The sequence below is a fragment of the Ananas comosus genome, linkage group 17 (genome assembly GCF_001540865.1).
Source record: "Ananas comosus cultivar F153 linkage group 17, ASM154086v1, whole genome shotgun sequence".
Taxonomy (NCBI): domain Eukaryota; kingdom Viridiplantae; phylum Streptophyta; class Magnoliopsida; order Poales; family Bromeliaceae; genus Ananas; species Ananas comosus.
In genome coordinates, this window is record NC_033637.1 from 1,292,376 (window position 1) to 1,353,323 (window position 60,948).

At 38.0% G+C, this 60,948-nt stretch overlaps 8 protein-coding genes across 11 annotated transcripts; 4 read left to right on the top strand and 4 right to left on the bottom strand.

Annotated features, from left to right (window-relative positions):
* LOC109723313 (WAS/WASL-interacting protein family member 1-like) lies at positions 14,823 to 15,876 on the top strand. Its single transcript, XM_020251643.1, has 2 exons — positions 14,823 to 15,168; positions 15,326 to 15,876. The coding sequence occupies exons 1-2, from the start codon at positions 14,823 to 14,825 to the stop codon at positions 15,874 to 15,876; spliced, it is 897 nt and encodes a 298-aa protein (XP_020107232.1).
* Positions 28,126 to 30,491, top strand: LOC109723251 (zinc finger protein STOP1 homolog). Of its 2 annotated transcripts, none has more exons than XM_020251562.1 (2): positions 28,126 to 28,431; positions 28,805 to 30,491. In XM_020251562.1, the coding sequence occupies exon 2, from the start codon at positions 28,857 to 28,859 to the stop codon at positions 30,285 to 30,287; it is 1,431 nt and encodes a 476-aa protein (XP_020107151.1). In that variant the 5' UTR covers positions 28,126 to 28,431; positions 28,805 to 28,856; the 3' UTR covers positions 30,288 to 30,491. The 2 variants fall into 2 exon arrangements, with proteins under 2 accessions (XP_020107151.1, XP_020107152.1); XM_020251563.1 differs by having other exon boundaries at positions 28,810 to 30,491.
* Positions 31,701 to 35,363, bottom strand: LOC109722819 (FHA domain-containing protein PS1-like). The gene is made up of 6 exons (XM_020250969.1): positions 34,990 to 35,363; positions 34,672 to 34,859; positions 33,307 to 34,560; positions 33,068 to 33,224; positions 32,594 to 32,982; positions 31,701 to 32,313 (listed from the first exon to the last, which is right to left on the bottom strand). Exons 1-6 carry the CDS (start codon positions 35,288 to 35,290, stop codon positions 32,062 to 32,064), a joined length of 2,541 nt encoding a protein of 846 aa, XP_020106558.1. The 5' UTR covers positions 35,291 to 35,363; the 3' UTR covers positions 31,701 to 32,061.
* Positions 38,528 to 40,998, top strand: LOC109722708 (alpha-(1,4)-fucosyltransferase). The gene is made up of 3 exons (XM_020250822.1): positions 38,528 to 39,088; positions 39,542 to 39,715; positions 40,171 to 40,998. The coding sequence occupies exons 1-3, from the start codon at positions 38,606 to 38,608 to the stop codon at positions 40,738 to 40,740; spliced, it is 1,227 nt and encodes a 408-aa protein (XP_020106411.1). The 5' UTR covers positions 38,528 to 38,605; the 3' UTR covers positions 40,741 to 40,998.
* LOC109722709 lies at positions 40,832 to 42,615 on the bottom strand. The gene is made up of 3 exons (XM_020250823.1): positions 42,219 to 42,615; positions 41,472 to 41,576; positions 40,832 to 41,331 (listed from the first exon to the last, which is right to left on the bottom strand). Exons 1-3 carry the CDS (start codon positions 42,363 to 42,365, stop codon positions 41,215 to 41,217), a joined length of 369 nt encoding a protein of 122 aa, XP_020106412.1. The 5' UTR covers positions 42,366 to 42,615; the 3' UTR covers positions 40,832 to 41,214.
* Positions 44,274 to 51,059, top strand: LOC109723201 (putative CCA tRNA nucleotidyltransferase 2). The gene is made up of 15 exons (XM_020251483.1): positions 44,274 to 44,657; positions 44,793 to 44,923; positions 45,302 to 45,419; positions 45,590 to 45,642; positions 46,561 to 46,610; positions 46,717 to 46,815; positions 47,492 to 47,601; positions 47,785 to 47,912; positions 48,304 to 48,370; positions 48,532 to 48,615; positions 49,192 to 49,254; positions 49,396 to 49,540; positions 50,020 to 50,184; positions 50,422 to 50,519; positions 50,597 to 51,059. The coding sequence occupies exons 1-15, from the start codon at positions 44,517 to 44,519 to the stop codon at positions 50,708 to 50,710; spliced, it is 1,566 nt and encodes a 521-aa protein (XP_020107072.1). The 5' UTR covers positions 44,274 to 44,516; the 3' UTR covers positions 50,711 to 51,059.
* LOC109723203 (trafficking protein particle complex subunit 12) lies at positions 51,291 to 53,470 on the bottom strand. Of its 3 annotated transcripts, none has more exons than XM_020251485.1 (2): positions 52,300 to 53,470; positions 51,291 to 51,391 (listed from the first exon to the last, which is right to left on the bottom strand). In XM_020251485.1, exon 1 carries the CDS (start codon positions 53,397 to 53,399, stop codon positions 52,308 to 52,310), a length of 1,092 nt encoding a protein of 363 aa, XP_020107074.1. In that variant the 5' UTR covers positions 53,400 to 53,470; the 3' UTR covers positions 51,291 to 51,391; positions 52,300 to 52,307. The 3 variants fall into 3 exon arrangements, 2 of the variants coding, with proteins under 2 accessions (XP_020107074.1, XP_020107073.1); XM_020251484.1 differs by lacking the exon at positions 51,291 to 51,391 and adding an exon at positions 51,501 to 52,011; XR_002219639.1 differs by lacking the exon at positions 51,291 to 51,391 and adding an exon at positions 52,028 to 52,168 and having other exon boundaries at positions 52,221 to 53,467.
* Positions 54,163 to 59,578, bottom strand: LOC109723377 (probable alkaline/neutral invertase D). The gene is made up of 5 exons (XM_020251714.1): positions 59,336 to 59,578; positions 58,611 to 59,049; positions 56,872 to 57,303; positions 55,653 to 56,211; positions 54,163 to 54,760 (listed from the first exon to the last, which is right to left on the bottom strand). The coding sequence occupies exons 2-5, from the start codon at positions 58,995 to 58,997 to the stop codon at positions 54,471 to 54,473; spliced, it is 1,668 nt and encodes a 555-aa protein (XP_020107303.1). The 5' UTR covers positions 58,998 to 59,049; positions 59,336 to 59,578; the 3' UTR covers positions 54,163 to 54,470.

Sequence of the window (60,948 nt, forward strand, 5' to 3'; positions counted from 1 at the left end):
CATAAATTTTTAACCGTTGATTGATGGGATGTGTGGTTAGGATGATGGTGGTCCCCACTTCGAATGATAGTGGTCCCCTAGGGTTGAGTGGGTAGTTGGTTAAATAGTATGATCTAACGGATGAAAATGATTAATGGAATAAATCTAAGGGTCGAAAACTTATGAGTATAAAGGAGCCAATACTCATAAAAGTATAGTAGCCGGACTATATATATATATATATATATATAATATTTATAAATATAATGTATTTTAATTATATATAGGCTTTAATTTAATTTGGGGCATTATTGTTGGCCCATAAAATAAACCCAACAAGTACGACCGTGCAATTGAGCCCAACTCTAAATTTACATAACACACTCTCTCTTCCAGACTCTTACTGTTGCACATAACCCTAAAACATGATAACATTCAAATTTTCAAATTCCTACTTTTTTTTCCTCTCTCTCTCTCTCTCTCTCTCTCTCTCTCGCTCTCTCTCTCTCAGACCCTCATCCAGTCAGGAAGTCACCCTAGCTCACATTTCTTATAATTATTTTGTATTTTAAACTATTGGACATGTTGTATCAACTTGTAGATAATGTTCTATAAAAATTAAACTATTGATTATATAATATCGAGAATTTCAATCGGCTCGTTTAGAGCTCGAGCTCGGCTCGACTCGAAATTAGGCTCGCTCGAGCTCGGCTCGAATTAATTTCAAGCCGAGCTTGAGCCTAGATTTAGGCTCGAAATTAATTTCAAGCCGAATTTGAGCTGACATAAGCTCGCTCGAGCTCGGCTCGTTTCCACCCCTACATGCTCCCCTCTTGAAGATTCAGCCCTATACTTTTTTAAACCTTGAAAAGTAGCATTATGCAATAAGAAAGGTTGATCTAAGTGTCGACGGCCTTTTAATATAGGGATTAAAAGATCTTAGCTTTCAGGTTGGGCTAGCCTGGATGTCCAGGCACATGGACCATTTAATCATCTCTCTACATTATTGGCAAGTAAGCGTACTATAATGATTTCCACAGCCACATATATCCTATGTTAAGATGACGTGATAGCTAAATCAGTTATTCCATAGTAGTTTAATTAGCATAGAATCCCCAGTATTAATGCTTAGAGAGTTTAAAACACCACCCGGGGGTTGTGGACCCGCCAGCGGACAAGGGAAGGGGGCGTTGGGGGGGGGGGGGGGAGCGTGCGGGAAGTTGTGCTCCTTAAGATGTGACAGTGTCAACGTGGTGCAGTAGTTATTGTTCGGTTAGTGTAAGGAAGAAAAATTTATTTTCATGTTATTTTTATAAAAAAATGTCAGTACTACCCTGTATATAAGAATTTTTCTAATTAAACTAACTAAACAATGCGGTGCAGTGATTATATGGGCAACGTAAGATCTTAAAGAGGAAGTTGTGCCGGGTTTGGGGGGGATGTGGATGCGCGGACATATACATATTTATACAGATACGCCCGTTAATTTGTCGACAGCGTGTTAGTGAAGATATGCCTACTCGTCTCCCCTAGTCATATTAACCCTGGTAAAAGCTCTTCTTTGACAAAGGACCTGTAACAGATAAGGTGGTAGGCATCTGGTTGACGTTTTGTTGGTAATGAATACGCACAGACTGTACCTTGCCATTGACCGGCTCGGGCTGTTTTCACTCCCGCTACCTCCAGACTATAAATCAAATCCACTTCGACTTCTATCTTGAGTAACAACACATGATCGTTAAAGAGCTGATTACTAACAACCAAATTTTTCTGGTCGTATGACAGGACACTGCTATCCAGTCTAACCCGGCTCAGTATTAGTACTGGGCACTTGCGACACAGGCATGCGAAAATTATTTAAATAATGCATAAAGATTGTCGTTTTAAAAATCCTAATTATTAATTGCGGTTGCTAGACTATTATTATTATTTTACTGTGTAGTACTCTATTCATGTCAGATTTAACATTGATATATAATACGGTTAGACTATTATTTTTATAAATACGTACAACTAGTAGTAGTCATTAAATAACGATAGAAAACAAAGCTGCATCAATTTAGAGAACTCAACCTTAACGTGGCGTTCACTATTTTTATTATTATTATTATTATTATTATTTTATTTTTTTATTTTTTAAAACCAACCGGCACCGAGGACTCACATATAGGTAGTACCTACTGACCACCTGGCCCAGGTCTCTTATCATGTAGAAAACTCATTCAAAAACTGAACTTTCGATGCTGAGGTTGTTAAATTCACACCAACCCCTTTGCAGGTTGGCGGCGTCTCACCTCCACCTGGGGTGGTAGAAAATTAAATTAAAAAAAAAGATTTTTTCCGCCCCCACTCCACCCCGGGTGGAGGAGACGACGCGGAACGAGCGTTTCGGACAGCCGGGTGAACCGCTGTGAAGTGTGCACAACCTCGGGCCCGGGTGTGTGCGACAGCGGAACAGGGGTCTTCTAAGGATTGGGGGTGCAGGATGCTTTGTAGTTAAAAGGATGCACCGCAGAAAGATGACCGACGAAACAGGAGGTTTTACTTAGTGAATAATGCGAGGCGACCGGGGCGTAACACTGTAAAACATGTTGTGCACGACATCGCTTAGGATTCCTACTAAAATCCACGTTATTGAGTAAAATGGTACTTGCTAAAACAAGAGTTAAATAGCGCTACAAAACAAGCATAGCAAGTAATTAAAGCACTTCAACTGCAAAATAATTACTCCCTTTGAGGGCTGTGTTAACTTTCTCTTCCATAACCCTCCCTTTGTGCCCTTTTCCGATAATTAATTCGAGAGAGGTGGTGTGTTTTTTTTTTTTTTTTTTTTTTTTTTTTTTGATTGATTTGATTTCATCCCTTACTAAAAATAAAATTAATTATTATTTTTAAATTCATATTACGATTATACTTTTTAGTCTTATTTTTAAATTAAAATTAACAAGCAATAAAAACTTTCTCATCGCCATCCACGTCATTTATTACCTTCTCAAAGGTAATATAGCGAATGTTGGGAGTGAAGCATATAGAATACATAATAAAAAACAGCGTGACGTAGAATAAAGTGTATAATTAATATTCACATTTTATGAGAAGATGAAATTTTAGATTAGTAGGTTGGACGTTAGTCGCTTTTCCCATCGACATTTATACGCAACTCTTTTTCATAATCGGTCATACAACGTGTTTTATATGTTTGCTTACTTTTACGGTTGTTGATAAAAGGAAAACGAATGATCAATTTTAATAAAACGTGCGCCTAGTAGTAATTACTAAAAAATAAGAATTGAGCTCAACCCACTCATACTTAACCGTACGTGTTCAATTCGATAAGAATTAAGTTAAGATTATATATTATTAATCACAACTTTACTCTCATCCACCTGGAAGATTCAAAAATATCAAATATGAAACAAAAACGGAATTTGAGAACTATCCCTTTCTAAAACTGGATTTATCTGTCCACTTTCTAGGCTAACTTCGTCAATTAAAAGTATTAATTCTTACTTTTAAAACTAAATTCGTTGACGTCAAACCGAACATGATTAATTAAAATCTTCATTGATCACGATATGAAGTGTTTTTATATAATAAAAAGACACGAAGATTTATTAAGTTACAACAAACTTTTTTTTTTTGATGAAATAATGACTAATTATATAAAATCTTTCTTTATCTTGAAATAGGATAAACATAATACTTAGTAATTACGTGTAAATAAATCTTCCCACTTATGGCCATTGATATATGATTATTTTTTTAGGAAGAACCTAAAAAAAAAATTAACGCGGGTTATCTCTGTTTTTAAACGCTAAATTCCAAAGTAATCCATTATGAATTATGTAAAAAAATAATAAATTTGATTTAAAAATAAATAAATAAATAAATAAATAAATCTCTTTACATCGTACGATGGACGAAGTAAGTAATTTTTTCACTTGATTCGATATATCCACTCCGTAGCGTCCGGAGCTCCTCCTGCTTTTTTCTTTCTCTCTCATATATAAATATTCTCCAATTGATCATGTTAACACAGGGCGACTACCTGCTTCAACGAGGGTGACTGAACAATCAATTAATTAGAACATTTAAGATAACTTCCCTAGACCGGGTCAGTTAGACTTCTAACGTGGCAAAGACCGGAAGGTTTGATTTTAAAATAACTATTGATTCTCGAACACTATCAGGTTTAGAGGTTGTGAGGTTTTCGGTCAACCGAGAATTGATCAAAAGGAGGAAAGGAACGGGAAAGATTCCACGAACCACAGTCCTACCAAGACAAGAAACTTGGATCGATCGTTAATTATATAATAACAAATGTAGATACTACAAAAAAACGTGGATCAATGTAAGATATAGATTGTTTTAATAAATCTGAAAAAGAGTTTTTTTTATTTAATAAATCTGGATTTAATCCGTACATTACTCGATGTGGATCAACTTAGTTAATTTAGAATATAGTCCAACAAAAATCTATTAGTCACGTAAACGTATATATATATATATAATAAGCTACAAAGTCAGTTATGTGATTATTATAAATAACTTTAAAGTTAGTTATGTGATCTATGACCTGTAGAGTGTCAGTCATTCAATCGACGAAAAACCAAAACAACCACAAAAAAAGGTAGAAGAAAGAGAAAACGAAACGCAACAAAGCGAAGGAAAAGAAGAAGTAGGAAAAAGATAAAATAAAAATAAAAAGGAAGGGCCCAGATCAACATCGAATTAATCAAATACAAGTATTACTTAATTTGCCTATCGTACGATGAGAAGAGAGATTTTTTTTTTCTATCATTACCTCAAATCAAATAGCTATCGTATGATCTAGTTCAAGTCATTTTAACGAGTCATTAGGTATGTAGTGCCAACTCAATTTTCATTTATTACTCTAACTCGTCGCTATCCACCTATCACTAATAACGAATTAAATGTCGAGATTGGGAGGTAATTGGTCTGTCGTAGAAGAAAAACAGGTGGAAAGATTTTCCTCTTCTTGTAGCTGTTCGTTAATTGTTGATGGTTTTACACACATAATCCTGGTGTTCTCGTGGTTAACGTTGAGGTGATTCGAATTAATTGACCAGTTCGATTCAAGAAGAGGATTAGAGTGTTAATTAATTAATTGATTAATTAATAATTATTTTACTCGGTTGGTACCCGTTTTCAACGTCAAACACGCCTCCACCAGGTTGAGGGACAGAGATGAAAGAAGACTAATAACATTTAATTTGGTTTAAATTTAAAATTTTAAAACCTAATTTCACTAATTTCATACATCTTGTCCTGTAATAAAAGGGCTGTATTAACAGGTGATCCATTCCTATTCCTCTATATTAATCGCTTAAATTATAAATCATAAAATGATGGATCTAGTAATTTTGTTATCAATGTACCTGGACATTTAAACGTGGATCATCAAATGTTAGTTGTTTTATGTACGTTGTTGACAAGAGAGATTTTCCAAGTACAAGAAACAGGGAAAATTCACAGGGTCGTTAACGAGAATTCTATATTATGATAATTTTTTTATACATCGTTTATATAAAGCTATATTAAAAATGAGTAGTTTATGAAATAAAACTCTTAATAAAAATTTACATTTTCAGTTTTATTTTTATTATGACAAATTATTTTATTAATTTTTTCGTAATATTTTTATAATGTATTTTAAAGAACGCTTTAAAAAGAGATACTATGCCGTTTTAATTTATAAAGTTTTCTTAAATAAAAATTGGTGTTTTAATATAACCATTATAAATCGTACTGTTTTTATTCCTTGTGCCCACGTAGATTAAGTGGTGTTTTTTATTGAGGTGTACTTCTTTACTTTACGAGGTGGAATTGAAAAAGGGGTCATCGGATCTACCCCGGGTCGTAAAGATCGGTATATTTAGCGATCCAGGGTTTTCTACCCGGCTCACAATACCACGTAAATTAAGTGGGTGTTTAAAATGTAAAAGATCTTTGTGTTTCTGTGGTTTAAAATTTTCCAATTAATGTGGTTACCAGGAATTGGAAATGTGATAAAAAATTAAACAAAGGGTTATAATAAAAAAAAACGTTAGTTCAGAGATTAGAAAACTAAAATAAAGTTAATTCAGAGTCGCCAATCTATCGATAATTTTAATTGCTTTTTACGGTGCAGTCGAGGTGCAGTCGCGGTGCCTCCGCGGTACAGTCGCGGTGCCACCGCGACACAGTCACCTATCGTTTTTTTTTTTTCCAATCCCTGGTTTAACTTGTTATCACGTTTCCAACTCTTGGTTACCACATTAATTGGGTAATTTAAATATTTAAATTTTTTTTTAAATTAAATTTCTAAATTTAAAATTTAAAATTAAAATTAAAATTAAAACTTAAGTTTAAATTTAATCTTAAGTTTAAGGCTAAAACTTAAATTAAAAATTAAAAATTAAAATTTAAGTTTAAGTGTAAACCTTAAGATTTAAGATTAAATTAAAGTTTTAAGCTAAACTTTAAAGTTTAAGTTTTACACTTAAACTGAAGCTTCAAATTTAAGTTTAAATCTTAATTTTAGTTTAGAATTTAAGTTTAAATTAAAAATTTAAGTTTAAATTTTAAATTTTAGTTTTAAAACATATACTAAAATTTAAATTTAAGTATAAAATTTAAATTTAAAGCCAAAGCTTTGAAAATAAAATTTACATTTAACTTTATAGTTTTAGTTTTAATTTTAATTTTAAAATTCAAACCTAAGTTTTAAATCTAAGTTAATTTTTAAATTTAAATTTTAAACTTAAAGTTAAGTTTTAAAATTAAGTCAAAATTTAAGTTTAAGTTTTAAGATTAAAGAGCCATCAAATTTTAAAATTAAAATTATAATAAAAACTTAAATTTTAAATTTTAAAACTTAAAAAAAATCCCTGATTTTACTTTTTACACGTTTTAAATCCCTGGATTAACTGTATGTTTTCCAACGGCGTATCCACGACTGCACCGCTAAGGCAATTAAAATTGTCAAAAAAATTTGCCAACCCTGATTAATATTATTTTAATTTTCTAATCCTTAAGTTAACGTTTTTTATTTTCCAACCCCTAAGTTCACTTTTAATCACCTTTCCAACCCATGATGGCCACATCAATTGGGTTAAAATTTTTGGGTCAAAGTGTGGGTGATGAGGCTTGGCACAAGCGCTGAGGGCTTTGATAGGGGCGAATTTTTCGCCAGGGGAGTCGTAAAGGGGGAGGGGACACGAGACAACATCGCTCTCTCTCTCTCTCTCTCTCTCTCTCTCTCTCTCGAGGCTACTCTGCGCGCTCGCCCAAGCAGCCTCCGCCGCGGCGCAGCCACCCCAGCCGGTGCCGCCACCGAGGCCACCGCTGCCCCCTCCTCCGCCGCCTCCTCTCCTCTCCGCTTCTCCACCTCCTCTCTCTTCCCCCCCTCCTCCTCCTCCTCCTCCTCCTCCTCCTACTCCTCCTCAACCTCGATCCCAACTCAAACCCCCGCTTCTTCTTCCACTCGAGCCCCGCACCCCGCTTCACCCGCGGCTCCCCCGTCCCGACGGCTTATGATTGCCGCTTCCTAAAGGGGGGGTGCCGCGGCGGTGCCGCGCGCAGCGGCGAGAGCAGCGGCTTGAGCAGGCACAGCAGCAGGAGGAGGAGGAGGCGGCGGGACCGGCCGCGGCCCTCGTTCTCCCGGCGCCGCCGCCTAGGGCAGAGCGGGCTCCCGCAGCCTAGGCGAGTGGGGGGATCCACTCGTCATCGCCACAGGGACAAGACCCCAAAAAGAATATTAGAGCGAATCCCAAAATACTAATCGACTACAAGAATCAAAGAGAGAATTTAATCGGGAATCAAAAACCAACATAATAAAGTAATTGAAAGAGGATTAAGAAGTGGTTCGAGAAAACTGACTTACTCTCTAAAAGCATTCTAAATCCTGGAAAAAAAAGAAAACAACCAAAATTATAATAGCAAGATAAATTACAATTACCCATTAAATAAGTTAGGTGTGTACAAATAAGAGGAATTAGTAGTGGACCATAAAAAGGGGAAAAATAAAGGGGATACAGAGTAGGAAAGAATTTGAGAATGATAAGGAGATATTATGAGAGTTTTTATCTTTTATTTAAGAGTGTTATAAGCTATATTAATTATTATAGTACATTTTGTCAACTATCGTTCCTCCTTTTGGATGAAAAACTATAATCAAACTACCTTGCTTTTTATTTCATTTTTAAGGTCTTATTTCCCTTCTCGTATGTTACCCGAAGGATTACGTATTTAGTAAATTAGGGACCATCAATTTTTACCAAAAAAAAAAAAAAAAAACCAAAAATGAAAATTAAATAAAACAGATAACTATACATATAATTATTTCCTTATTAAAACGTAACGTCGTCAGTCTACCACCACCCTACCGGGGGGTATTCTCGTAAGTCCTACTTGTCGAACAAGTTGGACAGATTCCTCTCGTTAAGACTCGAGCTGTGGAGTTTGGGATTCTTCTGGTGGTTGTTGTTATCGTCGCCGCCGTCGTCATCGTCTTTACCGTTGTTATACTTCTCATCGTTACCCCACCTCCTAGGCCTGTTCTTTCCTGGCCGATGTTCCTTGAGAGAGAAGCACTTCCACTTGTACCAACCTCTAGGATAACCCTCCTTCCACCTAGAATCACGGGTGGTGAGAATACTCTCGGAACGGGAAAGAGAACTCGAGTACAAGGTGTTCGGTTGCTGCCTAGAACCACACAGCTAGGCATACATAGAAGAGGATTGTTGAAACACCAGGATTAATATATATATATCTCTCTCTCTCTCTCTCTTGTTCCGATGATATGATAGAGATCATGACCTCGAAGTCATGATATCGGGACAAAAGTTTGAAGCCCACAAATTTAGTTGCTAGATGTGGCGCTTTATACTAAATCCCATATACTTTAAAAATCTTTATTTTAAAATTAATAAAAGAATTAGCAAATGAATCATTCATTTACTACAGTTTTACTTGCCACTTTTAACTTGTTAAAAATTTTAAACTCCTATCTTAAAAACTTAAGTTCTAGTTACTACGACTGGAATTAGATCTATCAAATTTCATATCAGATAGTTTGAAACTTATTTAAATCTAAGAAAATGTGACAATTTGATGTTTGAGCGGTATTATCGGTAACTTTTAACTCTTAAAATTTTATTAAACTAGTAATTCATTTGATACAATTTTTTATATATTTTAAAATAAGGATTTTTAAAATTTATAAAATCTAGTCAAAATTGCCACACCTAGCAATTAAACTTATAGAATTCTAGTTTTTGCTCTGATGATGGCATCCGGGGCCATGATATCTATAATATGCTCAGAGAGAGAGAGAGAGAGAGAGAGAGAGAGAGAAAGAGAGATACATATATATATATATATATATATATATATATATATATAAACATTGATAGTAGGACGTTATAGACACAAACGCAGTAGCTCCTTTTACAAATAAGACAACAATATCAAAGAACTAGAGTAACAACACCTATAACCGTCTACCAAATTTGCGAAATTTCAATAATCTACGAAGAAGACTCAAACTCGAGTGAATATTTCTGTTCCTACCACTAACCTACTACCAACCCCTACAAGGAACCTCCATCCGAAAGAAAAGAGTGAAAAAGTCTCCCTATTAGACGAAACTAACTTTGTTAATTTAGTCTCGTTAAATAATGGAAAAATTAAGAAGTACCGGACCTACGAACCGTACTATCGTAAATGATAAAAGAACATAAGTCAACAAGATTTACTACTAAAACAATGTACCGAAACGAAGAAGAGGTTTTACAAAAAATGGAACTTTTCAAAATCCACTAATATAACAGAATATTGGAATATAAGACAGGATTAAGAGTCAACACCAAACAGCAGGTACGTCCGAGAAAAACTTATCACAGCTCTCTGAATCTTAACACTCCTCTAGACTTTGGTCACCTGTACCATTCAAGTCTAAACGGGAGATTCTTAGTCATAGTTAGGAATTGAGACGTGATTTTATAATGTATAATCTTCTGATACAACTACGGATCTTGTACATAATCAAGAAATGGGAATTTAACCCAAAAGGTCCCGAACAGTACTTTTTTTGCACAATACCAGTAGTTAAGTAGTACATAATCAATATTATAAAAACTAAATTACCCCTTTGAAACAATTTTAAGAAGAAAACCAGCGAGAAACGTCGTCGTGGTGCCAAAGTCGGACCACTGGACTTTTCAACTGAGATCTCTTCTGAGACGTATACGTTCCATCAGATAGTTGGGATCTTTGTATCTCTTTAACTCACGACCAAAAGAAAGGCTCAGTTCGGACCTAGCTAGTAAGGTGACCGGTAAAGAAAACTAAAACGGGGGGAAGAAAAGAAACAAACCCTTTAAACAGGTAAAACGACCCACAAAGAAACAATGTGGGGGATACAAAGGGACAAGGACGATCACGACACGTTAATATTGGTCTTGTATTTCCGATGAACGTTATCACATTTATACAGACAAAAAATACAAACAAAATACAAACGAAACAACAAAACGCTAAACAAACGGCTTATACTTACAAATACGAAGCGTTTATAAGATTAAGAGACATAAAACTACACTTAGGCTTAAACTCGATGGATGTATAGAATAACCGTAAAAACTGCCAGTCATCTATCACTTCAATCACGTATAACACTTACGATGAATGAGGTAGGAGTCCTGAAAATCCTCTCTGGCTTTAGACATCCATTTAATTTGATCCGGAATTTACACCTCACCACACTTGACAATTCTCGCCACATTAAAAAGGCCTAATAATTCCAGACTAAGATATACGTTTACAGAACTAGGAGGTTATGATAATGACTACTATCCAATATGTATGGACACCTTGGAACAACGCATTCGTCTCAAAAGAAAAAGAAAAAGAACATCCCCGGACTTCCTCCATTTGAAAATACAACTAAATAATGATAAAAGACGTATATATAATTAGTTCTCAAAAGGGCAATAAAGGAATAACTATAGAAACTAATCAAAAGAGTTCTACAAGATACCATTTATATGTTTTCTTTAGGTTACTTAAAACCCTATTTGTACTTGGTTTCTGTTCTTTATTAGAATTGAAGTGTTGATTATAAACACAATGTTTATATACTATTTGTTTGTTACTAATGGACTTATAATTCCTGTATACATTTATTAGGAAATGGGAGCTAAAGGTTGTAATCGTTAACAAATATTGTTTTCTTATTATATCATCTATATCGATATTAAAGTATCGTAAACAACAAACAATAAGGCTGCAGATACAGAGTTACTTATATACAAATATCGGACCGCCTCTGAAGATTAAAGACAACTAAACTTCGACACCGGAAGTCTTCAGAGGAGTCCTAGAAGGGACTTCCGCTAGAACCCTACATAAGATTCTTGTGGTGGAAGGATTAGAAGAACATCCCTCGGTGGATCCTCTTTAGTGTTTTCCAGTGTATACTTATCAACGAGCTACAACGAGTACACATAGTATAGGAAGTTTTTTTTGCGATTATGATTAACATTTAACAGTAATGTCTAGTTTAATCTTTTCGTTCTTTAAGTTTAATTTGTACATACAACTAACCAATTGCCTTTACATCTCTTCTACGATTGCAACTCTAAAACCCTTTTCCCGTTTAGAGTTCATGGAATAAGAGGTCTTTATTTTAATATAGGAGAAGAAACTAAAACGAGAGAGGAGAAGAGTGATGCGTACGGTACCCTTAGAGTGGCCGGAGGAGTAGACCCACGGATCTAACTCGTTTTTATTCCTCTTGTAAATCTTTGTTCATCTCCTGTAAATCTTTGTGAGAACTTCTCCTAGTTTCTCGAGATAGATTACAACAAAGTGTGAAATATTATCTTCTTAAAAGCTGCCTCATATCGATGTAAGAGTTAATTCATTTAGAAGCCCGAATGCTACAGTGTCGTTGTAGGTCTTATAGTCCTACCCTCCTCTCCTAGAGAAGTTCGAGACGACCCCGATGGATGTTTTCGTCGTTGTGTGGGTCTTCATTTGTGTCAGAATTGTCCCGAGAGGAACGTATCTTAAGACCCGCGTTTTAATTATGGACTATTCGGAACATAAAATACTCGAGAAACTAGGACAGCTGTTGCATCTACTCGGGTAGGCACAGCTGCATCGTGTCCAGAGGGCACGCCTCGGTAGGAAGAAGCAGCTACCGCTCTCGACATCGAAGAACCAACAAGTTTATCGGACCTTCTTGGAGTATTTATCGAAAACGTAGTAGTAGATGATGATGATGATGATGATGATGATGAATTAAACATGAGTGTATTTCTCCTCCTAGATCGACTTATTGAAGCAATGTGAGTGAGTCAACTAGTGCGACTTTGATTTAAAGTTTGTGGTAACTTAAGTGAGAAGAGTTGAACTTGTTTAGGTTGATATTGTACAAGACATTAAGACCTCAACTGATCCTTGGATGGATAAACCGAATTTTAAGAATAATATCGAAGCGATAGGTCCGTAAACTGGTCCTCTTTTGCTTTTATTGATCTCGTTTTCCGGTTTTGCAGGGTTTTCGTCTCTTTTAGACTAAGGGTTGACGACATCCACCGACTATAACGCACAGAATAATTACTTTTTCCGATAATTTCGATCAACACAGTCGATGTTAACTGAGAGAAAAACCAAAGCCTTCAAATAAAGTCGGTATAGAAAAGTTAAGCTGAAGATGAAGGTTGCGTCTCTTTTAATAAGATGGTTTATGATACGAACCTTTATTCTGCTGTTTCCAGATTATAGAGACACGAAATAACGTAGCTTGTATAGAAATATTTAATTCGTATGGATCAGGAACATTACGACGTATGCCACTGAGACCATTATTATCGAGTATAACTTAACCTAATATATATATATATATATATATATATATATATATATATATATATATATGTCATTTCAATGAAATGGTAATCCTCGTATTGTTAAGCACACGAGGATTCAAAAATTAGCAGGTAGTTAAAATTACCTACCAATCTCTTTCTTTATGTTTCTTTTCTCTTTAACTTTATGGTTTAAAGAAAAGTTAAAAGAGAGAGAGAGAGTAGGGTTGATGAGTAGTTTTAACTACTTACTAATCTTTGAATCTTCGTGTGCCTGATGACGTGAGAATTATTACGTCATCGGGACGATATATATATTCGATCTTATGTGAATTTTCGTGGTTCTATAACCACGAAAATTCAAAGATTGGAAACCTAGATGGGGAACAGATAATGATGTAAAACTTAATTTATGATAAGGTATATGATGGTGATTAGAGTTCACCCGATCATAGTAGAATCGGGATTTAGTGGAAGTAGGTTTCCGATGTTTATATTTTCGTGGTTATGGACCTATGAAAATCTTCATAAGATTGAGTTAATATATATATATATATATATATATATATATATATATATATATATATATATATATATATATATATATATATATATATATATATATATATATATATATATATATATATATATATATATATATATATATATATATATATATATATATATATATATATATATATATATATATATATATATATATATATATATATATATATATATATATATAGGATACGAAAGATTTCATGCCTCCAAAAGCACAAACATTCAATAAAAGCTACTACCCTGCAGACTAAGCCGCTAGTCAAAAGTAATCTGTACTAGATGCGATAACCTTGATAGGTCTTTGGTTTAAAGTATCAAAAAATTGAAGCAAACGGATCACTTGCTCATCAGAGTTTTACTTGCTGACTTTTATTTTTTGAGTATTTTTTGTCACTATTTTCTGAGTTTAAAGTTTAGCTTTCATAATAAGAATGAGAACTATAATTCATCTTAAAAAATAATTTAAAAATACATTAAACCTATGAAGATTTGGCAACTTGAATTTTTGCACGATGTAGCCGGCAATTTTATCAATAAAAACTCTGGGACACTAGCGAACCACATACTACAGCTTTTTAATATTTTAAACCAAAGATTTATTAAAATTATCGCATCTAATACGGATTGCCTCAGCTAGCAAGCCTACAGGATAATAGCTTTTGTTGAATGTCCGGACCTCTGGAGGCATGAAAGCTTTCGTGCCTTCTGTATGAGATATATATATATATATATATATATATATATATATATCGTCTCAATAACACGATAATCCTCGTGTCGTCAGAACTATGAAGAGAGAGTGGGATTGATGGGTAGTTTTAACTAACTAGCAATCTTTATATCCTCGTGTTCTGTGACGAGAGAGAGAGAGAGAGATATATATATATATATATATATATATTATTCCTAAGGTATTTACGCATTACGTAAATTATGTCCTTAATTTCACCCATCAATCGTGGAACGTATTGTCCCCCCGGAGATTAGGTATTGAGGGGTAGAAACAAGCCACCCTCACCGAAGGGACAGGCGTGTAGGTGATAGAACCGGAGGTGACAACCCTAGTCGGAGGGATACCTGTCCACGTCGGAGGGCAATTGGGGTAGTGTGTTACAGTGACCGGGTGAGCAAAGGCAGTTTGGTATCGTGACGTGTGTCGCACATTAAGTTATGTAATGGGTTTTTCTGATACGATTATTTTATTATTCTTTTTATATCATTTTTAACATTATTAAAAAGTTAATCGCTTCTCGCACTACTTACTATGGGTTATAAAGTTTAAGCTTAATATTAACTAAGTATAAAAGTCAAAATAAAAATCGTACGATGAATAGTAGATCAACGTACGTACGTACGTATACGTACGTACGTATCCGCACACGTATATATATATATACATCTTATATGGACGCTCTCGGACTGCTCCCCCTTCGTGTAAGGCTTCGCGAGGTTTACAACCGCCCGCTCCCCCCGCGGCCTCCTCTACTGGAGCGCCTCCCTCCTCTCCAGCTTTACGACCCGGAACGCGCGGCGCGCGCGGTAAACGTGCTGGTACCCCCCCTGCCGCCCCTCCGCGCACTGCGCCACGCGGCGGTGGCGCGCGTAGTGGAGGAGGCGGCGCTTGGCGGCGGGGAGGCGCGGCTGGTAGTGGCACCACCGGGGGCGCCGCTACCGGGGCGTGTGCTTGTGGCTCTTGGGCTTGTACACCTTGTCCCCGTGCCGCGTGGGCATGTGCACGAGGAGGCTGGGGGTGTGCACCGCCTCGTGCGCGCGGTACCGCTGCTCCAACGCCACCCACCGCTGCTGCGGGAACGAGAAGGGCCACCAAGGCCTCCTCATGTAGTCGCACCGCCCCAGCACCCCCCTCTGGGCTTGCCGCCCCTACCCCTACCCCGGCCCCAAATTAGCCTCCCTCCTCTCCTTCCCGAGCTGCTCCTGCTCCTCCCCCTCCCCCCACGCGTCCCTTGCCTCGAACCCCCGCTCCAGCTCACACCGCTCCTGCTCCTTCCCCCTCCTCAGCTCCTGCTCCCGCACCTCGAGCCTCCCCCACTCCTCCCCCAACCCCCACCTCTCCTCCCGCGGCTCCCTCTCCTGCCTCTCCCGCTCCCGCCCCTTCCCCTCCCTCAACCCCCTCTCCTCCTCCCGCTCCACGGGCGCGGCCTCCGGGTCCCGCCTCTCCCGCCTCCGCCGCCGCGGCCTCTCGGCCGCCTCCAGCCGCTTCCTCTCCCTCGCGGGCCTGCTCCGCAGCTGCTTCCGCCCGAACAGCCGGCCGCCCCCGCCCCGCTCCCTCTTCTCCTTAAGACCCTCCCTCCTTAGTCTCAGCGGCCGGCTCCCTCCGCCGCCCCCCCTCGTCTCCGACGCCTTCTACGGCCGGCGCCTCCTCTTGGGCGACGGCTGTAGAGGGTACGACGGCGATCTTAACGAGAGACGAACGACGGCCCTGAGACTTTTTATATAATAAATCAAAGAGCCTCGTCTTGTGCCTCCCTCTCTCTGACCCTCTGACCCTCTGACCCTCTCCCTCTCACCTACACCTCCCTTTTAAATAAATAACCCCTAGCATCCTCCTCCTCCCCGGCCCGTTATTTACGCCTCCTACCCCCTATGCAGCGCCACTATTGAGCACTGCTGCACCCTCCGTAGCGAGTGGGTCGAGCGAGCGAGCGAGTGCGTGAGGATGAGTTTAGTTATTTATCGTTCTGCCACCTTTCTGTAGTTGGTAGTTGGTAGTTGGTAGTTGGTAGTTGGCAAGAAGATGCAATATTTAATGGTTCTGGCCGTCAAAGCAAAGCAAAGCAAAGCAAACTGCGTTTTATGGTTCAAATGTTATTGTATATATCTTAATGTGTTGTATATGTCAGTGCAACTGACCTCAGAGGTACAATCTGTGATCTGTCGGAGTATGACAAAACAAAACAGGCGTTCACTTTATCACGCGGCATCTACTGCTAGCGCAGAGGACATCTAGCATCATTATATCATGATTAATAACGGGGCCAGACCAGGCGGAGGCACCTATCTAAAAATTTTTTGTTAAAAATTTTTTACTTTTAAAATTTTGTAATAATAATCCGTAATACGCGTTATAGATGCTCTAGAAGAATAATTTAATTTTTGATTTTTGACGAACTGGAGTTTACCTTTCTTTTATGGAATGTAAGAGAACACTGGATGGATACAAAACCTTATAGAATCTAAAGGCCAGGCCACATAGATCTTTTTCTTTTCCCAAAGGTTGAAGGGAGCATGTTGATCTTTCAGAACAATTCAGTCTCCGAGTAGGTTAATCGACCTAGTGAGCGAAGTTTTATTGTTGATGACGATAAATTTGTCTTGAAATGGGTTAACATTTCGTGCTGTTTGGTGGTGTTTGTTAGCTTACGTCTGTATGGCCGTAAAGCATGAAAGGTAGTTATTTAAGTCCAGTGTTTTCGTTCTTGAATGTCAGCACAGGATTATATAATAATCGTTCGCGGTTGGCATATTAATTTTTTTACTTTTTTTTTATGTTACTTTTACTTTGTGTAACTATAATTTACTCGTAGACAGTTGAAGTGACCCACTTATCACTAAACTTTAGCCTACAACCCCCAATGTGGTGGTGATTAACTTTATCGTAAGCAAGTAGAAGCTGTAATGTAAATTGGTGCGGTGAAGTTATTCTCCACGAGAAGGTCGGCCCCCTAGATTTAAATGTGTCTGTTGAGAAGGTGTTTGTGTTGCTGAGAGAACAGGTAACTGGTCGGTCGACCTCTTTTCCTTTCTAGTGCGGGGGGCAATTGATTGTACGCCGTTCTTTACCTCGTAATTTTCTAGTTTGTTCACTTTTAAATTATGTGTTACTTATACTTTCTTGTGATTTATTTTTCTCTTCTTTTCTTTTCTTTCCACAGGAACCCGAAAAGTTGTGCCTTGAGATAGTTTCCGGTCGACATAGTTTCCGGTCGACATACAACCAAGTAACGCGTAAGTCAAATACAAGTAGATTTCTATCCTTATCAAGGAAATAGTACATATGTTCGTTCAGCGATTTTGAATCCTCCAAGTCTTTTCCTAAAAAAAAAGACGAGTGACAAGTTGCCGGAATACTCGCCACTCGCTAGTAGCGGTGTAGTCGACACTCGATCTTTAAGGACGAGTATCTTCGACAAAGATAAGTAATGACTCGTTGGAGTTTAATTCCTTTAGTAAAAGTCTCTGGCACCGACGTACAAGAAGCACAGTCAGGTACAGGATGGGGTAGATATCACAATTTACGACTCCGATAAGGATCCAGTAGGCCAACATTGTTTACAAAATGTGTTACGCCATAATCTCGGCCCAGGATTCGGAGCGTCAGGACATTCCAGTACCCAAACTAAGGGCTGTTGACTTAAAAAAGCCAAGTTAGTGATAGAGGACGTAAAGATAAACACAGTGTACGTTTATCGCTGTACAATCTTCGTCACAATAAGATAGGAGTTCAATAAGGTATAGGTTAACTAGAAAGTTTTTCTGTATTCGTAAAGGTAGTATTAATTATCGTTTTCAAAGTATTTTTATTGTCATTTTTGTGCGGTAACCTTTTAAGGGTATAAAACAAATTCTTTCAATTAGTAGTAATTTTTTCTTGATCATGGGCAGCGTCATTCGTAGGTTGTTTTTTACTTCTCTTGAAGTAAAAAGGCCTTTAAGGCTAAGAACTACATCCGTCCGTAGCGTCAACTCACCTCGCCACTCTCATCCCCCTAGCGGGCACTCTGAATGAGCATCTCAGACAACAAAGAGCAGTAAACTCCCCTGCACTTCCTCTCGGAGGTATTAATCATAGAGGGTCAGTACCACGGCGTCTTTACTTTTATTAGGTAGGAGACGTAGTGCTTCAATTCTTCTCTATAAAGGTAGTAAGCTCGTTAGAGTTAGTTTTAACCACTATCGAAGACCCCTTGTATAAAACATGGAACCATTTTGTATTTCACAAATAAATTTGTTACTTTTCAAAATACGATCTAGAAGACTTAATTGACGGCATACTTCAAGGATTTAGGACATATCTCCGATCATATAATCGGGATTATTACAGTTAAAGTATCTTAACACTTCACTTTCTCTTTTCTTGTTGGAGGTGAAGCTTACCGGAAGTTAACTTTTTACGGTCTAGGAACACCTGGTCTTTGACCTTTACACGTTCTCTGACTAAAGGAAGCTACCCGCTGACGTTCTCTACGTAGTATGGTACCAGGAGATCGTTAGCCGTGGGGTTATCGGAGATGATAAAAAACTAAAACTGATCGGAAAAGTTAACGGAATGACCTTAGTCGAGTTAAACTTTATCTTTCTTCACTCACAAGATTAGTAAATTTTCTGGTGTGATGGAAACAGTAGTCTTAGTTAGAAAATTTCGTTATTATAGTTTACTACACGTGTCGTATTGTCACCTCTACTAACACAAGAGGTTTTGGCTTCTGTTTTTTCTTATCAATTTCTTCGTAAAATATGATCGAAAAATTCAAATCATTTTATTACATTTACTCTACGATATTCCTTGGATATATCTCGGAGTACTTCCTGAATCGGGTGACGTTTGTAGTTTAATCAGTTACACCGTAGTGTAACGTGTGCTTTCTTTTAAAGGACTATGTGAGTATATGGCTCTAAACGGTTAAACAACTTTGTTTACAAAGGGAATACCTTTCGGTCACTATTAAACCGGAAGATTAGGTACGGATGTACTCCCAACAAAATGTTTGATGACCCGTTCAATCCCCCAATATGTTCGATGCATTTAACGAACAGTGTGTGCGTGTACGGTTAAAGTCAGAATTGTACAGATAAAATGGAATAATAGTTTGTCCAATCCAAGTTCACTGAGTACAAAATTTTACACAACGTTGTTGGAGATATACTAGAATTTTTAATAAAAGGTGGCTTAGGAAACATGTTTCCTGTTGATGAAAGACTCACGATGAAATCAGATTTAGTCGTTTATACGTCAATTCATGGTGTGTTCCTTTATGTTCGCGGCGTGAACAACGCTTCGTTTCTCGAAGAACAAGTAATCGTGGTTTCCAATGTACTTTCCTAGTCTTCGGCAACGCAGTTAAAGTCCTATTTATGGTTCTTGTAATTACGATCGTTTTAGCCAAAGGCACGTGTACCCTTGCGGCTTTATTACCTACTAGAGGTTGGTTAGAGGTGATAACTCCAAAGTGAGGCTCATTGTATATATGGATGAGATATGTTTCATCTTTAGTTTTCTTTGCGGTACTAAGGTGTGAGGTGAAGTTCACCTGGGAGTAATTTCATAGCCTTCTCGTGTTGGTGGCTGAGGTGGTAGAATTTAGTGTTTTCCTCTTCTTTTTCGTCCCGTTTCCCTTTGTTTTGGACGATGTAGGTACTTTCTACCGCTCCAGTAATTACCGCGAATCCCGTTTGGGAGGCCGCTCCGATTATTCGGGCTAGACCTCGTGGGAGGCTGGGTTTATAGCGCAGGCCAACGACGAATGAGACCGAACGAGGCTCCATCTCCTTTTCATTGACTCGCTTCACTGGTAGTAGCAATCCAGTGCCTTAACTCTAAATCTCGCTTTTCGCGTCTTCTTCTTCTTCTTCTTCTTCTTCTTCTCCTCCTCCTCATCACCCTCTCTACTGACTACTCTCTCTCTCCAGCTAATCGCAATGGCTTCCCTAACCACCTCGAGCTTTTTGGGATCTCCCCAGCCTCTGCTTCTCGAGAAGCGATCCTGGTCTCTGCGCTCGAAGCAGGAGTTGTAGAGAGGGGAAGCGAAAGAGGAAAGAGGAGAGGTCGCAAACACGCTGAGCACACAATTGTCCGGGCAATAAGTTATTGCCCGGCCCAGCCTGGGCGGGGCAAACGATGTCATGTGTTCGGCATGATCGGATGATCCGGGAAATTGTCCGGTATGTACTATCCCGATTGGAATACCCGGCAAGACCCTCAACCTAACTCGGCATTTTTTCACAATAATCTTACTATAGGTATTTGATGGCTGGCAGGAGTCTCGTTCACCTTTTCTTAAACCACCAATCATAGGCTCTAGGTTCAACCTTAGGATCAACTAAATTTAAAGATCGATTTAAATAAAAATTTACTTTATTTGCTTCGCCCATCGCACGATGGATAGTGAGTTTCTTTTCTTACTATAGATATTTGATTTGTTCAGAACATAGAATCAACAAAATAGTGCTTTGCTTAGTTTAACATTGGATGTAAGAGTGGAGCATATGAGGTGAAACCTCAGTGTAATAAGTTAGTTGAAGGGCTAGATTATCTATTTCTGAGATCCTTAGAGATTAATTGTCGAAGTTGAATGACGATTTGGGGCACAAGTCTGCACTTACATAGAAGAATTTTGGTTTTTTTCCCTTTTTTTAATTCTCGAAGTTCACCGAAGCATCTACCGTGTAGGGTGTCGAAACGTTCTCCTCGTGCGTTGTTAAGGTTTCAAAGTAGAGTTCATTGGTTAAACCGAATAAATTTAGTGTTTTTAATGTGTTCTCTAACTTGGTAGTTATTGTATACTCGTGTGGGGAATTAAAAATTTTTGACCGTGTCGTCTTTTTTCTTACAGTGTTTTTGATTTACCCTGAAGGTTTGGGTAAAGAGGGGTCTTGTGTGGGTCTTAATAATAATAATAATAATAATAATAATAATATAGACAATAAAAATAATCATCATCATCATAAAAATGAGAGGAGTAAACCTGGGTTAGAGAAGTAGTTTAGGAGCATGAGAAGGAAGAGGTGTTCGCGGCGTGGGTGAGACGGGGAGGTGTAGACGCGCCGAAAGCGCTCGAGTTAGAGGCGGAGGAATTAGTCGCTCAAGTTCAGGTTCAGGTTTGAGTCCAGGTTCGAGTTCGAGTTTGAGGGGAGGTGGGGGAAGGAGTTTTGGAGGTGCAGGAGTAGGTCCAGTAGAGGGGGAGAGGTCGTGAAGAGAAGCTCATAGGCGTCCTTGAGCAGGAGGTGGAAGAGGCGCAGCTTAAGGAGCCGCTAGAGGTAGTCTTCCGTGCCGAAGAGCAGCGGCAGCCGCGGCTACGAAAGCCGCAGCTTCGACAGCCTCCCCCCGGCGGCGCTGCTGTGCCACGGAAAGAGCTAACACTACTTCAGCGGCAGCAGAAGCGGCAGCAGCCAGCCGTCACACCTCAACGGCTGCTAGCTCAAGCTCAAGAGCTAGCACTACTTCGGGGCCAGCCTGGCCTAACTTGACCGGACGGCTCGGCTCGGTCAGCGGCCGGCTCAAGCCTCCGTCGAGTCTAGTCCATCCGTCCTCTTCGTTGGCGAGAACAATGCGAAAGAAAGGGGACGCAGATGTATAGCAATTTCATCAATCCATATTTACGTGCCTCTGGGGAGTTGATGACACGCAAAACTTTACCCGGGGAAGTTGATTATTAAAATGATAAACTCCCTAGAATTAGTTAGTTTAGCTTTTAAAATGATTTAAAATGACACTAAGGTGTTTACTTCCACGTTATTATTTATTGAATTAATAAGTTTAAAGAAGTAAATTGACCAATACCACCCCCTAGACAAAGTTGTACCCAGAATAATGCAGAAAATAGTTATATCAAAGCTTTAACCTTGATAGTGTTTGCAGAACACGTGTATGGATACGAGAGCGATAAGAGAAGGAGCTAGTAGGCTGTTATGTGCGAATCCCAATCCCAAGGGGGCGAGCGCTAGGGCGGCTCCTGCTCCGAGCAGCAAAAGGGCGGTTTGAACCCTAAGTTTAAGGGTTGCCAGCGCTCGAGCGGCTCTAGGTGCACCTTGCAGGGGTCTAGCGTTAGGCGCCGCAGCTGCTCGCTGTGGGTGTGCCGCTTCGAGGCGTCCTAGCGCGCGAGCAGCGAAGATCTTATCACATCTTTCTAGAGCAGCTTGCGCCGCCGCGGGGCCCTGTGCACATGCCGGGCGCACACGAGGGGGGCCGTGGGGAAGCAGGAGGTGGGGTGCTAGTGCGGGGCGGGGAGGTAGCGGCCCCTGTACGGGCACTAGACCACGTGGACGTCCGTGTGGTGCGTGGCGCAGGCGGCGCGCGCCTACGGGCGGTGCACAGGCTGGTCGAAGGAGAAGGTTACCTTGTTGTGTAAAAACCTCCTCGAGAACAAGGGCCCTAGAAGATCTTCGGCCCGAGACACAACCTGGAACAGGTAATAACGCACACACGCACTCTCTCTCTCTCCTAACTCTAATTCACCCAACTTCTCCTCATTTATTCACAAAAATTCTCTCACCACTCCACCTCTACTAGTAGTAAACTCACTGTACCACACAAAGTTTTAATTCACTACCCACAATCTCTTCCCTTTCTCAACGTAACCAACCGTCCCTTATTACTAAACCTTTCTCCTTAATTCGTTTCGTCAATCTCATCCAAATCAACAAATTAGAATCGTGTACTAATTAATTCTCCCCGTTCGAAATTTCTCTTCCCTAAAATATTTCTAGTGATTTTCCCTTATTAGTGTACACTACATCTTTCCTCCTTCCTATTTGTCGTGACAACCAACGATTTGTATAGCGTCTCAAAGTGAGTTCCATGACCTGAAGTTAACCGATATTAACTAGAGTTAGTATTTTAAACAACGTTAATTAATCGTGTACGTAATTGTTTGTCACAAAAAGTAAAGATAGTTCAATAACAGAATTTAAAATTAATTATTNCTCGAAATTAGGCTCGCTCGAGCTCGGCTCGAATTAATTTCAAGCCGAGCTTGAGCCTAGATTTAGGCTCGAAATTAATTTCAAGCCGAATTTGAGCTGACATAAGCTCGCTCGAGCTCGGCTCATTTCCACCCCTATTCAGAAGTGGTGGAGGACAAAACAAGCCAACTAAGCAGCTCTTCGTTTTCTGCTTTGTTTTCTGCGTGTAAAGAGACAGCATTATTGGATTTTCAATAGATTCTCTGTTCATTTTTTTCTTTTTTAACTAAGATATAGAATTTGCAGTCGATTTGAAGAATATATGCTTCACCTGAAAGGGACAGTGAGTGCTCAGTAGAATGTAAGATTTAAGTAACTCAGATAATTTACAATCAAACACCATTTAAATTGGGGATAGTTAGCATGCATTTACATTCCTACCAAATTTGAATTTTCGCATTTTTTCCTCAATGTTTGCAATTTTATTTCTCCGAGTCGAGTAATGTTCGTCCACATGCACTAATTTTTTACCGTTAAGATTATTCTGTTTTTTAAGAGTTTGTAGTCTTGGAATTTTTTCAATTGACGCAAAGTTTTAAAAATTAGAGAGATATATTTAATCAGGTACCATGTAATAAATATATAATTTTATAGATACTATTATACTTTTATTATCAAAAAAAAGAAAGTTTTTTTAAGGGGAAAAAGATAAAGAAGCTGAATAAAAAATAGGAGTGCTTGTGAATTTACAGCTCACACGCGCTCCCGAGTTAATGAGTCTTTGGTCAAACTCTCGGACCATTGACTCATTCCACAACGAGAACACTACGAGCACGATATATGGTTTTTCTTTTTTTTCCTGCCGAAAAAAGACAACGAAATTTCTAAGTTAAAGAGGTCAAAAGCAATTTAAAAAAAAATTGTAGATCAACATCCGTGTATGTATTCGTGTAAAACGGAAATGTCGCTAAAGAAGATCAAGAGAGAGTTTTAAGTTGTAAATGCGAAATGTAATGTAGTAATAAAGGTTTCATATTTAGCATCTCTTGGTGGTTCGACGAGTAATTCGATCAAAAAGTTTCAACAAGATTTTGTTCAATTTCTTTTTAACGTAGAATAGGTAAAGTGATAATGATTAGTAAATACGAATTGGTTAGATACTCAGCATGTCAATATTTAGAATATTAAGAGCAAATTAATAATTTGTGAGTAGAGCGAGGAACTTGTAAATTAGAGGAGCAGTATAGTGGGCTTCATGGCCCATGGCACAATGGGCCAGCCCAAGGCCCAGTAGAATCTTTCTTTTTGGGCCTTTCTGAAGGATAGTTAAAGCTCAATTTGGTCAAAGTGCGTAAATGGAACTGAAAGGCTCTTCAGCTGAGTTCTGTTTGAAATTAAGAAGAGGACTATGAATTAGGGGTGTCAACGAGCCGAACACGAGCGAGCTGGTCTGGCTCGTGTTTGACTTATTTTATAAATGAGCCGATTCGGTTCATTAAAATATCGAGCCGAAAAATTCAACTCGCGTTCAGCTCATTTATTAATGAGCCGTACAAGAACCGGCTTACGGACAATGAGTTAAAACAATTAGAAAGGATATATATAGAAAATAAATTTGTGAGATCTTACTCATTAGATTTTGATCTAATGGTTGAAATTTTACAAACAGATGGGCTTTTTTATATTTGAGTTGGACTAAAAATCAAAGAATAAAAATATGTATTATATTTATATATAAATATTAAATATTTATATAAATATAAAAATATATATATATCCAAGCTGTTATCGAGCCGAACACAAACGAACTGACCCCAGGTCTTAGCTTGTTTATTAAACGAGCTGAAAAACTCAGCTTGCTTAGTCAATTTGATCTCGAGCTCATTTCGAACCAAACACGAACCGGCTCGAAAACAGCGAGCTAGATTATCCCCCAACTAGGAACGAAGTGGACTATAGTAGATTTGAAACATCCTTTTTAATCTATATTTGGCTCAAATGTGTTAGAAACGGCATTTCTATTTTAGAAAAATTGATAATTTTTAAGCCAAATCAAATGTGAAATCATTCAATGAAACTTCTTCCTCTACCGCCACCAACACCACATCGTTTGCTAATCGCCGTGATGTCACGTAACCACCTTTAGTGTTTGCACTACAATTCCATCTTCTTCTTGTTTGCATCAACATGACCACACTAACGACTACCACAGTTGTCGCAACTTATCGCCATAGTTCTCTATATGATCTTCTACGAATATTGTTAGTGTAGTAATCTGTACAATGTAAAAGAAAAAAAAAAAAACGATGAAAGAAGCAACAATAACGAATGAGATTCAATTTGTCGATAAAGAAATGTAACAGCTAAAGAAAGTGCAAAAAAAATTCGGTTTGATTCAAATAAAAAAATATATATTTATATGGAGAACTTGAGCTGATTAAGAGGAACCCATACTCAACAATGATTAGTTTGGTTCAAGCAAAAAATGAGAAAAATTCGGTTCAATTTAAGCAAAGAAAAAAAAAATATACGGATGATTTGAATTGTTTTGGGATGGAACCCACATCCAACAACGAAAAAAATATTACCCTATGACAAATTTTATATATATATATAGAGAGAGAGAGAGAGAGAGTTGACAAATTATATAAATATTATCATGAAGGTGGTGCTTTTGAGTTTTTAGCCATTGAATGATGAGATGTGAGGTTGAGATGATGGTGGTAGGTGGAATAGTGTTTGATCCAAAGACTATTAGCAATCAAGGAGTAGATCCAAGGGCTAGAAATTTAGAAGTACCAAGGGATTGGTACTTCTAAAAGTATTCTAGCTGTGCTCTTACAAGCACCAAGCACTTTGTGCTTGTAAATTTTTTACCGTTATATCTATGCCTTTGATCATTTTTATCCGTTAGATTATACTATTCAACCAACCACCCACTCAACCCTAGGGGGCCCACATCATCCTAACCGCACATTCCTTAATTCAAGGGTCAAAAACTTACAAGCACCAAGTGCTTAGTACTTTTATAAGCAGCATAGCTGGACTATATATATATATATATATATATATATATATATATATATTCGTATGATTCATCATAAATGCAAAAACTCTCAAAAGATAATCAGATTATAAAAAAAAAAAAAAAAAAAGAAAAACTGGTGAGGTTACCTGTTGGCCAGCTTGGCTGAAGTGTCAAAGCAATAATGCCAGGAATACATAATTTTAATGGTGACAACCAAGCAAGATAAAATAGATGGTGAGCAGCAGTGACCACTGTAAGCCATTTTTAGGCCATTTTGGTCCCTGGCAACGAACTTAGTCCCACTCCTCTTTAATTGTTGGACTCTTCTTAGTTCCCCCACACCCCACACGCCAGTAGATCCAAATCCACACCTAAATCCAATCCTCCTATATCCACTCATTAAAAAAATTATTTCTAAACATAAAGTCAATGAGAAAAATATGTCAGATTCTTATTGAACTCTGACATGTAATTTATCTTCTTCAATATACCACGTATTGTACTTTTAATTTGATACAAAATATACATATTTAATTTTCCTGAAAATTTATGCTGTTAGCACATAAGTACTTCTCGGATAAAAATAACATACACTTAACTCTTCACGAGGAAGAAAAAAGAGTAGAAAAATACGGAAGTGCATTTGGTTATTTCATTATTTTTTAACATCGTAATCTGATAAAATATTTTTGACCTTTTGAATAGGGTTAAATACATATTTCTTGATACTACCTATATCTAAGAAAAAATTTAAAATATTTAGATTTTTTTTGTGATTTTATTCTTCTTGTTTCACACGATATCAAAGCAAAGAGTTTTGAGTTCGAATTCTATAAAACTTCTAGTATAATTAATATTTTTTTTAGATTAAATTTATTTATTAAATAGATTTAAAAATATTAAATTTAAATAAAAATTTAATATAAAATATTAAAAAATATCATCCTGAAGCAACTAGTATTTTGCGCTTCTCCTCCTATATTCCTGAGCGGAGCATTCCTAAGGTTTCATTTGGAATTGCGGAAAGATTGTGTTACGTGCGGTGGAAAAGTACAGTGAAAAAATATCATGTTTGTTTTCGTGCGTAATATTGCGTTTCGCATATCGCGATTAGTCGGTTACCATATATTTTCTACGGTCTCACCGAAAAATACAGAAACATATTCCTATATACTTTTTTTTCAATTTTATTTTATCTAATAATATTTGATAGGTCTCAGATTCTTATTGAACTCTGACATGTAATTTATCTTCTTCAATATACCACGTATTGTACTTTTAATTTGATACAAAATATACATATTTAATTTTCCTGAAAATTTATGCTGTTAGCACATAAGTACTTCTCGGATAAAAATAACATACACTTAACTCTTCACGAGGAAGAAAAAAGAGTAGAAAAATACGGAAGTGCATTTGGTTATTTCATTATTTTTTAACATCGTAATCTGATAAAATATTTTTGACCTTTTGAATAGGGTTAAATACATATTTCTTAATTCTCACCGATATCTAAGAAAAATTTTAAAATATTTAGATTTTTTTTTGTGATTTTATTCTCCTCGTTTCACATGATATCAACGCAAAGAGTTTTGAGTTCGAATTTTATAAAACTTCTAGTATAATTAACATTTTTTTTAGATTAAATTTATTTATTAAATAGATTTAAAAATATTAAATTTAAATAAAAATTTAATATAAAATATTAAAAAATATCATCCTGAAACAACTAGTATTTTGCGCTTCTCCTCCTATATTCCTGAGCGGAGCATGCCTAAGGTTTCGTTTGGGATTGCGGAGAGATTGCGTTACGTGCGGTGGGAAAGTACGTTGGAAAAATATCTTATTTATTTTCGTGCGTAATATTACGTTCCGCATATTGCGATTAGTCGGTTACCATATATTTTCTACGATTTTATCGGAGAACGCCGAAATATATTTCTATATATTTTTTTCACAACTTTATTTTATCTAATAGTATTTGATACTCTTGATGCCAAACAAAGCCTAAGGCATAGATTAAGCACTAGTCCTATTGCATGGGGCTCCATTATTCTAAGCTTTTTTTCTTCGTCTCGGCGCAAGTAAACAAAGCAAGCGCGAGGTCAAACGCCCATGAGGTAGAGAGAGAGAGAGAGAGAGAGGGCATGGGCGGAGGAGAGAGAAAGCTCTTCCCCTTTTCTGAGACGTGGGGTCATCGTGACGGTGGGTTCTATGGATTACGACGCATTAAATTAGCTATTCCGATAGGAGATCGGGGTAAGATCTTGATGGGCTCCCGCTTCGTAGAAGTTGGAGCTTCTCTTGTTCCGTTCCCTTCTTCGATCGCATCGAATCGCCTCTTCGGTGAGTTGTTTCTCAGATTTCTCTCTTTTGATCGCCTTTTTTGATGGATTTTGGTGAGGGGTATGCGAAAAGACGAGGTTTTGGGAGCAACCCGTGTGTAAATAGTCGTAGCTTTTTGGGTATTTGTTTGTGGGGATGTGTAAAGGCTAGGGTTTTGGATCTCCTTGATTCGTGTTAGTAGATCTGTTTTGGGAGTTCTTCGTGGCTTTGTTTTGATCCAAAAATAATCCTTTTTGTATGCTTGGAGTTCAGATTCTGAATTGGGAATTAATTTATACTCTTGATTTAGCTTTTCCAGCTTAGTATGTTAGTTAGATTCTGTATGAGCTTCTCTAATGCTTGCTTTTTTGACTTAATTTGTGTCTTTGCACAGAGTAGAACTTGTGGTTTCACATCTGAGAAAGAAAAGAGAGAGAGCTCTTTGAATGGATCCAACAAATAGGAGACCAGTTTATGAAAATTCGTCCAATATGGTTGACCCATCTGGAAATTTCAACCCAAATCAGCTTTACTCCCAATTTGATTCAGGAAATTTATGCTTTGATTCGAGAATGAAACAACCCCTTCTCGAATTTCCCGCTTCATTCGACAACCCAACCATTCAGCGAATCGAATCTGCTCCTTTTGTTAACAACCAGGCCATGAATTGGGATCCAAGGGCAATGCTTACCAACCTCTCCTTCCTTGAGCAGAAGATCCACCAGCTCCAAGATTTGATCCGTTCGATCATTACAGATGAAGCCCAGTTCTCCGTCCAACCGAATGAGCTCGCTGCACAGCAACAGCTCGTAACTGCGGATTTAACTTGTATCATAATTCAGCTGATCTCCACTGCTGGAACACTTCTCCCCTCGGTGAAGAATACCATCGTTGCGAATAGTCCGCCAATTCAACAGTTGGCAAGCATAATTGGTTCAACCTCGAGTTCTGGTTCAAATGGTGCTTCGCATCAAAATAAGGACTTCTCTTCAGAGGGACAAACTAATAAAGAATATGAGGATATGCTCAGAGATTTGAGTGAAAATGGGATTGAGGGCATCGACCCGATTCAGGTCGAAGATCAAGAGGTCAAAGACAGCGAAGACGGGGGTGCAGATGGAGAGAACCTTCCACCTGGATCATACGAAGTCTTACAACTGGAAAAAGAGGAGATTTTAGCACCCCACACCCATTTTTGTTCAATCTGTGGGAAAGGGTTTAAACGTGATGCGAATCTAAGGATGCATATGAGAGGCCACGGAGATGAATACAAGACCCCTGCGGCCCTTGCCAAGCCTACTAAAGAGGCAAGTTCTGAGCCGGTCCTTGTCAAGAGGTACTCATGCCCGTTTATTGGGTGCAAAAGGAATAAGGAGCACAAGAAATTCCACCCATTGAAGACGATTTTATGTGTAAAAAACCATTATAAAAGGACCCACTGTGATAAGAGATATACTTGCAGTAGATGCAACACTAAGAAGTTTTCGGTGATTGCCGATCTCAAGACGCATGAGAAGCACTGCGGCCGCGATAAATGGCTTTGCTCATGCGGAACAACATTTTCTAGAAAGGATAAGCTTTTTGGGCATGTGGCTCTTTTCCAAGGCCATACACCGGCACTCCCTTCGGAGGAAACAAAAGTTAAAGAGATCAATAAAGTTGAGGGCGTGTCCACAAAATCCGTCGAACACCAAGACGTTCTAGACATTAAAGCTCTCGATAATGATCGTGAATACTTCTCTCCTATGAACTTTGATTCGTTCAACTTCGGAGGGCTTGATGAATTCCCAAGAACGGCCTTTGATCCCTCGGAGAGTTCATTCTTGTTCCTTCCTCCTGGATCGTGTGGCTTCGATCAAAAGAACGGAGAGAACTGAATTCAGATCATTGTGGGTAACTGCGGTTCATGGAAGAAGCACAGTTGTAGGTGTATCTTATCAGTTTATTGTTTTTGCTAAATTTTGCAGTTTTTCAGCTTTTGGTGTCAGGAGAACCTTATGATTTATATCTAGTTGGAGTTGGTCTTACTCTTATATATTTGACATTTATTATTATTAATAAATGGCCATGTTGACGTATAATCTGGTTGAATTGTTCTACTCTGCATGACATTTTTCTGTTTCTCTTGATATATTTTGCAAGTATAGTAACATTATTGACATTATTGTACTAAGAACAGATTAGCTATTGTTAAATTTGATCAAATTCAGTAATCGATGACTGGGTTCAAGTGCTCCCTCTCTCTGGTAAAGTTTGCTCCGCTAATATGACCCTCCTTACTCTCTCTCTCTCAATAGTAAAGTTTGCTCTGTTAATATCACTATACTACTGAAATGGCTGACCTAAATATCGATTTTATTTCAATTATTCAGTATCTTATGGTGCCACGGATTTATGCGGAATTTCTGGGTACTTCGATAGTAATCGGAATTATTTTACCTATCTCACTGGGGACCAGACAGTGAGGCAAAATTATTAAAAAGTTCAAGACTCTCTCTCCCTTATGGTCAATGTATAGCTGGAATGTGATTGATATGTGCATCCTGAATTTTATATTAGTCCCTTCCATGGAAAAACTTGATCTAATTAGTTATCAGAATATTATTTTTCATGTGTGAATCATTGCATGATTCCTTTATTGAGAGTATCTTTTTTTAAAAAAATTGTTATTTCCTGTTCAAATTTGGCTCTTACGTCGCTTTAAGGGGTGCATTTTATCTTTCTATGTTTCTAACTTGTAATGAGCCATGTAAGCGAGTTGGTCTATAGTTAAACCATTTCTTTTGAATAGAGATTAAAGCTGGCTTTGACAGTATGGGGTTAAACCATTTGAAAATGCATTAAAGAGAGAATGTTAAGCAAAATCTCACTGTAACTCCCCCTAAATTCAGAATTTGATCTCTCAAATCAGCAGAGATATATATTGATCTAAAATTTTGCAGATTACTTGCGAGTAATTTCATCGATAAATTTGCATGACTCAAATCTGCAACAAAAATTGGGTTATATTACACAAAAAGTGTATATTTAGTAGGGAAATATCGATTCTTCTCAAGCAATGTATACGGATGACGGGTGCTCGGTAATATTCCATCTGGTAGTTCCAGTGCAATTCATGTGAAAATGGTATCATAGATATACAACACTCAATGGTACCAGAAATTCTTTAGATATAAAGACTAATAAGAATGTCTTAAATCAATAACAATTTTGTAATCCTTTCATCCACAACAAAAGGAGCCATGTCAGTTCATCATTGAGCGCCAAAGTATATATTTTCCAAAGAAAAACAGGTGGGAAAAAATGATCCAAGCTATGAATTAGGTTTTCATGACAAATCAACAATTAGAGATCAATGCATGCTGACAAACCATATGCTCAAGCATCTCTGTGTGGTTCAACACATGAGATCATCTGTAATTTCACAACATATGCTTAAGCACGGCTGCGTACACTATTTAGGTTGCAACACTGGAATGAGATGGGCATGCTAGTATCAAGTATTCTAAGAAACTGTTTAAAGCTAGAATCAACACTGGAATGAGATGGCCATGCTAGTATCAACACTGGAATGAGATGGCCATGCTAGTATCAAATATTCTAAGAAACTGTTTAAAGGTAGATGTCCTTGTGAGGAATCACAAATACATGCTACTTGACCGAGTTGGTCTGTCCGTAATGAGAATTATGTAGCAGTATGAGTTTTAATCCTCTGACAGCCTCATCAGTCTTCGCCGTCTTTCTGACATTAGGGCACATATTATAGTAATTCTTAATCAGGCCAACCTCATCCGAGCAAGACCAAGTCGATCCTCTCGGGCAGCTGTCAACCCACATGAACCTCTTTGAATATGGGTTCATGAGACTCTCACGAAATTCCTTTGGTGATTCACACAGTAATCCCTGCACACAGCACAAAAAGACTACAGTCATTCTTTTGCCACTCTATCTGTTTCAATGTACTCTAAGAAAGGTAAAAACATGCCTCCCTTCGGTCGCTAATTTATAAGTAATTAGCTAAGTAATGACCTTTAAATTCTGATAGAAAAGTACTTAAATCACATATATTCTAAAGTTTAATAATAATATCAGAATATTGAAGTTCAGTTACCCAATTCAAAATGGCTATACATCAGGCGAGGTCTGTATAGTATTACTGAACAACAATAAGGCATACTATTACCTCTGCCATGGCTTTGATTTTGAGAGTCGTGCTGCTAGAAAGAATGATAAGTTGTCCATCTTTCCTAATTTCCTTGAACAGGAGAGCACAATCTAGAATGTGATCCTCAGCTGTTGGAGAAACAATATCCATGAAATTTCCATATCTTGAGAAAGGCATGGAGCTAAAGATCTTAGTCCCGAGTTCATTATTTCCATCAATGAATTGCGAAGTTGGTGTTATAGGAGGAGTTGGCGCCGCTGGTTTAGTCTCTAGAGAGCTTTGGACATGAAGCCACCAACTTGTATTTTCCATACATTCTTCAATCCATTGTAGTGCTGAAGAAGCCTTTGAAGATGGCCTTCTAAAGAAGCTTTCATGCCGCTTCATGCAGTCAAGTTCCCTTATGACTGAAGCAGAAGGAAATAAAAACTAACAATTTGCTGAGAATAGTTGTAACTTGGTGGTGGTTACAGATAAGAAAATTCGACTTACCAATCCTAGGTATGATGAGGTGAGTCCCCTTTAGGCCTTCCAATAACTTTAGGGACCTTCTCAATTCTTCGTCGAGGAAACAGCTCGTGTCAACCACCATATTCCATACTTTCTTATCTTCTTCAGACTTATGGGGAACTTGGCTTTTGAATTGGATCTGCAAAGAATAGATAACTCTACTTGACATTCCCAAATAAAATAAAAGAGTTATAAGTAGAATGTTTTATTAAAGAACTTACAGGAAAGTTGTTGTATTCATCTTCTAAACTGTGAACATAGTTGACATTACTGTGGTTCCAATTACTCACATCCCCTTGTGCAGTATCAGCAAAATTACTTTTTCTTAAAGGAGAGCTCTCTAGTATAGGCTCCGAATTGCTCTTTCTCAAAGGAGAGTTCTCATACAAAGGCTCGAAAGGAATCCTCTCCACCTTTTTATTCATATTCTCTCTTTCAATATCAGCAGAAATGCTCTTTCTTGAGGGAGAGTTCTCGAGTAAAATCTGGAAAGGAATCCTCTCCTTCCTTCTATTTGTAATCTCCCTTTCGATTCTAGCATGGCTACTAGACATTGGTTCCCTCGATTTCTTCACTCCCGTGCTTACTGGAGCCAGATTCTCTTTCCCTGAATAAAACTCATCAACTGTGTGCCTCTTTGATTTCATGTCTTTTTGGGGCTCTGGTGTCCAGTTCTCTTTATCTGAATGAAAAACATCTTCTGCAGCATTTGCAAATAATTTCTTTATCCTTTTTTGCTCCTTCTTTAGTTTGTTGCTCGAAGAAATCTGTGGTGTTATATTTTCCTTATCGGAACCAAATAGCACTTCCTCCCTTTGCACAGAATTATTTGAGATCGATTTATCTGGCTTATGCTCCTTAAAAACTTCAGGTGTTGAATTCTCATTATCTGACCAGAGCTCATCTTCCTCAGAATTCAGAGTTGAAACAGTAAACTTCACATCTGCATTCTCCTCATCCGAAGCAAAAGTTACTTCCTCTTCATCTTCCTGGTCTTTCCCATCTAAATTGTCAAATAAAACCCTACAAATCTTTTCTTCGTTGTCGCATTTTTCATAAGTTGGTGAGTTCTCCTTCTCATTTCCAACCTCCACCGCCTCGGAGTCAAAGCTCAAATTTCCCATTCTTTCTTTGCTCCTCCCCGTGTCGACTCGAAGGAACCCAACAGACTTAGACTTGCTCCTCCTCGACAATAGGCTTGATCTTTCCCGTTTAGCAGCCGGGTCGAGATTAGATTCCATTTCCGGCGTTCGTTTCTCGACATCCATGATCAATGAATTAACAGATTCTAGCACTTGGGGAAAACAACAGAAGCTTAAGCTCTGATCCACTAATCCCTTTTCTGGGCTCTTCTCTTTGCCCTCCAACTTACACGGGGATGAGAAATTCATGTGCTCCGGCATCGGAGGCGCCGAAGGGACCTCTGAGACCCATAACCCACTTTGATCACTCATCATCTGCTGACCAATCTCCTCCTGTAATAAATCAAATGATAAAAACAAAAGCAAAAAAAAATGCTAAAAAAAATCATCATAAAACAGATTCAGAAATGTGATAAACAGGAGGGATTAATCCCAAGAAAATGCCTGATGGGTTTCTTCCTTCTCTTCCATCAATGGCGGCAGTGGGTTCTCCATCTCGAAAGCGTCGCTCAACGATAGCCACTGAAGCTTATACTCTCTCGTCGATGCGCCGAGCTTTACCGAATCCCCTTCTACAAGCTCAACAGGAACATTGGGCGGAATCTTGTTCCCAGAAATCCACGTCCCATGAACTAAATATTTGGGCGCAATCAAAGCCCCGAGAAATTACCAAAATTACTAACCAAATAACCCCAAAGAAAACAAATTTGAAAACAGTCGAAGAGAAATTTAGATAAAAAAATCGGGGGTTGGGAGATGCACCTGAGGATCGATCGGTGATGGTGAGCTTTCGAATCGAGGGTTTCGCGCGGATCTCGAGATGGAAACGGCTTATGCTGGGGTGGTCGAGGACGATGTGGCAATCGGGGTGGCGACCGATGAGGATCGGCTCCTCCTCTTCTGCAGCGGAGGCGTCGCCGCGTTCGTAGGGTTCCTCCATGGGCTCGCTTTGGGGTGGGGGAGCGTTGAGGAAGATGTTCTTGAGGACGATGCCCCTCTTGAGGACGGAGAGGACGGGGATCTTGGGATCGTTCTCCTCGGAGCTCTCCTTCGCCATGGCCATCTCAGAGAGAGACAAAGAGAGCGAGAGAGCGAGAGAGAGAGAGAGAGGAGGGAGATGATCGAGGGGTTTGGGAGGTGGTGGAAATGGAGGAGAAAGAGGTGCTGTTGATTTGGGGATTTTGAAGTTGGGGATTTGTAATCTGAGATCAGGGTTTAAAGGATTTTTTAAAAAAACGACCGTTGGTTCTCGAACGGCTACATTTGAGGTACAGTATAAAAGCGCGGATATGCATTTTCAACGCCGGATCCAACGTTTTTCTTATAGAGCGTACTTATGCTTGGTTTGGAATTATGGGAAAAATTAAGTCACGGTTCACTTAGAGAGTAAGATGAGAAAATATTTTATTTATTTTTATACGTAGTATAGTGTTTTATATATCGCGATGAGTTAATTACGATATATTTTTTACACCATTTTATTTAATAATATCAAATAGTTCTCAATACCAAATTAAGTTTTATACACAGTCTTTGAATTTAACATAGCATAGATCTTTTATATTTTCGCTAACATACTCTTTTTAAGTCAGCTTTTTAACACCGATCGTTTTTAGAGTAAGAGGTAAAGGACTTAATGATTGGTATTTGAGGTCCCAAGTTTGAATCCTAATTGATTCACATTTTCAGCTAAGTTTATTTCTAAATGAAATAAACAAAACGGATAGCATATGCTACCTTTTTCTCTCCAAAAAATAATAATAATAAATCAGCTTTTTAGCTAAATTTTCTTTTTTTAGGGATAATTTAATTTACCTTTCAGTGGTTTAAATTTTTATTATTATTTTTATCATTTTGTGATTTAGAAATTTTAGCTTAATTTATTTTTGCTTTACCATCTTGTGGCGAAGTAAAAATTTTTTTGAGAAAAAAGTAGCAAACTACATGCTTCATTCATTAGGCAAAATGAATTAAGCATACAGGATGAAAGCAACCGTGGCTTCCTTACAAAAAAGAATACATCGAAAAAAGACAAGCAGAGAAAGGAAAAATAAATAATAAATAAAAAGCGAGGGAGGTCAGGTGATCAGGTGATCAGGTGGTCAAAGAAAATCATTCCAAGAGGCCAGTAGTAGATTAACGCGCTCAACAGCCCGAGAGGGGTTGGAAAATTTATCTCGGAAGATAATATGATTCCTCTCTGTCCAGACGACCCACCAGACCGCCGCCAAAATTGTTAGACCTGTAGTTCTTTTTGAAACATCGCGATATTAGAAACCATAGACCAGAGAACCCGGACGTCATCGAGGAGTACCGTGAGGACTGCCGAACTGTCCGCACATAGGATAAGGTATCTAAAAAAAACGCAGTTGCATAAGAGGTGATCACAGCTTTCCGCGCTAAGAGCACAGAACACACAGTTTTGCTCCGCCCATTGACCTCGAGCAAGTAGTCTATCGGCCGTAAGAATTCTTTTGCATAGAAGTAGCCAAATAAACACTTTAATTTTAGCGGGGCTTTTCAATCCCCGGATAAAGGCACTCGTCGGATCTCTCTGCCCAGCATCAGTGAGAAACATATAAGTGAATTTTACGGTGAATATTTGATTCGATGTCCAGCACCAGTTAACCGAATGCGGCGAATTAATAGGGCTGAAGGGTTGAAGTAGGGCCTTAAGCGACGCCAATAGTCTGCGATTCTCTGCTGATAGGGACGATGTGAAACCATTGCATATGAAACGCCATCTCCGGCCATTGCGGTACCAACATTGAGATATTATAACCTCTTTATTCCGTACTCTCCAGCCATTGTGGCGAAGTAAAAATTGAGCTAAGATATAAGGGACCTAATTAAAGTTTAACTTTTTCGTAATTATTATGTATCTAAATTAAACTTATTTTTATATCAAATCTGAATACAATTTCAAATATTGGATGGATATTAAAATTTAAATTTATATCTGGAGTGAAGAATAAACTTTTAGAAGATATTAGATGAATAGGAAAATGAACTGTTAGAAAAAATATCTACATAAATAGGTACAAATAGAATTTATTTTAGTCACTAAATAGAAATAATAACTTAAATTTTAATATCCATCCAAGAATAAACTTTTAGAAGATATTAGATGAATAGGAAAATGAACTGTTAGAAAAAATATCTACATAAATAGGTACAAATAGAATTTATTTTAGTCACTAAATAGAAATAATAACTTAAATCAACATGAATAAGAATAATGGATAAATATTGCGTTCAGAAATGGGTATAGAGAATCCGAATTTATAGAGGCAGGTCAAAATGCTTTTCTAAAAGTTGTTTTGAATGCTCTTATGCACAGAATTTTTTTTTTTTTTAAGAGATAAATAGCACGCTATCTGTTTTGTTTATTTCATTTAGAAATAAAATTAGCTGAAAATGTGAATCAACTAGGATTCGAACTTGAAATTTTGGGTACCAACCATCAATCCCTTTATCACTTGCTGTAGGACGGTCGATTCATGCACAAATTCTTATTGCTTGTTATTTTTGAGATATAATCATATTTGTTCTTGCCCAATGATACACGCACAAATTTGTTAAAAAATTATGAATGGACAATCTCTAATCACCCGTGACTCTTACTCAGATATATTAAAAATATTATATACACACACATAATAACTCTTACATATATTGAGACAATTGTTATAAACATTTCTCCCTTTTCGTATGCTTAATTCAAGACCTATACATAGAGAACGAAAAGAATTGAGAAGTGTCTCATAAAAAACAAAAAAAAAGCATATTTTTATTTGAAACTTTAATATTAAAAGAGATGTTCTTTCCAAAATAACTAAAATTTTAAATTAATTCATAAAATATTCTAGCATGAACCAAATATTTTAAAAACATATAAAACTAAATGATGAAAAAATTTGACGGTACATATATCAGCTTCCTAATGCTAATAAAAAAAGCAAAAAAAATATAAAAAAAATCTTACAAATAATATCGAATATAGATAGATTTAATGAGTATTATTATATATTAAAAAATGTTTAAAATCCGTTTTAAATCAAATAACTTAAAATCAATGGGATCGAGATGGTAAAATTCCAATCCATTTCAGATTACTTTTAAATTCGGAATCGGGTCGAGTTGGATGGCATCCGACCCGTTTTCATCCCTTCCGAGATCCGCAGTCGCAATGTCAACTCTTCTTCCTTCTAGTCTAACGCCCACTCCCCTCCCCAACAAAAAACCACCAAATTTATTACTAAACACATCTAAAAATTATTAAATATATGTAAAAATTCCTTCGTCTTCTTCCTCCTCTCGCTTGCCTCGTCTCTCTCTCTCTCTCTCTCTCTCTCTCTCCATTTCTCTCTCTCTCTCTATGCTTCCCCTAAAACGCATCAACTACCTCGCTCCCATGCTCGCCTCCGCCCTCCTCCTCCTCCTCCTCCTCTCCGGATCCCTCGAGTTCCCCTCCCTCTCCTCCCCCTTCCCCACGCCCTCCACCCCCGTCGCCACATTCGACCCTGTCGACCCCCGCCCCTCCGACCCCTTCACCGACCTCCTCTCCGCCTTCGCAAGGTGGGACGCCGAGATCGGGTGCGCGCGGTTCAGGGACAGGTACGGCGGATGGACGGCGAGCGCGTCGGCGATCCAGGACTCCGACGGCGGGGGGGATTGCACGGTTACGGCGGGGGGGCTCCGGCATGTTAGCGTTGTTGTGAAGGGGTGGACCTGGATCCCGGACAACCTCGACGGGTTCTACTCGTGCCGGTGCGGGATCACGTGCTTGTGGACGAAATCGGAAGCAGTCGTGGATAAGCCCGATGCCCTGTTGTACGAGAATGCGATGCCTCCGAGGAAGGTATAATACTCGTCAATTTTAATTTCATTGATTTCGTCTTGTGTTGGGAGTAGAAATTGGAACCGAAATGGTGTTTTTCTTGGTGAATTTACTCAATTTGTGGGAAAGATGGTAATTTGTGGAGTCAAATGAGATTGAATAGTGTATATGTGCGTTGAATTGGGTGACGATTCTTGTAAAAAGGAAGCTCATATGAAGTCCTCGATGAAAAACTTAGCTTGTAGGGTGTTGGTGTATTTTGTTTACTTTATCAACGAGGGAATTTAACAAAAAGTTTGATCTTTGGTGCCCGATCTATAGTCTTGGGGCTTATCATATTCTTGTAGTCATGCTGAAATGCCCAATGCTGAAATCATACTTAATATAACGATTTTCTGAATCTTCTGTACTGCTTAATCACTCTGATATATCTGCGTTGTTTTATAACTTTGGCTGTTCAATTTGTTTTCTCAGAGACGCAAAGGCGATCCTCTCCGTGTGTATATAGATCTTGAGGCTAGTAGGAAACCAACAGGTTTTGAGGACATTTTTATTGGCTATCATGCAAAAGATGATGTTCAAGCAACATATGCTGGAAAATCATTCCACATCAGCCGCAGTTACCATGTATCAACCCATAAAAGAAATGTAAGGTCGAATTTCATAAAGATTGAGAACATAAAGGCCTCATTTTTTTTTTCTTCAATTTGAGTTATTTGGCTTAACTGCCACAGGTAAAAGGTTGTATATAATGTGATGTGGTGCTATCCTCCAGTTACATCCTCCTTAATCGTTTAGGGCTCATGCATGACTTTGCATTCTCAAGGCATCATTATTTGATTTGAATAAACCCATCAATTTGTATATTTGAATCATTGTGCATTATCTTAAGTCATGTTGACTCTATGCTATACTAGAAAGATCTTCCAGCTTTGCAATGTGAAAATTTGACATTTTTATTCCCTGAAGAGCTTGTCATTCCTACATGTACCTCCATTTTGCCAATGAGATTGCTTTGTTAAGAGCAATGAGCATCGTAGACCTAGGAGCTGTTCAAATTCTCAATTGACAAGTTACTTATGTAGTGGTGTTTTATTCATCAGGATATCCTTGTTTACTGGTCTTCTTCAAGGTGCCTCGAACAACGCGACCAGCTCGCCAAAAGCTTCCTCTCCCTTGTCCCCCATCATTCATTTGGCAAATGCTTGAACAATGTTGGCGGTCTGGATAAAGCCCTATCCTTCTATCCCGATTGCTCGGTCAGTGACAGCTCAGCACCGCATTGGTGGGACCATTTGCACTGCTCTATGTCCAATTATAAGTTCGTCCTCGCGATCGAGAACACCAGAACGGAGAGCTATGTGACAGAAAAGCTATTCTACGCCCTAGAGGCTGGGGCGGTGCCCATCTACTTTGGTGCACCTAATGTGTGGGATTTTGTACCCCCGAACTCCATTATAGATGGATCCAAGTTTAAGTCTATAGAGGAATTGGCTTCTTATGTAAAAGCCCTCGCAGATGACCCAATAGCTTATGCGGAATATCATGCTTGGAGGAGGTGCGGGGTGGTGGGGAACTATGGGAGGACTCGTGCAGCTAGTCTTGATACAGTGCCATGCCGGTTGTGTGAGTTGGTTAGTAGGAAAGGTGGGAGGAATGCCAGATCATTATGAGGCTGAACTGCTTTTAAAATTTTCTCGTTGATATTGGTTATATCATAGGTTGACACAAAAGGAAATTATCGTTTTTTCCCAGTTCGTTACATTTTTTTTTCTCTCTCTTTGCGACCTGAGTTATGTTGTTATTTGTATTTACATACTGCAATACAAACCTGTGTGGGATTGAGAAATTAAGCTGTTATTGTTGCAGTTGACTGACAACAACAGTGTAGTTGTATACTTATATATGAATTGATTGATTTTCTATTCAACATACTACATTGCCTCTTGCGAAAGGTTAATAATACATTGTCTCTTGCGAAAGGTAAATAATACAGTGATTCTGGTAGCTAATTATTATTCAAATACCCATAAAGCAATTCGTTATAATGTGAAATGCTTAGTCGTTCTGACTAACAAGAGTTATATCATGCAGTAATATGATTTGACATGTTTAATTCTTCAGAAGGCAGTTCGATCTTTTTTGCCTTATATTTGATTGGTATTAGAAGCTTCCTCATCGCCTTCTGTATGAAACTTCCACACTGTAGCCATTATACCCAGCGAAGAAGGCGATGAAGGTCTCGCCTTTCCATTTCTTTTTGTCTGCATTAGATACAAATAGATATGGAGAGGAAATAAGGAAACTCGCGAAACTTTGTTTTCTTTCTGAATATGAATGAACTAAATGTTGCTCAGAATAAATATTGCCTTAGCTGCCGAGTTAAACTCTGATTTGTTCTTACCTTCTTTAGTGCATCTTTCCCTCTCCTCACACTTTGTAAGCTATCTGGCTTGTTCAAAACATACTCCTTCAATTCCTTGTCATCCATGGCTTCTATCATCGTAGTCTGTGTTCCAAATGCGATCGCATCAACAGCAGTGAGTTATGATACATAAAACAACGAACAAACTAGTTAGTTATAGTGTTTGAAACTGATTGAATTAACCAATGTAAAAAAACATGGCATATTGAGTAGAAAATCATGAGTTAGGTTGAAAATCTGAGTTGTTACAGATGGACTTATTACAAATGCTAGTATAAATTTATCTTGAAGAATCCTAAAATAAAAGGACAAGAGCTTCGGCATGTTTAGTATTGTTTACATTTTGCATTTGTTGCTCTTCAAGATCTTTGCAATAAACATCTAACCATGTAGTTATATTATTTTGGTGATGGTCTTGCTATGTGATCTTTAGAAGGATTAAAAAAATGTGCAGGAATAAAGAATATTATTACTGTAATTTTGTCTTTTTAGTGTGCTAGAAGGCCAGAAAGTGTAGTTTGGAAATTATCTTACAATAGCCAAATTAAAGAGTTTATTTCTTGTTGTTTTCCACCAAAAAGTCTTACCAGAACCAAAGATAGAAACAGAAAAGGACAACGCCAAATTTGAATCTCTTCTTGTTTATGAAGCAGGATGGTTGATTGACAGAAAATAGATATTGCATAGATATTATATTCTCACAGTAAACGACATCTGATTTATTACCCAAGAGACGAACTCATCTACTTCACTTCTGACGGTGGCTTCCTCCGCGTCGGCAATCTTCTTCTGCTCCTGCCAAGAAAGGACTTCTGCCTCAGCAATCTTCTTCTTCTTCTTCTTCGTCTTACTCTTTAACTCTTCTTCGGACATTCTCGTGACCAAGATAAAGTATGAAAAACCAAAGGCACAAATTGTGCATGATATAAATAAGTATAGCCGAGATGTAACGTCTGTTGATTAGAAAGAAAAAAGGGATGACTTTTCCCTATTTTGCTGGTTTTGGGCTGCTAAAAAAATTATTTAACTGTCGAATAGATTAGGCTGTGGAGAACATGTGATTGCTACTTATTTCTGCTTTTTAGGCTGCATGTTTATTGTTGGCCTAGGATTTTATATACTCTGTTTAAGAAATGCCTTGTTTATTTATTAATAAAAAAATACTATATCCACTTATTTTCTACAAAGCATTATTTTTTCAGACTTAGTAATCAGGTTCATGGCAACCACACCCTCTTGGTAAGCACCTTCATAAGGTGTTGTAGATTTTCAGAATCATATAAAATATTTTATATACTCTTCCGCACCACATTTTATCAAACAAAAAAACACATAAAAATTTTGTAGAATACTTTTTATATTTATCACGTGAAATACATTTTGTTCTTATTCTGAGTCGACAATTTTCTTCTTCTTCTTCTTATTCTTTTAACCCTTCTTCGAACATCTCATAACCAAGGTGAAGTATGAAAAACCAAAGGCACAAATTGTGCATGATATAAAAAAGTATAGTCAATCTGTAACGTTTGTGAAGTATGAAGTAGAAAGGAATGATTTTTTTTCTGTTATGCTAATTTTAGGCTACTAAAAAAGTTATTTAACTGTCGCATAGATTAGGCTGTGGAGAACATGTGATTGCTACTTGTTTCTACTTTTTAGGCTACAAGTTTGGTGTTGGCTTAGGATTATATATATATACTTTGTATAAGAAGAGCATTGTTTATTTATTAATTAAAAATACTTCACCAACATATTTTTTTACAAAATATTATTTTTACAGATTTAGTAATCAGGTTTATGGTCCCTCTTGATAAACACCTCCATAAGGTGTTGCAGATTTTCAAAATCATATAAAATATTTTATATGCTCTTCCAAACAAGTTTTATGTGAAAAAAGCACTTACATACAAATTTTGTAGAATACCATTTATATTTATCACGTGAAATGCATTAGGAGCCACCTAGAAGCCGTCCTACAATATTTTTTTTTCTCCAAGAAATTCCGCAAGCCTGTGACTTTTGCTACCGACTTTAGCAAGGTGAAGCACACTTAAACGAGCTAAAGTCTGCAAGACATCTTGTATCGGTGCCGACTTTGCCGGCCACTCTGCAAATCATCATGCACCATCACCGACTTCAGTGGGAGTGCCGCTATCAACCTCTATTGATCTAAAAGGACGTAGGGTCTGTTTGGCTTAACTTTTAAAAAAAATAATTTCTGAAAAAAATAATTTTAGTTTAGAGAAGTGTGAGTTTAGATAAGAATGATTTTTCTAAAGTGATTTTGAAAAGCTATTTGGCAAAAAAATTTTTTGATGTTTGCGTAAATTAATATTTTTATTAAATTTTATTTTAAAATAATTTAAAATCTAAATTTAAATTTGAATTAAAATTACAATTTTTAAATTTTAAAATTATACAAAATTTAAAATTTAATATTTTAATTTAAAAAATTTAAAATATAAAATTTAAAAATTTAAAATAATTATGAAATTTAAAATACAAAATTTAAAATTTAAAAATATTAAATATAAATTTAAAAATATAAATAGTTAATGAAATTTAAAATATAAAATTTTAATATTTAAAAATATAAATATAAATTTTAAATTTTAAAATTATAATTATAAATTTAAAATTTAAAAATTAAAATTTAAAATCTTAAATTTAAAATTAAAATTGAATTCAAAAGTACTTTTTAAAAGTAAGGCCAAACACAACCTAGGGAAAAGAGGCGACCAATAACTACTCCCAATCTATAAAAACAGAACGGATCAAATGTCTCTGCGCCTAAACCCCTCCCGCGTATTCACCCTCCATCGCCTCCGATTCCCGCCTCTTCGTCTCCTCCCACAAAAACCCCTCCATTTACCCTCGAGGCGACACCTAGGGTTTCGATCTCCTCCTATCTACGTACGCGTCGCGGGCGCCGCTCGATCCTCGGAGTCCCCTCGCTCTGTGAGAGGCGATCTAGGGTTTCGTCCCCGATCACTCTGCGGCTGCGGCCACGGCCTCGCTCGATCCATGGAGGCCGCTCACGCGGTGAGGGATCGGATCGATCTCACGGAGAAGGAGGAGAAGATCTTCGGGCGCCTGCTCGATGTGGTTCGCCATTTCAAGCTGGAGACCCAGCTGCGTGTCGCCGGAGGTTGGGTTCGAGATAAGGTTCGGATTCTTCACTCTTAATCCTTTCCCTTTTGCATTCGCTTTTTTTTTTCGCTTATTTGATTCTAGAAATGATCTTTTGATGATGCAATTCGATTACTCAAGAGTTTGGTTTGATTATTTCTTCCCCTACAGCTTTTGGGAAAAGATTGTTATGATATAGATATCGCCTTGGACAACATGTTGGGCCGAGATTTCTGTGAAAAAGTTAATGAGTACCTCAAATTTGTAGGCGAAGAACAACAAGGAATTGGTGTTATACAGTGGTATGCCATTTTTCTCCTGCTGTTCTTTTTGATCTGAATGGATTATGCACATCACAATGTATCTGTTATCGTGTACTTGCTATATGAAATATACATATTTTTCTATATTAAGGAATCAATAAACCTGATACGTTTTGAAGTAATAGGTGCCGATTTATATTATTCATGCAGTGTTGCAGCCGGTGGCCATGGCATATCATTATTAGCGTTTCAAATTTAACTTGTCTTGAACAAACATTTACGATAACCCATGGTGCAGAATAAAATGCCCGTGAATAATTTTCTTCTTTATATGCATATGAGCTTAAAAGTGAATATTTGGTCTCTTGACATTTTCAAATTATGATTTTTGATGTGATGCTTATTTCTTTGCTGCAGCAACCCAGATCAATCTAAGCACTTGGAAACCGCTAGGATGCGCATCTGTGACACTTGGATCGATTTTGTGAACTTGAGATCTGAAACCTATGCTGAGAACAGTCGCATCCCGACCATGGTATTCAAAAGTCTTAGATTTTCTTTTTATTTTAATATCTTAGATTTCTTAAATTCTGCATTATTTTATGTGCCTTTTATTATGTTTCATCTCTGTTAGGATGTGTTCCATTGTGCGGTAAAGCATTTTATCAAAACAGAATTTTTTTAATTGATTTACTGTCTGTTTAGAAATTCGGAACTGCTGAAGAAGATGCATATCGAAGGGATCTAACCATCAACAGGTAATAAACTGTAAGCTAAAAGGAAGTCCTGTTTCAATGTTATGCGGTGATATTTTTAAAAAGGGGGAAAAAAACTGTTGGCATCATGAGAAAAATAATATGTTTAGACCATGCTAGAATGGTAAGAATATATCTTACTAGAACTTCCTTCTTATAGGTAGTACATTTCATGTTACTTTTAAGTGGAAATAAGTCGTTTCTCCCATTCAAATTTCAAAGCAACCTTAATTTTGGTTTCAGTTGAGTTTCAGTTTTGTTGTCTTAGTAGTTTTTTGTCTCTATCCAGATGTCATTACAAAAATTTCCATGTTTCTTAGAAACATGCAATACATATGGATAATGACTATTGAGGCGTTGCAGAGCTGCCTGATACTTCTAACTCTTAACTAAACTTCCTATTAAAATGATTCTCAACTGTCTCATCAAGCTGTAACGTTCTGGTAAAAGAGGATTAAGATGACTGATCTCCTAAGTTATTTGAGGATACACAGGCTCGATCTACATAGAATCAGATAAAGGCCAAAATAAGTATGTTGGCTAGCCGCCTTAAGTTTCTATTTTATTTTATCTTTTTTATGCTTGATAGGAACAGTTCCAATGTGCTTTTACTTTGTACTAAGGGATGACTTTTCTCATTTATCCTTGAAATTATTGATATCCATGTTCTTCGAGTCATGCTTTCTTCTGACAGAAAGATTCAGTAGTTTTCCCCTTCTATACACTCAAATTCAAGCATTATACACGAAGGCAAGCGGAAATACGCTGCTAACATTCTCTGCTCTCTAGTTCCCTCTTGCAATATATTACAGTTCTAACTGTACTTATTTTGTGTAATCTTTAGCTACTATTGCTATTTATGTAATTCCGTTGCAACTGGTTCTGCTCATGTTTTACCATTGAAGTGTTCTCTTTTGACAGCCTTTTCTATAATATCAACACTAATTCAGTTGAAGATGTAACTGGAAGAGGTTGGTTTTTCTCCTCTTCTTCTGTGTAAGTAGTCAAATCTTGATAACATTTTTTTGGTCGGAGGTCCAGAATTGCTCATGACTTACTTAATCTTATTTAATTCAGGCATCCAAGATCTGAAGTCCGGGCATATTGTTACTCCTTTGCCACCAAAAGCAACTTTTTTGGATGATCCCCTTAGGGTTCTTCGAGCAATTCGATTTGGTACTCTAGCAAGCATCTTTAAATTTTAATTACTTTATTAGAAGTAACTTTCAGCCAATATGCTAGCTACTGTTGTAAGTTATTGGACTGTTCTGGTAACTTTTTTGAGTTTTTTTAGTCACTTCAATCTGAAAAAGTTGATGATAAATAATATACATTAATTATTGGTAAGGAACAAACATTTAGTTCAACGATATGCTTAAAATAAATAATATATCTTTTGACTTTTCATCAAAAACTTAAATTATCATGATACCTTTTTCTTTGTAATAATGAATACGATGTTGTGTTTACAACATATTATTTTCCAATTGATGATCTTAATAAGATGCCATATCTCATATGATATTTGATATTATACATTTGGTACATGTCACAGTTCAACCCCTGTTAAATTTTCAACCTCGATCCTCTCTTTTCGTCTGTCCAATAAGCTGTTTGGTTTTGTGTACAGTGAGTAGTTATTGTCCATCGTTAGGATTGTCAGACTATAATTCTTTTGACAGCGGGATGATAGTGAGATTGAAGTACTTAAATTTGATTAGTGCAAAAAGTTTTCACTGATCTGATTATTCATCCATCTGTTTCTAAATAAAAGACTTCATGTGTAAATAGACTTTGTATAAGACTAACCTGTATATACGGTAAGTTCTGATTCCACTCTTAATGCTGTTAGGTGCTAGGTTTGATTTTGAATTGGCTGAAGAGTTGAAAGAAGCTGCTTCTGACGAGGAAGTAAAAACTGCACTTGCAAATAAGATCAGCAGAGAGCGGATTGGACATGAGGTATTTTCCTTTTCTGTTTTCTCTTCCCATATCAAATTTTCTGTAGCACATAATTTTTTCCCCAATAGATATAGATTTAGAGATTTAGCTATATGTATCTTTTTTCTTTTCTTTTGTTTTTTTAACTTTTTTCTCTTTTTTCGCTTAACTTGATAGTGAATGCTTCATGGTATTTATGCACAGGTTGATCTGATGATGTCTGACAAGCAACCTGCTAAAGCAATGGCATACATTCATGATTTGAAATTATTTTATGTTGTATTTACTTTCCCAGAAAATCCACAGCCTGCAGTTACCGAGCAATGTGACAGGTTTTCCTTTAACTTCTGTTACTTTTTAAGGCATGCAATGAATGAATATTTCACTTGATATCATCAGAAGTGGTTGAAGAAAATTCATTAGGTTAGCTTATAGATAGCTATCTGTTCTTCTCCTTGTGGAGAGCATGATCAATGCATTTTGAGAGCATAGTTAACATTCCTTCTTATCTAAAAATGTATAGGCCTTGAAATTTAATATTTGATCTTTGTGAGATTGCTCTGACATGTTTCTTGTTCATATAGGCCTTGCATTGAAATGTTAGTGGTTGGATACATTTGATGTATGAGTTAATAGCTTGTGCAAAAGGCTGAAAGCACATGGTTTTCTCAAAGAGTTACATAATTATTGCATTTTTTCTTAAAGAGTTATCACATTATGCAGGTATTGTATATTACATATAAATGCAGCATGGACCCTTCTACAATCTATTGGCTACTCGATATTTAGTGTAAGTCATTTATTAGCTGCTGATATCCCAAAATTTTATTTTCATTTTCTAGAGCACATATTGTAGAAACGACATCATTCTACATTCTTAGATACAATCCATGCAGTCTTATTATGATTGCATACTATGCTTTCCTTATACATATTTTTACTCGTTCTCAGGATGAACAGCGCAGGCTTTACTTGTATGCATCTTTATTTCTTCCTGTGAGAAGTACGATATACATTGACAAAAAATCAAAACAGGTAATTTGTCCGTCTTGTTATGTTAATATCATTTTCCTTTTCATATAAGCGAATTGTACTTATATTTTCTCTACTGAGATGAAAATGTTGTTCATGTTTCATGCTTCCCTCTTCAGCGTAAAAATTAGTTACTCTCTATACCTTTGAAAAAGGCTATGACCTTTGTCTTAAATAATCCAAACAATACTTCTGTTGGTATTGTACATATATCAACCATTGAATGAGCTGGCAATACATTTGGTTTGTGATGAGAAGAGAAGATAAGTGGGAGTAGGGCTAGAGGGTGAATGTTTAACAATAACATAAGACATGTTGTTTTGCGATAACTTTGTTATTTATAGATGGACTTCAGAGGTCACCTTTGTTTGTCCATGCTTGCTTTGTATTTGAACACTTCAATTTTCCTTTGTTCCACTAAAGAGTTGGAAAAATTAAATAGATCTATTTGCTATAGTGATGATGATTGGTTATCTATACCATTTTGATTTTGGTAATACCTGCTCGACCAGACCACAATTATATTTTGTCCGTTAGTCAGACACTTGTTATGAGACTTACGAGTCATAAACTTTGCAGGTTCCTGTTGCGAGTTACATCATTCGAGATTCTCTAAAACTGAAAGCTAGTGATGCTGAAATGGTATGTCAACCCCTAAGAAAGCTTTTGTGAAGTTTGCCAAGGGGAGGCTTCTTCTATGCTCTTTACCCAATTTTACTCCGTTGGTTCATCATCAATTCTAATCTTTTTTTCCTTTCATTTTGACGTGTCATCTACTTGTAGGTAACAAACTTACACGCGGCCTGTGAGAAGTTTGTTGATCTAATCCCTTTTCTGGAGTCAAATGAGGATTCAGAAGATCTTAGAGTAAAGCTAGAAGATGAATACCTCGAGATACCACCAGCTTCGACCAAACGAGTTTTGGCAGGTTGAGGGCGGTTTTTTGTTGTTTATTTGAAGTTTTTGTGTTCTATCTTATTGGCCACTCCCATACGAAAATTTCTGGTTCTGTTAATAGATTTCTTACTTTAAGAATTTGGCAATATTAAATGATCTACACACTACAAGTAGGAAAAGAATCTGCTACTGTTTCTCTATGCTAATTGAATGCCAATATAACATGATAACGACTCACTCGCATAGACTGAGCCTGCACACTTTCTTGGCTAGTCAAGCAGAAACAAATATCCAAAAGCTTACTACGCTGATTTGTTTGGCTTTTGTGCACTGTCGTATATATATTATTGTCTTTTTATATTGCATGTAATTATTTTATGAAGCAAAATAGTAATGTGTGCGCTTCTGTTGGCAATTCTTGTCGGATATGTCTGTTACCATCCATTTTTCATGCTATGGTTATATTAGGCTTGATTCAAATACTCACAATGTTGAGAATGGACTGAACAGGGTTGCTGCTTCGTCAAATAAAAGACTTTTGGCGCGTTGCTTTGTTAATTTCCACTCTACTACACCCTAAGGCAAGTCATACCTGTGATACTCTCAACAGTCACACTGAACTGGACAGAAGAAGAGAAATATTTGGAAAATTTGAGAGCGCAATAACTCAACTTGGTAATTAATTTTTCTGATACTTTTTATCTATAATCATTTGTGCTGATTATTATTATTATTTTTGTAATTATTTGTGCTGAGTTGCCATTTGTAGATGATAGTTTGTGGGAAACTATTCGTTGTTTCTTTCTTTGCATGTTCAGGGAGTTGATTCCTTTTATTTCTTTTGCTTCCTCTTTAAATAAGTCACTATTGTGTTCGCTCGCTACCAATTATTTCTTTGGTTGATTTGTTTAGATCTCGACCACGTGTGGAAAATGAAGTTATTGCTTGACGGGAAGGCAATGATGGGAGTTCTACAGCTTAAATCGGGAGGGCCATCAATTGGGAAATGGGTAAAACAAGTTACTGTTATGTTAGAAGCTGATATGAGCTTTTCTATCTGCTTACAATTATTAATGCTTGTTTGCAGCAACGAAGGCTGCTAAAGTGGCAGCTTGCCCATCCAAATGGAACAACGGAAGAGTGCATTGATTGGATAAAGCAATCTCAAGCGAAACGCCAGAAAATAGATTGTTCCGCTTGAACATGTTCCCCTTTGCAGCTTGTCTTCTGCCTACTTCTAACTTGTCTTCGCCCTAATTTATCCAATCAAAATCGCCAGCAATCTTGTGGAGTATTTACAAAAGCATGACTTGATTTGCGCATCAACGAGTGGCATGAAGCAACAGTATTTTTGCTAGAGAGCTAAGTTTGCAGCTAGGAGATTGCAACCATCATCCTCATCTTGCGTGTTTTTTTTGTTTTTTTGTTTTTTTTTGTGGGGTGGATTGGGGGAGAGGGGAAGGGGGAGTTTTGACAAACTTATATTAGTATATGATCGTTCTTTTGTAATACCTATGGTTTCTAACGGAGTTTGTAGTTGAATTCAGAAATTGCGCAGGCTCTTTTTTTTCCTCTTATTTTTTCTGATATGAAAATTAAATTGGGCCAGTGTAACTTGTAATACCTATGGTTTCTAACGGAGTTTGTAGTTGAATTCAGAAATTGCGCAGGCTCTTTTTTTTTCTCTTATTTTTTCTGATATGAAAATTAAATTGGGCCAGTGTAACTTTAGATACAAATCGTTCTCTCTAGACACATAAATCACATTGACGACATTATAATACCTCAACAAGGAATTTATCTAGATTATGAATTATTTTGAACTAGCACATGACTATGTGGACGATAATTTATATGCTCTAATAAGTGATAATACAGCAACCTGCAAAATGATATGGTAGATCAAATTCTAGCACCAAGAGCAAATTTGAAAGAGAACAAAAAGCAGCAGGACGAGAAAGAAGCACAAAAAGAGAATTACAGCACCAGCCAAAAAGAGAATAGAGGACTATGTGGCAAATACTTAAATGCTAACCCATCCATATGGTATAAGATTTTCCGTCAACAAATTAAGAGAGTATACAAGTTCAACTAGCACATGACAACATGGCTTGCTAGGAAAAGGAGGAAGATCAACAATTCAAAGAAGTTCAATGAACTTGAACGGATACAAACGCGAAAAACCTCTACATGTACATATCCACAATGTCAGACGCATATATATCTACATATATATAAGTAGAAGGAAACAAACATCAAGCATTTATTCTGCATTTATTTATTTGTAAAAAATTATGGACTTTGCATTTTCATCTGGAGAAGTTGTTATCTGTGAAAGTTCTGTAATTTTCATGGCTTAATAGTTCTGTGTTCCCACTTTCCAGTAGCTAGGATCAATGTCATTTAAGATCTTTAGTGTTCTTTTGAACTTCGATAAGATTTACCAATAGTGGGACAAGGGGATTGCCCGGTGAATCAAGCTGCAAAAGCCAACCTTTTTACCTAGGAACATTTAGAATTAGATTTTAAATATATGATGCTACTATGTTTCAACAAACAACTGCAGTATACATTTGATGAACGCATAAATGATCAAATTTTGGACAGCACTAAAAAAGAAAAGAAAAAGAAAAAACTGATACAAATAGATATATATCTTTGATGAAGTAACTTCAATCTGAGAAAGAAGAGGTAATGTGAAATTCGAACTAGTGTTGCGATCGATCAATCAATCAATCTGGTTTTTGATTTGGAGCACAAGCAAGTAGAATGCAGCGAAAGCCTGCCTACCTGTGATTTTAGATCCGAGTGCAGGAAGGATCGAAGTCATCGGGAGCGACTCTGGCGATCCAACTGCTGAGGGTCTTCTTGATCTCGCCGTGATTGACGTAGGCGAGCTCGTACATGCTGCAGAGGTTGACGATGAGCGTCTCGTTCACGGCCGCCGTGGGGACGCTCTCGAGCGCGCCCTCGAGCACCTTGATGGAATCGGATAGATCGCGCGAGTACATGAGGCAGAGCGCCTTGTTGTTCACCGCCACCACGTCGGCGGGGTCCCTCTCGATGCACGCCTCGTACTCCCTCACCGCCGAGGCGAAGTCCTTGGCGACCACGAACCCTAGCGCCCTGTTCCTCCCCAGGAGGTTCTCGAACCCCGGATCGCCCCGCCGCGCGTCCCGCATCTCCTCCACGCGCGCGAAGGAGGCGCGGGCGCCGTCGAGGTCGCCGATCTGGAGCTGGACGTAGCCGAGGCGGGAGAGGAGCGCCGGATCGGCGGGGTCCCGCTCGAGGAGGCCGCGGATGAGCGCGAGGGCGACGTCGAACTCGCGGTGGGTGAAGTGGTTGGCGCAGAGCGCGGCCATGACCTGCGCCTCGCGGCGGCGCCACTGGTCGGCGGATCCGGCGCTCCGGTGGGGGATCCTGGAGCGGACGAGGTCGAGGAGGGAGTAGAGGCGGTCGAGGGTTTGGGGGCGGTCGCCGAGGCGCTGGGGGAGCTCGGCGTGGAGGAGGCGGAGGGCGAAGGGGACGAAGGAGCCGGATCGGGAAGGGTAGTGGTCGGGGTAGGATTCGAAGCGGAAGCGGGGGGAGTCGAAGGGGTCGGAGGAGTCGGGGGAGGAGAGGAGGGGGTCGAGGGCGGCGGCGGCGTCGGAGAAGCGGCGGAGCTTGAAGAGGGAGAGGGCGGTGAGGGAGGAGAGGAGGAGGCGATGGTGGGGGAGGAGCGAGGGGAGGGAGCGGGAGCGGGAGAGACGGTCGGAGAGAGAGCGCCATTGGCCGCGGGAGGCGAGGTCGACGAGCGCGTCCAGGTCGGGGAGGAGCTCCGACGACGAGAGCGGCTCCCCGGTGGCCGGAGACGCGGTCGGCGTCGCGGTGGCAGCGCCCTCGGGATCCATCGCGTTGGGGAGTTACAGGTGATCGAAAGGAGAGGCGGTTTTTCGAGAGTAAATGGGTGCTCGTAATGGGCCGACAGAAGGGAGAGGGCACTTGTACTGGGCCTTTACTTTTGTTTATAAATGGGCCTTGTTGGGCATACCAGTCTTGGTCCACTGAGCCATTCGTGCAATCCGTGCATACCAGTCTAGGTACCGATAAGACAATTTGGTCGAAACAATTTTTGTTTTTAAAAACTGCGGTCTTGTAAACTTTCATGAAGTCGGGTGACAGTGGCGTTTCATTCTTCTTTTAGCCGGCCCAGACTCGGCCGGCCTGAGAAAATAAATCTTTCAGATCCGAATCTATCCGAATTGACAACGTGACTCAAAAAAACAAATTTCTGGAAGGCGCGCAAACAGAGGGTTCCCAGCTTCTATAGTTTGGGCCTCTAATTCCCAGGCCCGGTTCAACATTGTGAGTTAGGATGGATCTAACCCGTCCTGCAAAAAAATCAATCGGGTCGGGTGATTTTGCTCAGGTCTCTCCATGTATTAATTCTTCTTCGGCATCAGCAGAATTTGCAATGGCTGTTAATAATAAAAAGCTATAAAGCGGCAACTGTTTGATGGCAAAGCTTGGAGGGAGTCTACGGATTTTAGAAATTCTTCTCAGACCAAAGTATGACTAATGGCATCTATATTCTTCACAAAAAAAAAAAAAAAAAAAAAAAAAAAAAAAAAACAAATGCAATTTTATAATTCTCTTTGGCATGAACAAAATAAATGGCCAAATAAAATTACTATGAGCTCAACGTCAATGACGTTCGCATTTGAATTTCATAAAAAAAAACAAAGTTCCTGTTACAATGAGAACAAGAAAAATAAAATAAACCAACTGCTTTTTCACGCCAACCTTATTTCCTTGTAATTCACCCAATGATATAATATATATCGTATTTTACAGACAATATATTCCTACAAAGATGACACCAGCTAAACTAAACAAACCTTCCCAATTTGGGAAGGAAATGGCTCAAATAATGGTATGAGAATACGCACTACCTTTCGATCTGGTGGTGCTTCACACCCAAATCAAAATGAGGCTGACCTTTTCAGTACAGGCTTCATCGCCTTGTCCTCTTCAAGGGAGACCATTCCCAGATTAGAAGGATCTTCGAGCATCATCTTGGCCACCAAATAGCCCGCGATAGACCAAGTTTGGAACTTCCGTGCTTGTTTGCCGATGTACCGACCTAGCTTCCCGTCGTAGTACTCCGGCCAACTGTCCTTTAAAAGACGAGTTTCAGCTACTTCAATAGCTCGTCTGGCTATTTGTACACGGCCTGTCTTGATACATGCTGCAGTGAGCAGCCATAGAAGAACTGCAGAGAGAAGTGAGGAGATGGGGAGTGTAATTGTGGCGTTAGAGTTAGTAACAAGTCAAAACATCATGTAGAAATAGGAAGTAATGAAGTCATTAGGGCATCCAATGAAAGGTCTTGCTTCCAAAGATTTCATAAATTTATTATATTAGCTTCCCACATAAAATGCAGATAGGAGTTCAGAGAAACGGAGAAAATACTATAAGCAACTTATGATTTTGGCAATGCAAATGCGTCAGACCTAATCGCTATTGACAATAGCAGACCTGACAAGGTTTAATGTATCCGTTCTATCAACGATAGAAGTCAGCCTATTCGTATCAATGTCCTTACTGAAAAGAGAATACACAGCAATACTAATTTGAAGCTCTTTGAAGGTGGAAATTGTGGTCAGTCGACTGAGTGCCATCCAAGTACTGCAGTAATGTTGAATCCATATGCTACATTGAGGCAATTTCCTCATAAATGAGTGCAGCATAGTAAGTGGATTTACACCAATTTCTAGAGGATTAGTGTGAAGTAGATGGATTGCATAAAGAATATTTCAGTTCCTTTATTAAAGCCATGTCAATGCAAGTTACAAGAAACCAGAAAATGCTGGGAGAAGAGATAGATGATTATTTGACAGAATAGGGATGATTGTTCTGTGTAAAATCATGGTATGTTTGAGCGTCTGCAGGAAAGATAGATACTATTCTGCAACTTGAATTTCATGGCTTTGTTGCTAAGTATTTTCTCAACGCCAATTTTGAAAACAAATTTGCTACTGGAAAAATGAAAACACTTCATTTTTTTCTGGTTTTTTTTAACCATAGAATGTAAAGTTGCGGTTACCAGTGGAGAGTGTATGATAAAATTCAACAAGAAAACCTATCGGAGTGGATATACTAACCTGGCCAAGATCCTCCATTATGGTAACTCCATCTGGTATTTTTAGGGTCACAGCCTGTCACAATGCGCCACTCGTGGCTCTCAATAGCAGGATAACAAATCTTCAAAGGCATCTCCCCGACTAGCTCCTCCCACCTTTCTTCAATCAGATCCATTATAGCCATAGATTGCTCCGGGGTAGCAAGAGATGATAGTATGGCTATACAATTACCAAGAGCAAACCACCGGAAATCCATCCGTGCTGGACTAACATTTCCAATAAAGTAACCACCACGGGAGGGCATAAAATCGAATATCCAATCTGGTATAGAGTCGGGAATAACATTAAATTTATTGACTGCAGTGTGAGAATATTCCTCTGTTTTGTAGCGGTATATCACATTTAGCTGCTGGAAATCGATCCAGAAGTAACTTCTCATGTGGTAACTTAAGGCATGCAAGCGTTGCACTATTCGCTCTATAAACTCCTTCCCTTCATTATCAGGTTTAAGCATTGATAAAGCACATCTCAGTGCCATGAAGAAGAGGGCTTGGATTTCAATCGGATAGCCGTAAACACCCTGCGGAAAGCGTAGCAAGCATGAAAGAGTTAAATATGGATTGATAGTTTCAATCATATAAAAGGACGTAAGGAAATCATCAGCTCTAATGTTTTTTTTTTTTTTTGAATTTAAGGATGTACAGAGTGGTTCCCTACACCCAAACTTTAGTAACACAACTCTAATGATATTAACAAGAGTAAACAATTTGATTATTAAAACCGAGAACTGCACTATAGCAGATGTTATCATTCGATAAGCAATGAGTAATGAAGATGTTTTCCGCAGAAAGTAAAGTTTTGAGCAAATAAATAACGAACCCATCCAGACACCATGTGGACCCCATAACCTATATATCTAACCAAAAGATGCCAAAGACGAGATCAATTGGAATAAGAGTAAATTTGGAATATGGAGAACTAATGTAAAACTTCTAGTTATTAAGCATATAGACACAAAAGAAGTTTTGCTTATAGTAAGTTACAAATAAATCTGGTTTCTCCTATGATACTAAAAATCAGATCTGAATTCACTAGTAAAATAGTCAAACCACAAAAGTTAGCAAATTATATTAAAAAGGAAAATGTAACAAATCAGAAAATGTATAACAAAAACGACTGTAGCAAAGTCGAAACATACAAATCTAAAAGCAAAAGTGAAGCAAGATAATGATTCACGTACCATACGACGGTCTATCATTGAGCAACCATCTGCGCAGAGCAAAGTTGGGAAAGTGTCAAACCCCTCAGCTAAACAAAGAGCTAATATTAACTTCATCCCCTTTTGGCACTCAGGTGTTTCCGCCAGGGACACATCTCCCGTGGATCTTGTATAGGCGCGAAGAAGAATAATCCACCAAAATCCAGAGTCCACTGGTGCAACCCTTCCAATTGCACTCTCCCCGAAATCCGCGACTATTGTATCGACCTGCCTAACAGGATTATGCTTAACCTTGAAGCTCGCAGGCATGGCTCCTTCCCCGAGCTTGAAACGATCTATTTTCTTTTCCGAGCCTTGGAGCTGGACAGTTTTCATGAGAAAATTCTTAACTATCTCAGGTTCACCATTCATTAGAAAGGCCAAGGCGCTCGGCACAAAATCCCGCACAAACACCTGTAAATTTAGAAGGAAAATATTGGAAAAAGTACAATCATTTCATTTGAACAACTTTAACAATCAAAGATTTTGAATCAGTTTTCTCAAGCAAGCACCAAGCATATCAATCCAGCACTCTAAAACAAAAAGAAGCATCAAGAGCTTACAGGTTTATAAGTTTCCATCCATAAAATTTTTTCCACACTATTAGATAACCGCAAGCACGCACGTAATGAAGGACGCTTAGAATGCTATTAAAACATCTATACCTATACGTATACTTGAAATCTCATGCCTAAATCCTATATGATGCACCCCCTTAATTTGAGGGAGGTGGGACCCTAAGCTTATTTTTTTTCTTCTCTAAAAAACTGCATTTAGTCTTTTTTTTTTTCTAATGACTCTTCACTTTCCGTTGTATTTACTGACATTTACTTTCTTTCTTTTTTTTCAGCATCCCTTGGCCTACCGTCCATAAGACGTGAGATCGGAGAGATGTTGAAATAATTTACTTCTTATATAAAATTCACTACCCACCTCTCCATCTTCACCCAAGCTCATCACTTTAGAGAATTCTTCGTAATTAATTAATTTCAATGGACGCACTAGCTACCTATCATCTTTCTTCTTTACCAAAATTTTTTATTTAATGATTAATTGAGGAATTTGATGATGTTTACTCTTTCTCATTAAATCAGTATATATAAATATATATATATATATATTGTTGGTTTTATATTATATATATGAAAGATGTATAATATTTATAGTTAAATTTGTATTGTATAGTTATACGAAGAAGGTGCTTCCCCCTCTTCTAATGGCCCCCCGAGGAAGAGAAATATCGGTTAGGATATGGAGTTGCCGGAAAGGAATTGAAGGCGCACGAAATCGTCGGCATCGGCAGAGGATGCATAGACGAGGGTGGGAGAGGGTCCGACATCTATGTAATAATTTTTCTTCTTTTATAGTTCTTTCTATCTTTCGTTATTTTTTATTGAAGTTTAATTCCATTCTAAAAGTTTTAAGGTATTTTTCATATTATTAAATTTAATCAAATATGATTATATTCTACTTTTTCTTTTTTATATTCTACATTTATTTATTTAACCTATAAATTTTTACTAAAAAACTTTTATCCGCCGGATCGCGCGGGTTGCTATACTAGTTGAACCATCAATTTTGATAAATAAACACACATTAAACAAACTCAAATCAAGATAAAAGCATCGTCCAGGACACGACATTAAATGATCCCAACAACCATTTGCATAAATTATAAAGATCTATTTATTAACACGCGGGTGGCACTACTATGGATATACCTGATCGTAATTAAGAACCTCCTCGGATGCGTGATCGTAAGCGGCGATCGTCCCCATCGGTTGTCCCCGGAAGTACACTAGAGATCTCCGGAGGGCCTCCCACGCCTCTGCCACCATGGGATGGGGCTCGACCGAGTCCCGAGAGATCGGCGTGTCCAACCCCGATCGGAACCCTCCGGGGGAGTACAAGTTCTCGTAGCTGTCGACGGGCCTGATGTTCCCAGCGATCGAGAGCTCGCTCATCGACCGCTCGTCGAACGACCTCTGCCTCTCGATGTTGAGCCTCGGCTTGTCGAGAAGTCGCGAGAGATCGAAGTCGTCGCCGTCTGAGATGGAGGCGTGCGACGCGATCTTCGTCATTCCTCCAGTCTCGCGGCTCCCCTCCATCCCCAGAGCTGCTTCCGGAAGCGCTTCTGATGATCCGGAAAAAGCGTAAGATCTGGATCAAAAGATCAAATCAAACTCGAATCAAATCGAGAAAAAATCATACTGGAAACGAGATTTACGCCACGAATTCCACACAGAGAGCTACATTTCATAATCGAATCAGCTAGATCCAGCGAAAGAACGAAAGAACATCCAGATGTCCGCTAAATCCAGCTAGAGAACAAAGGATTAAGCCTCAGATACCTCTGTTTCTAGTTAAACTGCTTCAAAAACGATCGGAAACGCTAAAAAATCGCAAAATGGCCAAAAAACCAGAAAAATTGAGAAGGACAACGAACCTCGGAGGTCGAAGGTAGAGTAAGAGGAGCTCCTCCGAAGAACTCTCCGGCGCGGATCGCAAGAGGCTGGGAGAGATCGAAGAGAAGTAGGAAGGGGGAGAGGGGCGCGAGGTTAGAGGAGGAGGAGAGGAGGAGAGGAGAAAAAAAGAGCATGGTAGCGGAGGGAGGGGTATTTATAGAGGGGGTGAGGTGCGCGATGGAGGGAGAAGCGAAATAGAGAGGGAGGGAGAGAGAGAGAGAGAGAGAGAGAGAGAGAGAGACGGAAATGGTCGTCGCCTCTCGCTCTATCCGTTCTCTACCCCCTCTCCCCCGGCCCTGCTTTACCGTGTTGCAGAAGCGACCGGCTATAGCCGGTAACCGCACGTGGGGGAACTGGGAAGAGCGGTGGGGAGGGTGAAGGCAACTTGCTGACGTGGACTTGGGACAAGGTCCGAATCGTTTATAACTGGCTCGTTAGCCGTTGAGTCGCCGCCCTATTTGTCGGTTTATGACCCTGTATTTTGCACTTGTTATGTTAATTAAGTAAATTAATTAAGCAGAAAGGTTTTAATAAACCTCTTTTTTTTTTCTTTTTTCTTTTTTTTGCTAAGAGGTTTTAATAAACCTAAGAAGCTTAGGTATCTTAATCTTGATTAGTTAATGATGATTTTTATAAGATACACCTGGTGCGTGCACACAAGACAAACTAAAATTTGAAACTCCCAAACCATTTTAATTACACTGGCCTATATTATATTTTTTAAAATCCGTCTCGAATCCGACCCTTTTACATCTCTAATATGGATGAAAAAAAAATAAAAAAAACAATAAAAAATAAAGAGCGATTTAATAATATAGTATTGGTAAAATTACTAAATTACTCACGTATTAAAATAATAAAATATCTCTCTTTGGATTATCCGGTAACAAATATCTCTTTTAAAATTATATGCTATTTCAAGTCATAATTTAAAAAAAAATAAATTTGAGCCGTTGAATAAAATAAATAAATGATATTAAAAAATAACAAATATAAAAGCACTACCGGTAAGCTAATAGTTTGATTAAAAAATTACTAATTGAAATAACATAATGACTCGATAATTTTTTTTTAAAAAAAGTAAAAATACTTGCCTATGATCTGTATTTTATTTAGTATCTTCTATAAAATATATAAAAGTCAATTTGAGATTCTTATTTGGGTGGGAATATTTCTGTAGGTATTTTTTTTAACGGGATATACCTTAGGATCTTCTGGTGATAATTAGCAAAAAAAAAAATTTATCTTATTATATATTATTAAATAAATATGTACTAATTTTTTAAAAAAATTGTGAGGGAGACATATAAAATTGATATTTTTAAGTGCTTATCATGATGATCAATGCACGAGTAACAATTAAAAAATTTATATCGGGACGGAAATCGATAGGCAATAACAATAAGCACAATTGCACATAAAGTATTACAAAGCATGTTTTGAATAGTCAACGCTTGACCATTACTTTAAACTCTGTTAAGAATAATAACCATATATTAATTTTTAATAATGGTTTGTATATAAGGAGTGAGAATATTTTTGCCGATCAGATTATTTTTGATTTAAACTCATGAACAAATTAAACATTAACTTT

Bases quoted from the DNA above. Each gene is read 5' to 3' on its own strand.
- LOC109723313 (XM_020251643.1), top strand. From the start codon at position 14,823: ATGGACGCTCTCGGACTGCTCCCCCTTCGTGTAAGGCTTCGCGAGGTT. The intron at 15,169-15,325 runs GTGTGCACCGCC...GCCCCAAATTAG, and splicing joins TGTGCACGAGGAGGCTGGGG to CCTCCCTCCTCTCCTTCCCG.
- LOC109722709 (XM_020250823.1), bottom strand. From the start codon at position 42,365: ATGTCCGAAGAAGAGTTAAAGAGTAAGACGAAGAAGAAGAAGAAGAAG. The intron at 41,577-42,218 runs GTAATAAATCAG...TTTGGAACACAG, and splicing joins TAGATGAGTTCGTCTCTTGG to ACTACGATGATAGAAGCCAT. The intron at 41,332-41,471 runs GTAAGAACAAAT...TATCTAATGCAG, and splicing joins GGAAAGATGCACTAAAGAAG to ACAAAAAGAAATGGAAAGGC.
- LOC109722819 (XM_020250969.1), bottom strand. From the start codon at position 35,290: ATGGCCATGGCGAAGGAGAGCTCCGAGGAGAACGATCCCAAGATCCCC. The intron at 34,561-34,671 runs GCATTTTCTTGG...GATTTATTACAG, and splicing joins AGAAGGAAGAAACCCATCAG to GAGGAGATTGGTCAGCAGAT. The intron at 32,983-33,067 runs GTAAGTCGAATT...CTTCTGCTTCAG, and splicing joins CCTCATCATACCTAGGATTG to TCATAAGGGAACTTGACTGC.
- LOC109723201 (XM_020251483.1), top strand. From the start codon at position 44,517: ATGGAGGCCGCTCACGCGGTGAGGGATCGGATCGATCTCACGGAGAAG. The intron at 46,611-46,716 runs GTTGGTTTTTCT...TATTTAATTCAG, and splicing joins TGAAGATGTAACTGGAAGAG to GCATCCAAGATCTGAAGTCC. The intron at 47,602-47,784 runs GTATTTTCCTTT...ATTTATGCACAG, and splicing joins GAGAGCGGATTGGACATGAG to GTTGATCTGATGATGTCTGA.
- LOC109723377 (XM_020251714.1), bottom strand. From the start codon at position 58,997: ATGGAGGGGAGCCGCGAGACTGGAGGAATGACGAAGATCGCGTCGCAC. The intron at 57,304-58,610 runs GTATATCCATAG...CTAAATTTACAG, and splicing joins AGGTTCTTAATTACGATCAG to GTGTTTGTGCGGGATTTTGT. The intron at 56,212-56,871 runs GTACGTGAATCA...CGCTTTCCGCAG, and splicing joins CAATGATAGACCGTCGTATG to GGTGTTTACGGCTATCCGAT.
- LOC109723251 (XM_020251562.1), top strand. From the start codon at position 28,857: ATGGATCCAACAAATAGGAGACCAGTTTATGAAAATTCGTCCAATATG.
- LOC109722708 (XM_020250822.1), top strand. From the start codon at position 38,606: ATGCTTCCCCTAAAACGCATCAACTACCTCGCTCCCATGCTCGCCTCC. The intron at 39,089-39,541 runs GTATAATACTCG...TTGTTTTCTCAG, and splicing joins ATGCGATGCCTCCGAGGAAG to AGACGCAAAGGCGATCCTCT. The intron at 39,716-40,170 runs GTAAGGTCGAAT...TTTATTCATCAG, and splicing joins TATCAACCCATAAAAGAAAT to GATATCCTTGTTTACTGGTC.
- LOC109723203 (XM_020251485.1), bottom strand. From the start codon at position 53,399: ATGGATCCCGAGGGCGCTGCCACCGCGACGCCGACCGCGTCTCCGGCC.